This window comes from Struthio camelus, chromosome 6 (assembly GCF_040807025.1).
Source record: "Struthio camelus isolate bStrCam1 chromosome 6, bStrCam1.hap1, whole genome shotgun sequence".
Taxonomy (NCBI): Eukaryota; Metazoa; Chordata; class Aves; order Struthioniformes; family Struthionidae; genus Struthio; species Struthio camelus.
Window position 1 is genome coordinate 27480123 of NC_090947.1, and position 60948 is coordinate 27541070.

Sequence of the window (60948 nt, forward strand, 5' to 3'; positions counted from 1 at the left end):
AGGAGCTGAATAGCTCTACAGTATCAGGCCTTCCACAAGTATATCAGCACCAATAAGAAGACCAGGGAGATTGTGGGCCTGCTGCTGAATGGGGTGGGGCATGTGGTGACAAGCAGAGGTACTCAATGCCTTCTTCAACTTGCTATTTACTGTTAAGAGTTGTTTTCAGGAATCCTGGGCCCCTGAGACTCATGGGAATGTCTGGAGCAATGAAGACTTACCCCTGGCAGATGAGGATTGGGTTAGGGAACATTTAAACAAATTGGACATAAACAAATCCATAGGACTTGATAAGCTACGACCACAAGTGCTGAGGGAGCTGGTTGATGTCATTACGAGGCCACTCTCAATTGCCTTTGAAAGGTCACAGCAATCTGGGGAGGTTTCTGAGGACTGGAAGAAAGCAAATGTCACTTCTATATTCCAGGAAGGCAAGTAGAAGGATACAGGGACCTACAGGCCCATCAGCCAGACCTTGATCCATGAGAAAGTGATGGAGCAAATAAACCCGGAAAAGTGATGGAGCAAATAAACCCGGAAACCATTTCCAAACATATTAACGACAAGAAGGTGACTGGGAGTGGTCAGTATGCATTTATGAAGGGGAAACGATGTCTGACCAACTTGATAGCCTTCTACAATGAAATGACTAGCTGGAGAGAGCAGTGGATATTATTTATCTTGACTTTAGCAAGTCTTTTGACACTGGCTTCCATAGCATCCCTATTGCCAATCTGATGAACTACAGAGTAGGTAAGTGGACAGTGAGGTGGACTGACAACTGGCTGAATTGCCAGGCTCAAAGGGTTGTGATCAGCAGCACAAAGTCCAGCTAGAGGCCAGTCACTGGTGCTGTACCCCAGGGGCCAATGCTGGGGCCAATACTGTTTAACATCTTCATCGATGACCTGGACCATGGGACAGAGCACACCCTCAGCAAGTTTGCAGATGATATCAATCTAGGAAGACTGAGTGATACACTAGATGTTGTGCTGCCATTCAGAGGGACCTCAACAAGCTGGACGAATTTGCTGACGGGAATCTCAAAAGTTCAAAAAAAGAAAATGGCAAGTTCTGCACCTGAGGAGGAATAATTCCATGCACCAATACAGGCTGGGGGCTGACCAGCTGGAAAGTAGCTTTGCAGAAAAGGACCTAGGAGTCCTGGTGGACAACAAGTTGAACATGAACCAGCAATACACTCTTGCAGCAAATAAGGCCAACAATATCCTGGGCTGCATTAGTTAGAGCATGTGGCCAGCAGGTCAAGAGAGGTATCTTTTCCCTCTACGCAGCACTGGTGAGACACATCTGGAGTACTTTGTCCAGTTCTGGGCTCCTCAGCTCACAAAAGACATGGACATACTGGAGTGAGTCCAGCATAGGTCCATGAAGATAATTAAGTGCTAGGAGCACCTAAGTATAAGGAGAGGCTGAGAGAGCTGGGATTGTTCGGACTGGAGAAGAGAAGGTTTGGTGCGGCTCTTATCCATCTATATAAATATCTGATAGGAAAGAGTAGAGAAGAAGGAGCCAGGCTCTTCTCAGTGGTAGCCACTGACATGACAAGAGGCAATAGGCACAAACTGAAACACAGTAAATTGCTTTTAAACATAAGAAAAGGGAAGGTGGTCGAACACTGGAACAGGTTGCCCAGAGAAGTTGTGGAGTCCACAGCTCTGGAGATGTGTGTCCATCCTTGGAGATACTCAGAACAGAACTAGTCACAGCTCTGGGCAGCCTGCTGTAGTTGACCTTGCTCCGAGCAGGGGGGTTGGACTAGACAAACTCCAGAAGTCCCTTCCAACCTGAGTGAGTCTGTGATTTTGTGATTCTGTGACTTAGTTACATGTATTCATTTCAACAGCAACTGAGTGGTTCTTCCAGGGTTCACTAGCTGTAAAGAGACTTCTGATGTGTCCAAAGTTTGTGCATGCCAATGGGACCTAAATATGGGACACAAGTTCATATTGGGGCATTTAAATACTACCTATTGTAGATGTAGTCCCAGGTTATTCCATGTGGCCAAGCTGTTCAAGCACAGTGAAAGACACATGAACCTTTAGAAAGTTATGTACTTCATAGAGTGAAATGCTGCTGTTTAGTAGGAAATACGTAACAACTGATCTTTTAGCACTATAGACATAGTATTGCCCAAAAAGTCAGGAATAAATCTTACGAACTCTGCAAGTAGGATCACTCTTTAAAGAAACAGGGCTATTTAAGTAAGCATGAATTAAACAGATCGCTAACTAGAGCTCTGTATGCAGTTGTATTTTCTTCACTATTACAACCTTTGTTTGTTCTTTTTTTTTTTAGAATTTTGAGCTTTATTTCGTATACTGCGAATACAGATATGTATATGGATCAAAAAGTGATAATATTTAGTTATTTTAGTGATTATATAATATTGCTACTTTTTTACATTTAAAAAATACGGCTCGAAGTACTCATGCAGTGTTGTGAAGTAAGTTTTCCATAAGATACTATAGAGAGCTGACCTACTCCTTGACAGCCTCAGCAAAGAAAGGTAAATGGGTTTTGAAACATGTTTTGGAAGTTTAAAAAAGCAAACAAACTGGGCTTTGAAATGAAAGCCAAGAAGAGGTTCAGCTTGGACAGGACTGATGATCTCTACAAGGGCAGTATGTCATACACAATGTGGTGATCTCTGTAGCGACCAAATCCTGGATTATGCTTTATAGCTTAGAATCTCTACTGAAGTTTTTTTCTAGAAGTTCATTAGTGCATGTTCAGAGCTCTGCAGATCTGACTCATAAGTGATCTGCGCTGTTCTGCACCATCTTCATCTTCCAGATTCCCCCTCATATTCTCATTCAAACGCATGAAGTACTCACCAGCACTACTTGTGCAGCAATGAAAAGCCGATAGGAAGACTCCCGTAGTCTCTCCCTGTTTTCCCCATGGTGTCAGGCACAGAGAGAAGTTCCATAAACTCATTTGTATGCATTATCCACCCACAAACTTTTATCTCAGTTGTGTGAGGGTTGAGTCACAGACAGGTAGTTCTTGTTCAAGTCCTAGCTTCATGTGGGCTGTAGGTAATGATAAAAGATATTTCAGTGTCTGACTCTCAGAAATGCTAAGAGTAAGGTACAAAGAATTTCTTTACAACAAAACCCCTTTGAATCACTAGCAAAATGCGAACAGCAAGTTCCATTTAGGAGTACCTGCTCATTTGTTCACCCAGTGGGAGCTCTCATCTAGATCAAGAAATCACTGGTGAGCTGTATCAGCCAGATCACCCTTGCCACATGCTTGCTGACCTTGTCAAAAAACTCTTAAGAGGCCTGCAAAGTATACATTACCTTTAGAGAAACTGTGTTGACACTGCCCAAATAAATTGTATTTATCCAGGTGCACAGTAATTCTATCCTTTATTGCCATTTTTACTGCTTTGCCTCGTAGGGTTGTCCATCCTGTCCCCCCATTTTCCCTCTGGAATCCTTTTTAGAGATTAGTGTCACATTGCCACCCTCCGGTCTCCAGGCACAGAGCAAGGTTTAGGAGAAACGTTATGCGCTGCCATTAGTAGATCTTCTATTTCTTATCTGCGTTCCCTTGTACTATCATACAGTCCTGGAGGTTTGTTATTCTGCATATTTTGGATCACTGTCTTTCACAGTTAATGCAATTGACAGACAGCATCTCTGCTGACTCTCCCAGAAAGAATGGTTCAAGTAGGGGAATCACCTGTTTACTCCAGTGAACTCGTGTAAATAAATCTTTTAGCGTCTATGCAAATATTCTGGCCACTCCTCTCTTTTCCTTTGCAGTTGTGATTTGATCCATCAGACTCAGCTGGGTTTCTTGGTCTTGATGTGTTTAGAAAAGGTTTTAATAATAGCTTTGCTTACTTTTGCTAGCGTCTCTCCGGACTTTTTTATTGCCTGTTTCTTTTAACCTGTCAGTTTATGATCCTTCTGTTTTTTTCATTTGAAGATGACGTCAGCTTCTTGTTTCTGATAACTTCCCTTACAGTGATGTTAGCTGTGCCCACTTCCTTCCACCATTTTCTCAAGACTTTGGTAGATGGTACACACTGATGCTGTACTTCTTCTATGGTGTCCTTCAGGAAATTCCACTTTAGCTGTAAGAATTTACTGTTCCTAGCTGCTCCTTTTTTGTTCTTTTTCACAAGGTTTCTCACTTCTGTGTTGTTGCCTCCTTTTGAAACTGGGTGTAACTGCTGCGAATGTTTCATCCTTTGTCAAGTCTGCTCATATTTTGAATGCAAGCTCAGTAACAGCAACCATAGGCTTAAGATCTAGAACAAGATCCTGCACATCAGTGAAGACCAGACAAAGGGCTGCATCTCTTCATGTGGCCTCCCTACCCAGCTGCTCCTGCGAAACAGTATTGGTGGAGTCTCACGTTGTCTGTGTGATACTGCAGTGTGGCACTGCCCAGACACTAGGACGGTTGCTGGAAGAACAGTTTCTGTTGCGTTTCCAGCCCTCGCTACCTGCGGGGGGGGTGGGGGGGGGTGGGGGGGAGGGGGGCTTCCTTTGTTATCTGCTTTGATGGCAAGAGCTCACTAACAGATTTCACTACCCCATCACCAGCCCAGCTTACTCTTATCCTTTCTGTGTGTTTTGTGTCATGGTATGGCAATGTCCTACACATGCATCCTGCTTGTCATCATCTTCATGTAAGGCTAGCTGTTCAAGTTCACTCATTTTATTCATTGGATTTTTTAGCGTTTGTGTAGAAGTATGTCTTTGGTGGATTTGGTTCCTTCATCATCTTCTGTTTGAAAGGTACTCTGCCTGGCTTCCTGTTTCTACTCCCCGGCCTCTCCTGCGCTTGAAAATGCAGAATTTCTAAGCCTTTGTTCACGGCAGAAACATACTGAACTGTTTGTTCCCCATATCTGCTGCTCAGTCTGTAGCTTAATCACAACCTTGGTTTTCAGTGCTCACAGTTTAGTCCCTGATGAAGGCGATCCTTTCTATACAGACTCTTTGTATTCCAGAAATGCTCTGAAGTCCAAATGAATCTGAATCTGAAGTTTTGCTCTTTATACCATAGAGCAAGTTTTGCTCTCCGCCACACATTGAAAGACGGCTTCTTTCTGGTCACACACACGGCAGTGGGGCATCTTGGAGAGCGCTGCTGGAGAGGGGCTCGTCTTCCTCTTCCCTCCCAGGAGCCGAATTTTGCCTCCAGAATTTCATGCAAGGGTCCTTCCCTGCACTTTTAAGGAACTGATCTGCTTTGGATGTTTTAAAAAAAAGCTTTCTTTTTACTTTCTTTTCAGTCAATTTTAAAAGCTCTTTCATCTGAAAGAGTTTTTGTTTACCTAAAGATATTGCCCAAATTTTAATTCCTGATCTTTTAAACCATTCCTTCAAACTAAGTGTTTTTGGAATAGATTTAATGATGTAGTGTAAAATATTATATGAGTTCCATGATCCCACATACATGATTCCAAAACGAATCATACACTGCCAAAGTAATAACAGAAAACTGCTTGTGAAGAGATTGAGAATATTCATGCTGTCAGTAGAACTATTACCACAAGACACAAATTCCATTAAAAATTCACAGGTCAGGTGTCAGAGAGCCTTTTAGAAAGTGCAACAGAAGAGTATCTTTTAGCATTTTAAAAGTTTAAGCAGTTCCCTGAATTTAAACTACTGCTTTTATTATTTTGTTGTTCCAGGAGCACATACAAGTCCCAAGAGGAGTCATTCCCAAACCAACACACACACAGAAGGCTGTTCCTTGCCATAAACACCTAAGATGCAGAGGCGTGGATGTGGCCACACTCCTTTCCTTACCTTATTTCTCAAACCTGTTTCTAGTGTTTCAACAGGCCTTGCCTAACTTGCGTTTGACTCTGCAGCAGGACAGCAGCGCCCGAGGCAGCGTTACAGAAGCTGGCGCAGTCGCATTTGAGTAAAAAAAAGGAGCTGAGATTAGAATAAAAGTTTATAACTCCTTTTATTCATTTTGGAAGTTACCTACCATGTTTCTGTGTCCTGAGTGAAATAACAGCCTCTGAAATGCTATCGGTAAGACCAGGCCTATTTTTTTAAATGATGAATCTTTAGGTCAGATGCAAGGGTTCGAACAATAAATCCCCCTTCGAACCCTGCTAAAAACTCAAAAACTTGAAACTCGTACTAAAGATTCCCATAGAAATTGCTAAAGAGATGTAAGAAATGCATAAAAATTCAACTGATAAATTGTGTGCTTTCACTTTTAGTTTCCTGTGCAACACAACAGTTTCATAACGTGTTAAAGCCTAGGCTGCAGCCATGCAGCTTGTTTCCTGCAGAAACAGGAAATCTAGGGCAACAACAACAAACACTCCTTTCCTTTGCATTCTCTTTTTGCTAAAAGCTAAATGGTTTATTTCAGTTCTAATAGTTTTAAAGTTTAAAAATACTTAAGTCCTCAACCACCAGTTTAAAAAGTAGGCTAACAAATAGAGTAAGTGTCCACCAAGAAAAGAATCATCCGAGTGGAGTTAATGCAAAACAAACCAAAGTTTCAGCTTAAAGACTTTGTCATGATCTCTCCATATCCGACTCGCTAGATGGTCGTCACCTCACCTTTGAATTTTGCTGAATTTCTTTCATAACCACGTACGGATGGGTTTGGAAATCAAATCAAACTTGTGTATATAGCCCCCAAAAAAGGCCTTTTGGCCACATTTATGGTAAATGTTGCAATTGCCAAGTCTTCTGTTTCTTTAACGGTCGGCACTGACCTGAGCCCAGACTTTTTCGTGTTCATAATGTATGTTTACAAAGTTTTGTGTTGAAATGTTAAGAGGCTGTCTCCATTCAAATTTGCTTCCATGAAAATGTCAAAATTATATTTGCTACTTACTGAGAATCCAGAAAGAGCAAGTTTTCATTACAAATAGTACTTTCACAGACAATCCTTCTATTTATAGTATAAAATCAGAAAAGGGGTCATTGGTGTGTAAATAATACCAGACAAGTAGAAACCACAGATTGCAGGGAATAAGTCTTACTATGAGTCTTTGCAGTAATATTTCAAATGTATTTGTTGCTGATGCTTTCAAAGTTTAGCAGGCACTTTACAGAACATGTTCTAATATTAAACTTAGCAGCAGAGTTTAGGTAGGCCTGAAATCTTTTTCTCCTGGCTGCTTTGTGATGGCTCTGCCTTTCTTCTTCTTCACCTCTGCTTCCTCTGCCCTAGCAACTCTGGTGAGCCCTCATTTGGCTTTGTTTCTGTTTTTTTTTTTTTTTCTCTGAAGGCTTGGGAATTGCAAGCAGCAATGTTGAAAGGTAGAAAAAGTAGTAAACAGCTATTGTTCGGTGTTCAGATGCCACAGTTTCAAAGGTGCTGCTTGGGGGAGTGGAGAAGGGCAGAAATTACCATCTCCAGAGCCTCTTCCCACTCCTGGGAGATGCTGGAGGCAGTAAATCCTTTCCTAGCATTCCCTTTGTGCTCAGCGGCATGTGGATGTGCTCAGCCTAGCCAGAAAAACTGGATTACAATGCGTTGGTTGAAAAAGAAGGAGGATGGTTGTACACCAAAGTAGCCAAGTATTTGATGTGGTTACCAGAAGAGAGATGAGGTGGAGATTTGCAGATAGGTAGGTGTTGACACTTTCTGCAGGTAATGCTATTGTTATAAACATATGAGCATAAAAGCAAGGAAGATATTTGTCGATGAGGAAGAAAGAATCCAGCTAGAAATACAAGGCTGTTAGTCACAACGTTGGCGCCTCCTAAGGCTTTTTTGACTAGAAAGGCAGTGTCACCTGCTTGGAAGCACGAGAAAAGGCTGCTGTGCGTTACTGTCAGCTCCGCGGTGGAGTCCCTTCTGTCTCTGAAATTCTGTTTTTGGTTATCTCTACAGGCATGTTTGAAGTTTGCTCTGCTATTAGTGCCACTTTGCAATGAGCTCTAGGTATTTCTGGGGAGGTGATAATGTTTGTGATTTGTAATACACAAATTGCTCACCGATTATGCGGTGAGTAATGTGGCTGTGCAGCGCATATTAAATTGCAGAAACCTCATGGATAAGACTAGGATAACTCCTTTAAAAATTGAGTTTTGACACTGTTAGGTTTTTTGGTAAGCTTTGGCAGAAGATCACTTTTTCAAATAATAGAAAAACTGTACAAGATCTTCAGTAGGCTATCATATGACATAAATATATTGATCTTTTCTGCACTGTGCTTTCCAAAACACTCATATGTGGGGTTCTTTTGTTTGTTTTCTGGGGTTTTTTTGCAGAGTGATTGCTCTCTTTACAACACTGTACCTTGAGGAGGAATCTTTTTAATCCTCCTTTTCTAATCTGGCATGGTTAAAAACATGCGTGACAAGAGGAGGAGAACACTCTCCCATTGGAGAAGGACACATTGCTTCGGTCAGAGGGTCAGTAAGTTCAGCAGAAGAAAGGCTGGCTGCGTGATCTCGGTGTGTGAGATACTGCCTTTGAGCGCTGGCTCCTTCAGGAAGAAGAGCTTTTCGCCATTTTAGGCACGGAGAAAGAAGCTGTACCATGGCAGGAGAGGAATGGGAGGACTTTCCAAGTTTGGCTGTCCATAGGAGTGTTATCCAGCACACCAGAAACAGATACCAGTTGTGTAAATGTTGATAGGCACCAAGCCTTTATGCAAATTGCTATTGCATGCTGACTCTTCCAAGGTGAGCAGCCGGCAGCCTGGAAGTTACTGGAGGCAACTGGTAGTCTGAGAATGGACCTGGGGGCTGTTTTTTCTGGGTGGGTTGTGTGGATTTCTGCTTGAGTTTGTAGGATGCAGCTCCTGGTTCCTGGGAGTATCCTTCTGTAATGAATATTTGGTCTTGCTATTTTGGATCTCACCCAAGCTATACCGAAATGATATTTTCCAGTGCCTAGATCCTTCTCATTCCTGTAGCACTGGTCCATAAATCAGTGTGTCATACAGAGCTGAGCGTTGCCACTGTGGGTTTTTCCCTGTGCAGGCTGGCAGGTAGACCGAGAGTCCTTTGCCTTAGCGGGGGAGTGCACAGCATCAGAGAGCCCCAAAACTGGGCATTGTTAACCACAGCAACTCTGTGCAAACCCACTGAAGGGTTAAAAACCACAGCTTGCACATGAGCTTTTAAGTGATCATTTCCACAGACCTCAAAACGTTGTCCTGCATTTTTTTTTAATATTCATAGAAGACAAAGAAGGAAGAAACTACAAAGCAAAAAAGTCTGATTTTTTTAAACGTTCTTGATATAAAAAGGAGTGAAACTACTGAATACATGTTGAAATTTGTTGTTGTTTTCAATAACTTCCTATTTCATAACTTCTGTCATCAAAACACTGGCTCCTTGCTTTGTGCAGGGATCAGTAAAGCCATTTAACCAAGCAGTTGCACAGGTCTGAGGCTATATTCGCATCTGGCTGCTGCTTGACTGGGGAGCAGAAGGAGGGGAGGTATTCTGGTGAGCAAACAAAGTCTGTAGGTTGTGTATCTCCCCTTATATTAATGTGTGAGAGAGTCAGTTTAGGGCACATAACGCACGCATAACTGAAATGGCACGAAGCAGTACAAACAGCTTTCTTCCATATCCTTAGGCATTCTTTAATTCTTGAGTCAGGATCAGGGCCTGATTCTATGTTTGGTGATTTTAGCATGGTATTTTGTAAACAGATAAATGAAAAAGGACCTCAAACTGGGAGTGCATTTTGCAGCGTATACATATGTTAAGAGCTCTTAAGAAAACCCCCCTCTCTGTTATTAATATATGTATTTGCTGATAGATATGTTTAGTAAATATACAGTGCACGCTATTAATTTCAAAGTTTCTCTCTTACCAGCCCTCCATACCAAAACTGGGACAGTCAGTTATTTAATTAAAAAAACATGCATTCTGCAAGATGCCTATGGAGGCAGGCTTCAGACCGTGTGCTTCTTGCTATGGTGCTTTATTTAAAAAGATAAGACTTACTGTCCCACTACATATTTAATTTTAGTTTCAATAGCTGGCTTCTGCATCAGACTCTCCAGCGGGGAATTTCTGCCTTCCACTCTCTGCGTGGACGCTTCAGAGTTTTGCTCTTCCGGAAAACGACCACTTTCTTGCAGCAGTTTCCATTTTGCTGCAGCTATAGACCCCTCTCAGCCTGAACCTGCTTTTTGATGTTTCTAATAGCTCCTGCCTTCTCAGTGAGGTCTCACTCTTTCGTTTCCAGAAGGATAGAACATTTGCTTAATTACAGATGCCTGGTTTTGTTCGCTTTCTTTCCGGTTCGGCTCCGAATCTGGCACACCCTCAGCTCCTGCATTCTCCGACGAGTGTCCGGATCCTTAAGTGACGGGCACGTCTGAACCCCGCGCCAAACAGCCTGCGCGTTGCACCTCCCGTTTTCATGGGACTCTAATGCTTCTTCTCTGAATGACTTCACCTCTAAGTCTAATCAAAATAGATTTTGCAGCCAAAAAAAGTTTTTATTGTAATTTTAAAGTGCTTTCTCTCACAGCTGGGATTCCAGCTATAGAGCTATTCCAGGTTAGACCCGAGGAGGGAATGCACAGCTGTGAACAAATTCAATTTTACTTTACAAGTTTTCTGTCAGTTTTCTATTTTTCTTTGTTCCCCCTTCAAGCCAACTGCTTGGCTGTGTCTTATTTTTGGTATCCGTAACTTCCTGTATCCAGCATCATCATTTTCTCAGCAACAGTTATTTGAACTGCTCCCAGTCTCATTCCCTCCTCCCCCTTCCCCGGCAGAAACAGATCAGAGTTACTTATAATTTTAGTTTCGGCTGCTAGAAAACTCTGCCTATTGGAAAGCCTCGCGCGGCTGCCTGCCACAGTGCGTGCTGTGCCCTCTCGACTTCGGCACGAGTCCGGTTGGCACCGCGGAATTAAAACGCAGTTTTGCGACCTGGCTGCGGGGCGGTCTGTGCCGGGGGCCGGCCAGGAGCGCGCTGCCGCGGAGCCGCCTGCCCCGCCGCCGGCGCCCCCCGCCCGCGCCCGCGCTGCGCGGGGCAGCCAGCCCCGCCGGCCCGCCCCCGCCCCCGCCGCGCCCCCTCCCTTTTCTTCTTTTAGTATTAAAGGTCTTTTCCCACTTACACTTTCACTTTCGTTCCCTTTTATTTATTTATTTTTTCTGATTACTTCTAACTTTGATTGCTGTGCGATAATTAGGTCTGGTTCCTCACTTTTTCCCTCTTCTAATTTCCCTTTCTTTCCAACTTTCCCCCCTTAGTTTTAACTTTGATTTCTATGGGGGAAGCAGGTCTGTTTCTTCACTTTTTCTCCCTCATTTTCCTTCATTTCCCCCCTGAAGACTGCCCTTTCAAAACAATTTTTGTTTTAATTTTTCTTAGTTTCGACTTCACTTGGGGCCGGCCCCCTTCCCCCCCGCCGCACTCCTGCGCCGACCCCGCACACCCCGGCCGCCGGCCCGCCCCTCGCCCCAAACCCGGAGCCGCTCTTCTCCTGGCAACAAGTGACGCCGCCCGGGGCGGACCAATCCGGCCGGCTCCTCCCCGCGCCCGGCCAGCCGGCAGAGCCCCGCAGCAGGGCGCCCGCTCCGCTCCGCTCCGCGCAGCCTGCGCGCCGCGCCGCGCCGCGGGAGGATGGCGGGGGCGGCGGGGCGCCGCTGGGCCGTCTGCGGCCTGGCCTGGCTGCTCGCCTGCTGCGCGGCGCGCCGGGACGCCCCAGGTAAGCCGGCGCCCCGCTTGCAGAGCGGGAGGCGCTGCGCGGTCGCGGGAGGCCTCGGGGCGCGGCTCCCGGCGCCGCTGGCTGTTGCGCAGGGTGGCAGAGTCCGGCCGGCTGGAAGTAACGTGGGAAACGCGCGAGGAGGAGCGAAGAAGGGAGGAAACCCCAGCCGCCCCCCTCAGCGGGCCGTCCGCGGGGTGCCCCCGGCCCGGCGCTGCCATGCGCGCTCCCCGGGCGGTGCGCGCGGCGGGGTCCGCCCTCGGAAAGGCGGCCGGCTGCGCTGCGCCGCGCCGCGCCGCCCCCCGCCCGGGGCTCTGCCGGGCGCCCGGCCGCCCTCTCCCACCTCGGGGTTTAGGCGTGCGGCGGAGGGCAGCGCGCCGGAGCACCTGCGCGGCCCCGGTCGGCTCGCCGCTCTCTGACAGCTGCTGGCGGAACGGCCCTTGGTCCTGGGCGGAAACGCGGCCGAGGTTTCGGTAGCGCGGAGTGACGGGGGGCGGCGGCGGCTGCGCTGCCCCCGGCCGTCTGGGGACGCGGCGGCGGGGGCGAAATTCAGCCGGCGTGAAACTTTCTGCCGTTTCTGTTCGCAGCCTTGCTGTGCGTAAGGCTCTATTCCGCCGCCCGGAAAGCAGCTGGAGAAGTTTCACGTTTAGCCCAGCCCGTTGGTAGCCAAAGCGGGAGAGCCCCTGGGAAGCGAGCGCAGCTTTCTCACTTCACAGCTGCGCCTCGTGTGCTTTTATAGCCTTCTACAATAACCGGCTCAGTTCTGTAGCTAAAAGGCGCCTGGTAAAATTTCATAGCAAGAGTAATTGCGCCCTGATGCTAATACTGGTTAGAAAATTATTAAACATAAGAGATTTGGTGGGAAAATAATCAGTATTTTTTTCTGGGGAAGCTTTTGAAAAGTAGTGGTTTTTCTCTTGCTGTAAGAGTGAAGATTGTGTGGGAAGAAGTGAAAGAAGAATGAGGAAAGGGGATGCCTGAGAAGAGGTAGGGGCCAAGTCACCAAAAGTGGAAAAGGAGAAGAAAGTTCAGAGGGGAGAGAATAAAAAGCAAATAGTAAAAGTACATGTAATGATGGAAAAGCTCAGGGTAACAAGCGACCACAAAAGCAGAATCTGTTGGTTGAAATGTCTTTCTCAGTTAATAGGGCTAAAGAGAGGGTTGGTTAAAACGTGCCACCGAGGGAAAGTCACTCAAGAAGGTTGCTGACTTACAGATTCTTCTTTGCAGTTTGAACATCTCAGTACGATTTAGACACCATTTGGCACTTATACCATGGAAAATTCATGAGTATACTGGGCCGTAGTGGTAAAATTCACAGAATAACATCACTGAATATTTTCCTTGCTGTTCAGCCAAAGCTATTAGTAAGTCACGTTAAGAATGGGATTGGCAGTGCATTACTATTAAGTACAAAACGGTACTCAGCAGATTCCTTCCTTTAAGCAAAATAGTAGTAGCCTTGTGGGTCTGGGACAGCAGAGGTACTTTTCAGCCTGGTCGGTGAAAGTGTTGTGCTGTGGGAACATCTTTGTGACGTGGAAATGGTTTTAGGGCCTTTTTCCCCCTACTTAGCTTAAACTTCCTGCTACTTCACATAGAGGTGTTTTTATTACTGGCGCAGGTGTCAGCTTATCTCAGTAGAGCTATCCGTGTATTTTTAAAATCATTTTTAATGACAGACTAAGTTGAAAATGGAGCTAGTATTCCTGTATCATTTTGAAAGTGATACTCCTGGTGCTCTGTATGGTGTATTTGGAGCTCTGCTTTACTTAACTTTTGCGGTGAGCCAAATATTCGTTCCAAATGGTTTTTTTTTTTTTAAAGCAATCCTGCAGTTGTGCCCACATACCCACAAGCTGGTTCAAATATGAGCCCATCATGCTGTGTACCATATATGATGCTTAAAAAAAGTACTGAGTGAAGACTATTGCTAACTGTATTTTATGCTACCGGCTGTGCATTAGTGCATTTAGTCATGTCTATGGACGTGAAGACAGAGTTCTTGACCTAGTGAGCTTGCAAATTAATCGAGGGTTAATCCAATCGGTATGCGTTAAAATTAAAAGCGTTCCCATTGATAGAAATGGGCTTAGAAGAAGATCTCATTTGTCACCTAATTTTACAACCGCTTTGAAAGAGGGTTTGTTGTTGTTGTTGTTCCCTAAATAGAGGCTATGCGCTGAAGAGCAGGAAAATGTACCTCCTGGAAACCTGCAGCTTGTGTAGAAAACAGCATAATGGATAAAGAGCAGTTGCTGTACTTTTCTGGTAGCTTATCTCAGAATGCGACTGCACTTTTAAAAACAAACTTCTTGTGGAAATGGTACTTAATCACACCTATATATGAATGTTTGTGTCTTCATATACAGGCAATGATGCGTTCACCATTCGCCATGACGTACTGAACAAGTGCATACAAGTTAAAAACTCACGGATAGTGATAGCTGACTGTGAGGAGACAAGCGAAGCTTTATGGAAATGGGTATCCCAGAATCGCCTTTTTCACTTGGGGTCCCAGCAGTGCCTGGGACTCGATATATTCACCAAATTGCCGTCTCGCCTGAAAATGGTTGACTGTAACTCGGAGCTTATGCTGTGGTGGCGATGCGCCGATGCTTCCATCCTCGGTGCGTCTCAGTACAAGGTGACCATCAAGGGCACTTTTGTAACTGCAAGCATAAATGCAACAGACCAGTGGAGAAGCAGCAGTTCCTCTGATGACATATGTCGATATCCTTACCACGGTAGGTTTGCACAGGGGCTTTGGAGGAAGCACTTCTTTTTGCTCCCTGTTTTTTGTTATACATATATGCCAATCAGTTATTAAAGTTAACCATATAAAGGAGCTAATCAATATAGCAATAGTATATTTTGTTGCAGAGAGCTATTAATACTCACATGTGAGACTTCACCATTTTTAAGAAAACAAAAAACATATACACAACTGCAGAAGTTTCTTTTAAGTGAGTGGCTTTCTTAGCCCTGGGTACCCCTCCCCGTTCATTAGTGAGGCCCCTTTAAAATATGAAATATCAACCACTCTTTGTCAGAACTGTAACTGTCCTCTTCACAGCGGATAGGAATTTTGCTGTTAACCTAAATGAGAGGATTTGAGGATACTTTCTTCCCTGGTAGGCTGTGCAGTCCAACTCATGGTGTGCTGCTAGCTCGCAGCCTGTTGACCTGTCAGGAACCATCGGTTTTCTTTACTCTCATAATCAGTCCACTTGCCTGGGAGGCCAGTCTCATCTGACGTTTTGGAAGAGGAACTGGCAGAGATGGTGAACGCTTTGTGTCCTATTCGATCACAGAGTTTTCTTTGTATTTGAGTTGTTCAGAGTGGCCAGGCTGAAGAGCCCCGTGGGCTCCCGTTTGAAATTTATTTTCCCTCTCCTGCATGCATTGATTTCCTAGCGCTTGGAAGGAGGAGAGTACAGGAAAATATTTTTCTCTCGCGCATCTTTCAATTCTGGCGTTGTTGCATATTATCTTTAACAACAGGATATGGTGTTTTCAGACCACAAGTGTGACTTGCCTACTTTGAAGTTAACTGCGTTTGTATAAGCAGTAACCCTTATTTGCTCTCCTTTTCTCCTCCAGATGACTTTATCTACTTCTTTGCTTGCTTTTTCCTAGAGATTTATACCAGAGATGGGAACTCCTACGGAAAGCCCTGTGAGTTCCCCTTTCTGTATAATAAGACCTGGCGTCACGACTGCATTCAGGATGAAACGCACGCGGGTGGTAAATGGTGCGCCACGTCTGAAGATTATACTCGTGACGGCAAATGGGGAATCTGCTTACAACCAGGCATGTTGGGTTTCTAACTAGATGTCCTAAAAGAGTCCTGTCACCTCATGTACGTGTAGCTCCACCTTGGTGTCGCAGCTCACTGTTAAGCTGTGTAGAGCAGATTCCTTTTCTACTGCAGTGTTGACAGAGCAGTCAGTGCACGTTTACTTTGCAGTATTGTGTGATTTCAATATAAATATACATAGACGTTCTCTGTTAAAATTTTTGTTGTGAAACTTTATGCCATTTCAGTATAGCTACAGTTAAAAGTATCATGTGTGCTTGCTTTAAGCAGAAGATGGTTGTCATGATATCTGGGAACACGAGCCGGAGTCTGAAAGTTGCTACCAGTTTAATACGCAGTCTGCTCTTTCTTGGAAAGAAGCTTATATTTCATGTCAAAGACAAGGGGGAGATTTGCTTAGCATCCAAGATGCAACTGAATTAAGTTACATACAAGGTAGGTATAACTATTGACCTAAGAATATAATTATTGGCAAATAGCATAAAGTGAAGATGGCATTTTAGTTTCAGTCTTAAAATTCTGGGTTGAAACTTGTTGATACTTAAAACCCTGTGATGCTTTAATTTGCAGAGCAAAAAAGAGTTGCTAAACTCATTTTACAGACTTTTTATTTAGCTGTGTGCTTTCATTATAGTGACTGGCTCTTGTTCATATCCATAAGGAGTAGATTTTTTTTTTTTTTTGGCAGTGTGTTAGCAGCTTGCTCTGTTGTTTTGGGAATATAGGATAAAATGATAAATATATGAAGGCATTGGAGGGGAGACTTGGGTGGGTGGATGTAGGGAATTTCTCCTCCATTCAAGAAAAGTTGCATATATGATTATAGTATCATCAAGCAATTTTTTTCCTTTGAATGCCCTTTCAGATGACATTTTTAAATTAAAGGTGACCGATAAAGGATGAGCATTTTATACTAACTATTTTCTTTAAAAAAAAATCTTCAGCTAAGGATGACATTGCTGAGATCTTTTGGATTGGCTTAAATCAACTGGACGTTTCTGGAGGTTGGCAGTGGTCAGATCACAGACCCTTGAATTTTCTCAACTGGCATCCAGGTAACGATGTTTCCGGTGAGGATGATGATATTCAGGACGTGAGCTAGTATATTACTTTGTGATGGTGGAAGTTGTTGTTGTTTCTTCCCCCCCCCCCCCCCCCATTCGACTTCATCAAAACAGACGCTGTTGTTCCGTTTCTGTTAAAAGTTGAGAAACATCCTTTCTTCCTAAGCAACGAATCTTGCTATCTGCACTGAATCTATGTTTATGGAAGATTGGGTTAATCTCTAATACAGACTTAACTTAAATAGGATCTTTGAGATCCGTTTTAGCAGCAAGTCAGCTGTAGATTCCATTGCTGAATTTCTCTTCCCGCTGACAGAATGGCATTGATTTCCTTCGAATAGTACAACTCTTCAGGTATGTGCAAGAGCTGACGTTCTGTAGAAGGCCTGACGTACGTTTTTAAACTTAAAGGTTGCCTAAATTTCTTTTTAGGTGAAAATGAAAGAAGTACAAAACCTTTGGAAACCCCTTATTTATGTGTGAGAATCCTTGAGGAATAATAATGAGGAATACTGAACCTAATATTGCTTTGCTGTTCAAGCTAAATTTGACCTTTTTTAAGTTAGCCTGTGACATGAAATCTGTGGAATAAGAAGTGATTTGCCTTACTTTTCGAAAGATTTACTGAGAGATTTCTATAAGGCTTTTCCAAAGACAGTTTTTCTTTTGAAAAAGTTTAAGGACCTTTCTGCAACTCGCACTCTCGGATGCACCTTTTTCTGCAACTCTTATGACACTGTGTGACTGTATGCAGAGCTAGAGGCTAGACTATGCTGAGTTTCAGTGGCATAATTCCGTCTGCAGTCTTGGCAGGCATGCTAACGTTACCTGGAGGTTACAACTTAAATATGCAGGTGTGAAAGTGTAGTAAACTGTGTTCTGAAGTCAGTGGTGTTATTTAAGTTACTGGACTAATCATGTCATCGGAAAGCTAAAACTGCAGTTTCAAAGCAATAGGGACTGGACACTGGGAGGAGAATTCTGCAAGTTTTGTGGTGTTTGAATTTGCTCATTTGCACTCTTTGGAACAATGATGAAAGGTAAACCTTGAATACTACTAAGTGATTTTTCTGCAGTTACAGTTTGCTTTGAGTTGAGCTTTTCTGTTCCATATTGGTAGAGGCTTTATTTATTTATTTAAATCTGTATTTTCCAAGTTGAGACTTCTGTGGTTATAAAAGCAGATCATTGTAACTGAAATACCATTAGGAAGGCACAAAAAAGTAAGAATTAAGTTTTATCTCGGAGGAAGTCAGTGTGTAAAGTGCGTTTTATCTGTCAGTTGTGTTGTAACTGATTTCATAGGGTCACTGAACGTTGCAAGGCGGAGGGGACCTCCGGCAGTCCCCAGTCAAACTCCTGGCTCGTGTAAATCAGGTTGCTCAGGGCTTTGTCCAGTCGAGTTTTAATATCTCCTAGGATGGAGATCTCGCAGCCTCTCTAGGCAACCTGACTGAGTGTTTGACTACCCTTTTTTTGTTTTAAAAACAGAGCAAAACAAAACAATTTTTTACTAGTATCTAGTAGGAATTGTCCTTGCTGCAAGTTGTGCCCGTTACCTCTTGTCCTTTCACTGTGCGCCTCTGGAAGGGGTCTGGTCCGTCTCCTCTGCGCTCTCCCGTGCAGAAGTGAATGTCAGCAGTAAGAGATTCCCTGAGCCTTCCCTGGATGGAGGGCAGCGTGGGGGGAGCTAAGGTGCGCTGTACAGGGCGCAGCGTGGATTTGCATTAGGGCTCACAGAAGGAGAAAAAGCTGAAAGGTACCATTGGAAGGGGGCTGCCGAGGGAAGCTGGGGGCTCCAAAAAGGGTCCTCCTTTGTGATGTTATTAGTTTGGGGGCCTTGTCTAAGGCTTCCCTTAAGGTAAGGGTTGAGAGAGAGCGCTGAGTGGCAGTTGGAGGGAGGCTGGACCGGGGCTGCCGAAGGAAACTGAGGGCTGCAAAAAGGGTTCTCCCCTGAGATGTGCCTGGTCTGGGAAAGTGCTCAGCCAAGGGTTTGTTGTGTTGTAAATAGAACATTCCTCCTGGTTGTGTGATTAAACATTGGACTAGAAGGCCGGATTCTTTGATTCTGTAGCTTTCTCTCTTCCAAAACTTTCTGTGGGACCTATGGTAGGACAGGGGCCTTCATTCGAAGCGTGTTGCGCTCTTCAAATAGGAGATGCTGTAATCTGCTGTAATATGTAAAGTATTCCTTTATTATTGTTCCTTTATATATCCTGTATTGGGGGGGGAAAAAAAAAGCCACAGTCTAATGATTGCTTAGATGGTTTACTGTTAGATAACTTGTGCTCTTCTGTTTTTATTTCTTTCTGTCCATAGATATGCAGAATCTGTCCCCTTTGGATGGGACTAGCTGCGTGGTGATGAATGCTACCTCAGGTCAGTGGCAGAGTTACCACTGTGGGACTCCGCTTCCCTATATTTGCGAGAAGTCATTCCAGGAAGTTTCAAAATTGCCAGGTAGGACAGCTTGTATATGTTTGGTTTTTTGGTATGTTAATATGAGAGAAATGTTAATTTATGAGGTCTGTTTTCCCCTCCCCAAGACCTCTTAGGCAATTTTGCCAAAACGCTTTCACCGTGCCTTTGCGTCTTTAAGCAGATCAGAAGCAAACACTCTCTGCTGTGACAAGCTCAGGCATCGCAAATGCCCTTCCTTTTTCTCGGCTTTGTCATTCACGCACTAAAAGCACTTCCCATTTGTCCTCTTTAATATTTTCCCCCGTGGCTTGTACCTTCTTTCATGTTCTCTGAAAGTCTGCCGCTGGCTGTTGCACCTCACGCCTTCGCGTCACTGCTTCTAGCCTGTTTCTCTCACGGTTTGCCTGTATTGACGTAAAATGGCACCTACCTGGGGCTTAGATCAAACTCTGAACTCAAATGCGAGGTGTTAAATGACCTTACTGTCCTTTGAAACCAAGCCCAGCACTGGGAGCCAAGAGTGCCTGAGTTGGTAGCTGGCCCAGTGTGTAATGTTTACTTGGCCCATTAATTTTATCTTATAATAGCAGTCGGTAACAGAATAAGAAAAACAGAACAGTTTAAGGCGCTATTCTGTCCTCCTTACACACACACACACACGCCTGCGCACGCACATGCTGTCCGGCTGTGACATCTACTTGCATCCGTGCTCTTAGTTGTTCGCTGCACCTGGATGTCTGACCCTTCCCGTGTCCGCTGCCTGCTCTCCCGTGTGTGCTTTGGCCTTGCGCAGTTCCCAGGGCTCACCGTCCTGTGGGAAATCCTCACTGGAGGGTGCAAGTGTCCTTGGGTGTGGAGGAGAGCTAGGGAGGGCATAAGAGGGATGAAGCAGGATCCTGGAGGTGGAAAGCATCACGGAGTGTCCCTGGCTGTGGCGTGTTTTCTCCAGCTCCCTTGGGGAGGCGTGTGCCTTTACTGGGGGGAAAAAAACTGGATAAGCTGTTCAAATTTAGCTAAACTGCTTCAAACTTGTAAATGATTGCTAGAAAACTAGCTGTTAGATCCCCATCCTTATCTGTTCTCTGGTTCCTCAGTTGGATCTGTGGAGATGTTACTAGTGCTTATTCTTGTGATTTGTGTACTTTATACCATGTTTTGAACCAGAAAGGCTTTTAACGTGTACGTTACTCAGCATACATGTAAAAAAAAAAAAGTTTGAATTCTTAAATTATTCAATATTCAGAAAAAAATCATTTAAGACTAAGCATTTGTTTACTTATGAGCGGTTCAAAATTGTTCTGTTGCATGGTACGTCAATGCATATAGATAATGATGTGCTATAAAAGTGCAAACCCCTGCCGGAACAAAACGACCAACTTCTTGTTTAAGCTGCTGTCCTGCAATGAAGTAACTTGTTTTGCCTCTATTTGCCTCTGAAATCTTTTGCTCCAATTACTTCTGAACCTTTTGCTTATACTAAAACAGGAATGAATTCCAGCTTTTTACTTTCACTCCTGCTAACTTCTTTCTTCTTGTGCCCACATCGTTGCCCCAGAACGTTACTAATCCCCATAATGCTGCTCAGTCGAGACTGTTTGCTTCACTATATTTATAGTGATGCTGTCTCGAAACATTAGAACCGAAGAGCTGTGCTATTTATCTGTGAACATGTTCCGATTGCTCTTTTCTGGCTGTTTTCAAGGTGCTGCAAGATTTAAAAACATGTGAAAGGAGAAGAAAAAAAAAAACCTACAACAAACCCAACACATTGAGCTATTCAGTGTAAAACAAGGGCCTCTAATTCACTTTTTCTTTACTGTCAGAGTTTTGGAGGCACTTGGAGACTCGCTGTAATTCGGGCTGGCTTCCCTACAACGGCTTTTGCTACATGCTGGTAAGCAACCAGGCACCTTGGAGCGCAGCGCATGAGTTGTGCAAGGCAAATCAGAGTGATCTCATCAGCGTGCAGTCGTTAGCAGATGTCGAATTGGTTGTTACAAAGCTTCATAATGGTAAGTTGGGATACTTGGTGTAAAGGTCAAACACCAAGTGCTGTGCACCGTAAATTACAAAATGCTTCCCTGCTCTAGCCTGTGACTGTCGTAATCTCTAGCTTTTAAATAAGGAGCTAATGCCAAGCTCGTGCCCAGGCTTGTGTCACTGTTCAGGTCCAGACCTTCTGTATTAGCTCTTTAGGAAAAGGAAAGCGAATATTCTCACTATAAGAACTGAAATTAATACATCAGTGGTTTAAGTAAAATGGTAGAGGCTCGGTGGAGTAAGGTTACTCCATTGATTTCCGAGGCAGTATTACACTGGTTTTTGTGCATTAAAGTTTGACTTCCCCCCCCCCCCATGCACATTAATTTTGGATTGATCTATATTATTATTTATTACTATTTCTTAATGGACTAACCTCCTCCTATTTTCCTAATAGATTGTGTTTAATTTTCTCATTCAGAGAGGTTTGTAGATAGAGACGGTCAATATTTGACTACTGGGTCACTGAACGAATAGACGTTATCTGTATTTTCTGGTGTTATCTTTTTGTCTGCACTCTAAAAACGAGATTTTCGGATGAGTGGGTTTTTTTTTTTGTCCTTGTACGTTTATTTCTTACTTAAGACACAAGATATATGTCTCAAATCCCCGTTCTCATTGTAAGAAAAAAATTGCAGCATTTACTCTGTTCAGTATAGTGATGAAAACTTAATTTTGCTAATTTCATGTTTCTTTACAGTTAGCTTGTATATTATTCTGAAACTGTAGGTTTTTTTCCTCATTTTAAATCACAGATGCAAAAGAGGAAATATGGATGGGTCTCAGGAATGAAGGTGTACCAACTTTGTTCAAATGGTCAGATGGCTCAACTGTGTTTTTTACCTATTGGGATCAGAATGAGCCGAAAGTTCCTTTTAACAGCACCCCTAACTGCGTGTCGTATTCAGGAGAGGTAGGAATAAAGTGTTGCTTTGTTAGGTGTGTGGTGTGTTCTTGTTTTGTTTTTTCATCATAGCAGAGGCAACGTTGATGTGTGTGAAAGCGAAGAGAGGAGAAAATCAGATAACCGATTTTACTTCTGGAATAATCTTTAAAATACAGGACAAATTAGCTATGTATTTCTTAATGTTACGGAGCCGCCACTTGCTGGTTTGTCTGCATGGGTCGTTCGCCGCACAGAACGGAAAAGAACTGCTCACAGCTCTGAGGCTGCCTCTGCTGTTGGCCAGCCTGTTGTCTCTGTCGCTCTGTGTTTTGGGTTACCACATCCTTGCGAGGCTGTGGCAGAGAGCTAAGAAGGAGGTGGGCTGAGGTATTGCAAGCAAAAGCTGGATTCGGTCATCTCCAGGACCCGTTTGCGCCACCCTGTCAAAGGATGTGTAGTGAGGTACCTAGGTGAGAGAAGAGGACAGGCGCCGTGCGTAGTGGTCGAGGACAAGCAGAGGGAAGCCAGCCATATCCTGTTCTGGAGAAGGTGGAAAATCAGGGCGAGCCGCTGCTGGCAGTGAAGCTACGTGCCCCACTTCTCCGAAGTGTCACCCCCCCCCCCCCGGGCGAGCTGAGATCCCCCTGAAGCCCATCCCTCTAGTTAGCAGCACCCTGGCCTGTTCTTGCCCCTTTCACCGGTGATCCAGAGTTGTCTCCGTGTTGTCCGCTTTCTCTTGCCTTTCAACGCACGCACACGTGCATGTAATCCAGGGTATCCCACCTCCCCTGTTTTTGCCACCGCTGCCGCACGTAACCCAGGCGTTCTGCCTCTCCCCCTTCCAAAAACTCTGCACTTCCTGGAAACAGGAAGATTCAACATTTTAAATACTTTTTTTTTCATTGCTTCCAACAGCTGGGACAATGGAGAGTCAAATCCTGTGAAGAAAAATTGAAATACGTATGCAAGAAAAAGGGAGAGATTTTGAATGAAACAAAATCAGATAAAAGCTGCTTGTTGAAAGAGGTAATAAAAGTCTGTGTTTCTTTTACCTTCGCTTGAATCAGAAGCCTGCATAAAGTTACTTATTTTCCCTACCTTCTTGCATGCCAACTTCTAAAATAAAAGTGATGGAAGACTTCAGCTTAAAAAGGGTATGCATATAACATGAATCCAGTTTGGTACGCCTTCGTGTTAACCAGGCACTTGGGTATATTAGCACTCTGTTTATGGTTGAAAGTATTATGAGCTTGGAGCCAGGAGGGAGATGCTGTATTTTATTTATTTATTTAAAAAATAACAAAACCTTTTTTTTTTTTTTTTCAACCAAATAGGTTATCACTAATGCTATTTGTCTTGTTTTTGCTTGAAATATACTTTTTGAATTAGGGTAAGTATTTCGCAACATAACCTTATGTGGAGATTGATAAATGAAAAAGATGAGGTTTCTGGGTTTTTTTTTTCACTTGGCTCCCGTCTTTGTTCTTTGACTTGAATAAAGGTTTGTTTTGTTCAGTATAACACGTGTTAAAACATAAATAAAGCTTGCAGACTTCTTTTCCGTTTTGAACTGTCTTGGGGTGGTCTTACTAGATACTTCAAAGTTCTTTGGTTCAGTTTTCAATGTGGCATAGTGCCTGCAACAGAAAACACATTTGCCCTTTATCTTTCTGTACAACCTGAGGGTGTTTTTACTCTGTCTCTTCAGAGATTGCCAGCATGTGGAATCATAGCTTCCCTTGATATTCAGATAGCAGCAGCCCTAGTAGGCTGGCAAAGAGGTAACACATAATAAGGAAATTGATATTCCTTGAAATTTCAGTGTAAATATAGGGGAAAAGATCTGAAAAATTGAGCATTTCTGCAAGTTCACAAATTTTCAGTATAAAAATGGTTTTTGTTTTGTCTTGGATTTCTTTTTGTTTGTTTTTTGCATTTTGCAGTAAAGCAACGCCGATAACACCCTTTTATCTTTCCTCTGTTTTAATCCTGGCCTTGCTGGAACAGCATCACAACGCCTATTGTTCTGATACGAGGGGACCAGGCTGTCACGCTTGTGTCTCTTTCTAAATGCACATAGCAATTAGAAGACTGTGCACAGTTGAGCTCAAACAGTGCTGTATTTTATTCTTGCGGTTGAATTATTTCTTGGAGCTCAGATTCTGAGAGTTTCAGTTTCTGTTCCTCATATGGAATATGGATACTGGAATATGAATCCTTTATATCTTATTTCCTCCCTGACTGAGCAAATAGATGTCTGATGCGGTGCGTTTCTTTTTTGTATATAGTGTGTCGGCTTATGGGCACCAACCAATGTTAGCGATGATTCCTTTCCAGGAGGCGGGAGAGATCATAATGCCTAAATTAGGCTGTTATATGTAAACATGTTTTTCAATCTCTAACCAGGGGTGGGAGAAACATGGAAACTTCTGTTACAAGATTTATAAAACGGAAGTATCGTTTGGAGCACAGTGCAATCTTACAGTAGTGAACAGGTAAAGTACAGCTCTATGCTTTATGTGTGTATTTTACAGTAAGTTCCTGAAGATTCAGTCAGAGGTTAAGACCTCTGTGAGCCAGACACTGTAAAAAACCAACCAACCAACCAAAGCAAAAAAAAAAAAAAACCCCTACAGTACAGAACCTTCTGGGAAGCATATTAGCTGCCAGCCTGCTAACCCCATAGTGGATGGTAATGCTCACTCTAGAGTATTTAGAAATGTTATTCTTGTAGAGTACAGTACATACGGGACTGCCTGGACAACCGCTTGAAGTAATTCAAGTAATAATTTGTCTGGTTTTCAAATTGACTTGATAGCTTCAGATGTCTTTCTAACACTGACTTGAATTAATCTGTGCGTTTTCAGGTTTGAACAAGAATTTATAAACAGTTTAATCAGAAAATACAGCAAAATTGAAGAAAAATACTTTTGGATTGGCTTGCAAGATCTCAGCCAATCGGGAATATATTCTTGGAGTGCGGTGGATGGGGAAAAAAGTGAAGCTGTGACATATACTAACTGGAATTCAATGCAACCGGGTAAATTTTACAGTTAAAACAAAAACATTATCATTTGCCATTGAGCAAATATCGGAATACCGTGTTAAAGGACTCCCAAGGATGACACAAAGTAGTTATTCAGAAACCTATGGGTTTTTGGAAAACCAGTCAATATTTTTAAATACTTTTTTTAATTGGCTTAAATCTTAGAGTTTTCAGGTGGATGTGTGGCCATGCCCAGCGGGAAGTCTCTTGGAAAGTGGGAAACTAAAGACTGCAAAACCACTAAAGCATTTTCTATCTGCAAAAAATACATTGGGCCTCCCAAGGAACCGGAAGTGCTCCCGAAGCCGACCGATCCCTGTCCTCCTGGGTGGCACAATGGATCTGGCCTTGCCTGCTACAAGGTGAGATGTTACTCCTACTGGATGTTAATTGTTCATTACCGTCTTGCAGCAAGCGTGTGGTTAGCCGTTTTATGGCTTTTGGCTGTTGTGATATGTCACAGTGGCTATATTGCAGTGAGAGGAGGAAATTGGTGCAGGTTGCGGTTAGATGCCTCCAGAAGTTCCTATGCGTTATCCTCTGCAGCTTTGGAAAGGTGCAGCGTGCCTCTGCCAACTCTGTCTGCAGCCAGCTCCGCGCGTCAGAGCTGAGCGGGGCTCTCAGGAGCCCGGTGCTGTTGGAGGGTGCTCTGCCCGTATCCTCGCCCGCCTGCCCCCATCCAGCATGTGGATCCGCCTGCAAAGGGAAAGAAGGTGCTTTGCATCATCTTCCCCTGCCCATTTCTTTTATGTTCTCTGAGGGTGTAGACTGGGGAGCTGTGATTTTTTTGTTTGTTTGTTGTTTGTTTGAATATGGATGTGAAACTCCCATAAAGTGCAGCCTCAGTTGTATTTTACTGTTTTTGAAGTGAAAAATGGAAGAAGAAGCCACGTTCTTAGGTGCAATGGCTCAAATAAGTTTGCATTTAGAAATACGTCTGTTCTTAATAAGAGAGGGGGAAAAAAGTTAATACTGAGGTTGTTTATTGAGTAGTTTATTCAGTATTTCTGTTTTCAGTGTCTGCACTGACCTCTGTACTGGAAACAGCTCGTGCAGCAAAGTGGGGAAACCCAGCTTGAAAAACAATGGCACGGGCAAGGATCCCAAACGGATGGCTCTAGCTGACGTGCAGCGTAGCTGGCCCCGTCCAGCTGATGGGATGTGACAGCTAGCCCTGGCAGTTTCTCCAGAACTCTTAGTGACTAAGCCTGTGTGTGTAGCAGACCCAGCTAATAGGAGTTGGCTTGGATAAAAGGCAAAGGGGAGAAAGTGAACGTGTTAGCTGAGGTGTATGTTTTATTCCACGAAACCTATAATTTGGCTTGCAATTTTGGAATGAGTTGGAAGGTGTTTTCTAAAATCACTTTGGTAAAGAAAAACAGACAAATTCTGTCATGTGGAGTACGGAGTCTGGCAACTGTCAAACAAATCTGAAAAAAATACAATAATTGTTAAGGAGTCAAGTTTAAAGTCAAACTCGCTCCCCATGGGGGTACCTGTTATTCATCCCTACAGAGGGCGTCCGTATTTGAGGTCTGCAGGTAGCTCGGAAACGCTGTCGCTTCTGCTGTTTTTCACTCTGATTTTTGGCTGTCGTGAAGTTCTTCCACAGTGAAAGAGTGCTGAGGACCAGGACCTGGGAAGAGGCGGAAAGGTTCTGCGAAGCCCTGGGAGGCCACCTGCCTAGTTTTGGTCATTCAGAGGAAATCAAGGTGCTTCATTCTATCCTGAGAAAAATCATCAGGTAACCAACGCGCCGTGGGCTATGATTGTGATTTCAAGCACAGCAGTAGATAGCAAATGGTGCTGCTGACCCCATATGGCAAGTATGAGATAGTGTACATCCACTGTGTTTCCCACAGTAAAACCAGCTAGATGTGGCATTCGAACTGCTGGTCATGTCACTCCCTTCCTGGAAAATGTCAAGGGAGTACAGCTTAGGCAAAAATCTCACATCACTAGAGGGAGCGCGAGAAAGAGAGGCTTGCTTTAAGCATCTTCCATTACATTAAAATAAGTCTATGTTGTTATAATAAATTTTTCCTACTTTATGTTGAATTTTGGTGCAGCTGGGTGACAGTTGTTTCTATTCTTCACCGATACGTTCTTTAGAAGGGAACTATTATTTCAGTTTTTCAGATGGATCTTACCTTTATTTATTAAATGCTTCCTGACTAAATTGGGTCCTATCTTTTGAACATGTGAATAATGTAGTTTCCAGCAATCTGGCTGGCACAGATCCCGTTTGGCATAACTGCGATAACACTACATGGGCATTAAATGTGTGTGGCGTGTTTTTTTTTTTTTTTCCCCCCTGCTATCAAAAAAATAAATGCTACATAACTTAGGCATCTTAGAGGGTTTTGCAATCAAAGAAACAGTCACTGCAAAGCTTTACGAGGCGTTAGTGCGGTGTCAGATCCTTGCACAGTGTATTTCTTGATTGGCAGCCTGGTCTTGCAGAACTTTGCCAGCGTAAACTCAAACGCTGCTGGTTACATGATCTGAACTTTTCATCCACAAACTAAATGAGTGTTACTTTAAAAGCTGTCAAGGTACGACAACTCTGATGAATTTTAATACTTGATGACTGGAGAGATGCCGGCTTGAAAACCCAGTTTGTCTACAAAAATTCACTTCTATCTAGAAACGTACAAGTCATGAAAATTACCCAGTCAACTTTACGTCAATAAAAGACAAAAGCAAACCCATATGCCCTATAAATAGATTGTTGAGCTTGCAAAGGAGTCACAAGTGGCTTTTATACTAAAGCGATTAAATTCCCTGAAATAGAAATTAGTGCACAAATTATTTCTAGCTATAAATCTTATTATACTGTTTTGCAGTCACAAACTTTGTTTTATTGTACCTAATATACTATGAAACATGGTTAAAGAATTAACTTTTATTTTCCTTCTTAGTATAAGTAGTTAGTATCACTTTTCAGCTTGCTGACCGTGTCTGATATTATAGTTAGTGGCCGTTTTTTGTGAGGAGTTCAAAGGTGGAGAATTTTTTCCTCTTTTCAGAAAGTCGGCTGACACAGGATGCTATGGCAGTTTCCGTATATCAGAAAAATCTCACTTAGCCTGAAAGAAGGAAGGTCCCAATACTTCAGTAACGTTCTCTCAGACCTGAAACGGGGGGCAATATATTGAGCATAGCGTTAATGAGCTGTGCGGTCGGAGCTGTAGTTCTGTGTGTGTCAAATATAACCCTCAACAATTTTTCTCTTCTTTTTTTTTTTTTTCCTTTTTTCATCTGGGCTAACCCCTTTCTAAGCTTCCTGCGCAGAAATGCTACGTATTTGATATATTCTGAACTCTTTTGAACTTTGTTTGTTTAATTAACTTAGACAATTCATTGCATTATATACTTATTGCAATTACTCCGAGGGGGTGGTTCTATAAAGTATTTTGGAGATAAGAGTGGTGTTTTCTGAAAATAAGCTTATTTGGGAAAGGAGAGAAGAAAACAAGTGAATTATTTTACCAAAAACAAATAATCTGGATAAACAGGAGAAATCATCGTATGATAACGTTGGGAGCGATCGGCTGCCACAGTGTCCTGGCACCCAGTTTGTCCATTTTCCTTGCATTTTCTCAGCGCAGACTTTTGCCCTAAAATGTTTGTTCAGTGCTGTCATTGCTGCTCGGGGAAGGAGCCACACCTTGGCTTTTTTGGTTCCGGGTTTTTTCTCCTCGCACAGTTCTCCTGTGACTCATTGAGATCTGTTTGTCTTTAAATGTTAGCAAAAGTCAGTTTGGCTCACCAGGAAAAGGGCAGCTTGCCTAGTCCGTTTTGTTCTGTACTCGGATTCCACCTTAGAGGCAAATAAGAGCTAGAACTGCTCCAGCCAAGTCAGGCAGTTGCTATTGGAAAGGAAAATAAAAGTTGTCTGCCAGCCTTTGTCTGTTTGAGAGAAACATGCGATAACCTTTTTTTGTTTGGTTGGTTGTTTTTTTTTTTTAACCTCAAGGGACATGATGCAGGCAGAAAAGATCCAGTTAACTTGCTTTCGTTCTTTAGAGTTGGTTTTTTTGGAGCGTTCTGCAGCTTATAGCTGGCAGTGATGTTGCAGGCCAGGAGGGTAACAGCTTGGATTGGTTTGAAGTAACATTTCAGTGAGGATACCTTACTGTGAAGAAATCAATTGTCTCTTATATACACGGTCCTGCTTCAGTATTTGTTCTGAATCTAGAAAGTATCGCTGATACTGAAGTTTGCAAGAAGTGACTGATCTTATTCTTGATACGCTGGCCGCACTGGCAATAAAAGCTGAGATGCGTGTTGTAGGAATTGCATTGAGGCGGTTCCTCTACCCTTCTGCTAGAGAAGGGGTGATGAGCAGGACGGGATGCAGCGCGGGTAGCCGCCCCTCTCAGAGGTGGGAGCGGGGTCGGGTGAGCTTCCCTCTCAGGCCAGCGCTGCTGTAGAAGCAGCAGTCTCACCTTCCCTTCCCGCTCTCCTTTTAAGTTGCACCATTAGGATGTTGGCTCAGATGCGTAAGTTTTTGTCGGTGTTCTCCTGCTTGTTGAGAACTTGTGACTACAAGTCGCAGTGACTTCATTTAGGCTCTTAGCCTTGTGTTGGAGCTGATGTAAGGGACAAAAAAAAAAAAATCTGTTTTCTATTTTAGCAGTTAGAACACAGTAGCAGAAAAATTCCTACTGTTTTCTGTTACGTTCTCACTGATTTGTAAATAGTATTTACTTCTATGCATCGCTAGTTTTTATGAAGTTTTAGTTCTACATGAGAGAAAAGCTCCTGGTATTCTGCAGGGTTTGTTGGAAATTTAGGGACTTTCGTCTTCAGTTATTGTGGGAGTCCAATGTAAAGCACAAATTGCACCTATTTTTTAGGTTAAAACCTCAGAAAAAATCTAAGTTTTAGGCAGTTCCAGGAATGCAGTTCAAAGAACGCTCTGGCACAGTTAAGACCATTGTGATATCAGTCTGCAGGATGGATTTAATATGTTTTGCAGTGAGGAGACTGACATCTGAAGTACATCCAAACTCCTTGCTGCAAGCTTAGTCGCAATTGAGAACGAGTCTTAATTTATACTCACGTAACATGGTTGGGGGAGTTCTTCTTTGGTGTATGCTGTGATGAGGTGATAGTATAAGAAAAGCCTTTTGATAACCCTCTGAAATTAAACTTATAAGCGCTGTCAAGAGTAGTGTAGCGGTGGCTGAACTGCTCATGTTCATGTCTGAGCAATGCCAAAAGGAGCAAAAAATGTGCAATAACGTAGAAGTGCCAGATCAGCTGAAAAGCGTTGTTATGTTTACAGGCCAATTATTGTAAATTGGAAGGTTTTATTTATTTGTTTATTTTAAATAGAAAGCCCCAAACAGTTGAAAGATTTTGAAAAATTGCTCTAGTTCCTCTGGTAATTACTGGAAATCCCTCTAAAATGAGCGTCTCCAAACTTTCACTGGTAGGTATTCCTCTGTGATGATCAGTTGCTTAAACCGCACTAAGCCTGTAGGCGATGGCTAGGAGGGGGAGAGTGAAGTGCTGCCTGATTAGCTGTATAGGAATGAACAATCAGAGCAAAATAAAGTCCTAAAGGCAAGTTGCCAAAAGCCACTTAGCTGTTAGAAAGCTGTAAATGTTTTGCTCGTGGTTTTCCCTCTGGAGTGATACAGGGTACCTAGGCGCCTTAAAGGCTCCTTACGTGAAATCACGAAAAGACTAAAGAATATTTATTGAATGTGAGACGCTCACAGTGGTGTGATCACACTGTCACACTAGTGTCAGAAGATTAGTACTGGAGTTAAGAAAAATACTCATCACAAAGGAGATCTGTTGGTGGCCGATTCTGTTTCTCCTAATGAAGTCACTTCCAAATAACATGCTGTTGCTCTTCTTAGATTTCATGTGCTTAGCCTGCATGCTCTGGGCTAAGCTGTCATTTGTTTTGTAGCTTTTGAATCCCAAGGGCAAGCTTCCAGATCTGGTTTTATGAACCCACTGTTGGAATGTAACTTTTTCAGACCAACACTAAAATAAATGTCTTGGAACCTCATCCTCAAGTTCTCCCGAGCTGTTTCAGCTGCTTCCTTGGTGCTACACCCGAGGATACTTCAGGGTCTGTTCAGCGTTTTTACGGTGACGTGTGCAGGAAGGCAGCAGCACATCTTACCAAAGAATTTCTTAACGTTGCCAGGGGTTTTCTGGACGTTGTCCACACAGGTGAGCCTGAGGCTGCCTTCCTTCGCTGGCCAACGCATAATAAACATCTATTGACAAACTTACCAAGGTCTGTCTTAAAACAGTGTGATAATTTGACTGCACTGCTCTTTTGGGAGTCTTTTCCAGACTCTGCCTCTGCTGGTCAGAGAGCTCTTTAGTATCTTGAGTCTAAATATATTTTCTGAGTAGGAACTCCTTCAGATACAATGTCCTTTTTGCTCAAGTAGCTTTTCTTCTTGGGGGTTTAGTCTGCTGCTGTGTTGTAAAGAGTAATTTTATTCCATCACTGTGTTGTTTTTCAAGCTTAGACAATAAAATTCTTAATTCTTGTTTAAAAAATTAAACTCTCATTGCCTGAAACGTCCCATCAGCGCCGTGTTGTACCCGTATTTGGTACAACATGAATTCAAGCAATAGTATTCCAGGTAAAGTTCTCAAGAGCCCTGTACGGCGGCATTAATACTTTACTCTCTCTATCCCAGCACCTTAATGTGTGTGCCTTTTCCACAGCTGCACTGCAGTGTGGTTTCACCCCTTCTGTGATTTCATAGAAAACTATCTTTCTCCCCTCTGCTTCCAGCTGATACTATCATTCAGCAAAAGGTCTGTTACCTTTCTTGGGCAGGGTAGCTGAATGGAGTGTGTTACTCTAAGTGTCAGTACGCAGCACAGAAATTAATACTTTTAAAAGCAGAGTAAAACTAAGCTTGCAGTTTGACCCGCGCATTTCATTTTGTCATAAAATCTTTAGACTAACAAGCAATAGTAAAGAACATGGTAAAGGTTGCTACTGCAGATTTAAGTAAACCCCTTTGTTGGTAATGACTTGTGTCAGAATAGCTGAAATTTTCAATTTAAACAGCTCCTGTTCACAAAAACGAACAAGTAAAACATGGAAAGAAATACAGTTCTGATTCTAATCCTGTAAATTAGGGCAAATTCTTACTGTCTCTCTTTTAAGCAAGTATTGGAGTCCATGGGGTTTATGTGCTCTTTTATGTTGGTGGGTCTTTTGTGAAGGCACAAAGTTGAAATATGTGCCTGTGTTTAGTTTGCTTCTGTCAATGACAAACATTAAGGGAATATGAAGCCGGTTATTCTGTGTGAGTAGAGATTTTGGTGTGGTTTGAGGAAAAATATATTTGAGTTGATGGTAGAGAGAGACAGACTGATAGGCAACCTGGAGACAGCCTGGAGAAGAAGAAGCAAGCCAGACAAGACTCGTAGTGTCGTTCTGGAAGAACAAAATAAAAAAGAGACATTGGTATCAAGTAAGAACTGGTGAAGTGGTGATGGAGCAAGCACAGAATTAGTTTTCTCTGTGGTCAGGGAAAGATGACCTACAAATCCTCTTAAGCGAAAGTGCAGAAGAGGGTCTAGCTCTTGCACCCGTTTTCCTTTTTGGAAGTGCTACAACTTGCAGTACTAAGCTTTGGGCTTGCTGCTTGATCCCAAGTAATGCAGTGAATCAAGTCAATCTTTTCACTGAAGGTGCTGAACTGTATGCCTGTTCATTTACAGCAACGACAGATGGGTATGGACAGGAATGAATAAGAGGAGTCCAGATTCCTTGGGAACCTGGCAATGGAGCGATGATAAACCTGTAAGTTAAGTTTTAACCAGAAAATGTCACATCCTGACTTCTTTCAGCTTGGACTGGATTGAAAATAAATTGATACATATTTTAAATTAAATATGGCAGATCTTACAACAGATGAATAATTCAGAAGACTATTGTGCACTTATGAAAGAGCTACCATCCAGGCACAATTCCAATTAACATTTAATTAAATAAAACATTTTAATAAATTAAATATGTTATTAAATAAAAAAATCTAATTTTAATTTTAATAAATTAAAAATGTTATTAAATAAAACATTTTAATAGCATTAATTTGTCTCTTGCATTAAAATAATTTGACAGATATATAGTAATATAGAGGAATATACTAACAACGACCTAAGAGGTGGTAGAGAGAACAAGATGTCTCCATGCCGCAACAGAGGCTGGGGTTTATCAGCTCATCTCTGTGATATTTCTGGAGAAGTCTGACCTATCTTCCTCACTGTAATTGATTTATTTGCCTGAAATTGCTTGTTCAGCTTTCCCTATGATAACAGGTATTGAGGTAGACTCAAAGCTCTTTGACCCAGTGGCTGTCTTCTAACATTTATTTCAATAGTGATCAACATAACGAGATCCCGGGTTTGAATAGTTGCCTCTGGGGACGGCCACAGCAAAAGTGTTAGTGAAGTAATGATTCTTTCATCCTGTCCCTCCTGCAGGTAACTAGTGTTGTTATGCCACTTGATTATCTGGAGGATGAGTATGACACAAGAGACTGTGCTGCTTTAAAGGTTAGTTTCAAGTTTTTTAATAACAGCATGCATACTTATGCATGAAAGTACTTGGAAAAAATGCTTTCGCCAGGGATATGTGGAATTTAAGTTGATTGCTGAAGTGCTTTCTTACCTGTGCATAGTAAAAATTTGCTAGTGTTTCCTTTAGGAATCTACACGTATTACCAGTTTTCCCTTGTTCAAGCAGTTTTTATGAATCAAGTGCTGTGGTAGTGGTAACCTTTCCTGAGACCTCTTTTTGTTTTTTGTTTTTGTTTTTTAAGCTTCTACTAAAATATTTTAGTGACCAAACTATGATATATTGCATAATGCCATACTGTGTAGCTCTTGAGTACTGTACATTGCACTTCAAGTAATGGGGAGTCAAAAACAGTAAAGCAAACAGTGCTCTACAAGAAACTTTTAAAATCTAGGTTATATATCTTTTGAAGTGGAAATAAATTAAGAACATGATTGAAACATGAAGAAGGATGCAATAGTTGGGATAGAGCGTGTGTGCTGTTTCTGTGTGTGTATTTGTTTGCTTGTGAAATAGAGCTGCAACTGCTGTATCAGTTATTAGTTCAAAATGTCACGGCTGTACTTAATTCCTAATTACGTTCTTCATCATTGTTTTTTTTTTTGGTCTTCGTGGCATGAGTTGTAAAATGGCCTTTAAATTTTCTAAAGCATCACCTAACTTTTTATAAGATCGTTCCAGTGTTCGTTCTTCTAGCCTAACTAGAAGCACCTCTGATTTTAGGATTTAGTGAAGGAAAGGATGGTTGCGTCTATTCACAGCCGTTCCACTCGTTCCCCTCTCCTGTGTTCGTGACCCCCGGCTGAGAAATTGTCGTCTTCAATATTAAGCTAATAAAGATTTCAGACAAAAGAAGAGTAGTTTAAAGGGGGTGTTGTGACTATAGTCACACCTGTAGTACTCCCTGCGTTACTTGTTAGATTTAGACGTGATCTTTCAGTAAATGATGCAAAATTATCCTTACTGGAGAGATTAGCGAGGGTGAATTCAGATTTTAAGCTAGATTACAAAAGAAATAATCCTAAATAAGAAAGGTTATTTCTGTTCCATTTCAGGTAGTTTTTTCTGTGAGAACGAGAATCCTCTGGGGCAACAAGTTGCCACGGGTCATTCAGTAATAATCCTAGATGAGACCCTGTGGGCTACGAAAAAGTGGAAAAAAAACAAGGAGAGACTTCTGTGTGCAGACTCCCCTTAAACTGTTTGCCTTGGTTCACAAGCCCGGCTAGCATGGAGGATATGTGAAGTTATGGTTGTATCTTGCCATTTCTGAAAAATCAGTTGCATGGGACTGACGGCACAGCAGTGCAGGCTGACTGTGCTGAAGTACTTTCTAATAGAGTTTCATTTCAGAGGCCCATACTATAACAACCTCATTCCTTGTTCTTACTTTCTACAGACATTTCAGTTTTCACGGCGATCGTTATGGAGATACTATTTCCATGAAGGTAGAGAACTGGAATTTTACTTGAAGCCTTTTGATTGTGAGGCTAGACTTGAATGGGTCTGCCAGATTACAAAAGGTAACTGCATTTACATCTATTTATTCGTATAAAAAAGCTTGTCGATGTGTTTTTATTTCTTCAGTGCTAACAGTTTCTGTGAAGTAAGATCGCTCAAACCTGAAAATGAGGCTTGAGTGCTTTACTTCTGGCTGGCTGAGAGCAGGCCAGCTTGTTTTTTTTTTTCTTGTAGTATTAGAAGTGCTGTAATTCAGTAGGCTTTTATATTTTAGTTGCTCATTAAAAGGCTTTTCAGGGCACGAGGATTTCTTGTCCTGGGGAAATATGGCTAGATGTACTATTACTTTGATGCTTGTATTCTGCTTAGGAGAAAAAAACAGATCTTTAGGATAGAGCTATGCAAAACTCCCACTACTTTTGCATTAGCCTGTTTAAACTATTCAGCGTGTATATCCATCATGCAAATAGAGAAGAGTGAGTACCATCCCTCACTTCCTTTATTTGCAACTAGTGTCGTCAGAAAACGTACTTGAAGTGACTGTTCCCCTTTTCCTCTGAACAGGTAGCACTCCAAAAACACCCGAGTGGTACATACCAGGTAAATAGACTTTTCGCATATTCTTCCATTATGTACGTGTAGATGTTACTGCTGTATATATGTCATTATTGTTTTGCTATGTTACTACTGTAATAGCATTTTGATATCAGCAAAGGTCATGACTTGCAGACCTTGGTTCTGAGAGAGCTCAGAATGGAAGAACGAATGTTTGCTCTTCCCAGTGTCAAACTGATTTTTTTCTTTTTTATTAGATTAAGAAAAAGAAAGTGAGTTTTTTCAGGATTGATTATTCATGTGTGTGATGTTTCTTCTGCATAGATGAAATTGGAATTCATGGAGCCCCACTTGTTTTTGATGGAGCAGAGCTGTGGTTTGTAGCAGATAAAAACCTCAGCTTCCAAGAAGCTGTTTTCTACTGTCAAAAAAACGATGGCGATTTAGCCTCTGTAGAATCTTACCCAAAACTCAGGACAGTACTCTCTCAAATAGAAAAGGTAAGGAGGTGTAATCTAACAGGTGTTTTGTTTTTTTTTTTTGTTAATGGATGAAAATGTTTCTCTTTAATTTGTTTCTTTATGCTATTGAGCTTAATTCTTAATTGTATGCAAAAGCAAAAGATGAATTGGAAGAAAAGAGAATTATTTTAATATTACTCTTGTGAAGTAATCTTTGAATTTAAAAATAGCCTCAATAACAGGAAAGAAATCTTCAGAGAGAAAGTACTATAATGGGACCACCATGTAAAAATCCCATTATCTGCAAATACTTCATTACCCATTGTCCCAACTCTATTTTATGCATGGGGTAGCACTTTTTTTTTTTTTTTTAACGTGATGAGAGAATTTAATTAGAAATGCATGATGGGTCAGAAGGTCTCTACAAGAATAGTGTTTGTGGCGTTTGTAGCATGCAAGTACATTTTGTTAAGGAATCTTACAAAAAAAATTCATATTTCGGCATTTCAGTTACTACCTTTCTTTAGTGCTACTGCTTCCAAGAATTCGTTCTGAAATTAGCAGCTTGCAAGCTCTCTTCATGAGAGTTCTCCTGACCACTTCGATCGAGTCTCTTCCTGGAGGGGAGAACTTAAGCATTTGACCCACTAAATCCCTGGCCTTTTTGCAATCTATTCGTTGTTGGGCTGTCTGCTGGAAGAAGAGGATTATTCTGAGGAAGAGCGGAAGGTCCTTTGAATCCACATGAGCTTTGGAGGACGTGCAGCTGTGTCCTGGCTGTCTGTTGGCTATAGACTTCGCAGGACTGATATATCTAGCACGCTCTTAAAGTAGCACTGAAAGTTTTTCCATGGCTTTTATCCACAGTACGAAGTGGGGGTGCGAAGTGTTTCCATGGCACAGTACGAAGTGGGGGCTTTTTTCTAGTAGGTGCAAGGGTCCATCTGCTTGGCATAACAGTCTCAAATCCTTTCCCATTGTTAAAGGATAGTAATTTCTACGCGTGTGAAAAAACATTTTTAAAACAAAAGGAATTTTGTCCTTGATTTATCCCTGGTAAAGTCTGGAGATCTATTGTTATACAGGGTGGTAAAATCCAGGGTTTTGTTCTTTCTTTCTTTCCACAGTTATCGAACAGTGAACAGAAGTGGTGGCTGAAATTTATTGATTATGGCTACAGCTATCATTCACCGTATGTAGAATAATTATGGGGTGCCTTACTGTAAGCTTCTTTTGATGTCCTTTTTAGGAGTATAATTAACTAGAATAATTTCTAAAACAAAATACTTGATGCCCAAATGTTTAGAGCTCACTCCTATATCGTCCCAGAGAAGTAAGATAGATAACTTAAACTAAGCTAGAAAACAAAATAGCATCGTTCAATGGCCGCTGTTTTCCTCTTTCTCTTGTTTCCATGTACCCACACCATATTCTTGCCATGCCATACTTGGATCATAAAGTACCTAGGGCAAGAAAGAGTAGAACTGTGTGTTTGATAAGACAAAACAGATGGTGGTTAATACAAGAGTTGTGTGCTCTTAAAAATCAGAGATATTTTAAAACAAAATTGTTGAAAATATTCTAGTTAGTTGCTAAATCCTGACTTCTGTTCTTATTGCAAGCGTTACTAACATCCCAAACACCAAAGTGCTAATCATACCATTCGTGTGGAACTCTTCACCTTCAAATTACTTCAGACTTTAATCTCAGTCCTGCAAAAACGTATACATAGTTTATATGCATATGCCTGCAGTTAGTGGTACAGACCCAGATGAAAAGGAACACATTGATTTTAATCAGATTCTTGTGTGTCTGTGAGAGCCTCTAGACTTCAGGTTGTTGGGCTTTCACATCTTAGTCTTGTCATGTGAATCCTTGAAATCTGTGATCGTAATAGCTAACATATTCTGTTCATCTTTAAGATACTTTAATTTGGTTTCTAAGCCCACTTTTATGTTCTGTTAATAATTGGGGAACTGAAAAAAGATTCTGAAGAAACCCTCTCTTTTGACTTGGAGAATCTGCAGACATCTGAGGATAGGGAATATGAAATCAGTGTAAGGTTTCAAGATGCCATTCTTCCAGTTAGCCAATGTCAAAGTCTTGCAGAGCTTGTGCTACAGTTCTGTAGAGCTGAGATGCCTTATAGCAAACCTTGCAGTGTGCTCTTCATGGCTGCAGCTAAGGATCACGCGCTTCTTACCAGCAAAAATCTTAATATTTCAAAATATTACAGGAATATGGTATTTCAAAAATATTCTCCAATGGATGAATGAGGGCTACTGCCCGTTATCCTCACTTGGCATGGTAATGTGCTAGCAGTTGCAGCATGGTTAATCAAGGAATAACCTAGTTCTACCCTAGTTCTGCACATCTTTGGAACACACTTAATTTGGGCATGGTACATATCTACTGAACCTACTACATATCTTTTCCTAGTCTAGTCGTCTTCTCTGCTGTCCTTTCCAGTAGGATAGGGCATCTCCTAGAAACGGTTATCAGCCCAAAGTTTTGTATGCAGTGGCTCTGTTTCTATCGGAATTTCCACTTGAAGATCACTTGAAGATTGGATTGGTGATTGACTCTGACATGATTTTGTTCAGTTTACAGTTATTTCCACGTTTCCATGATCGATTCTTGAGGGACTGCTGGTATGTTTCTAGAAAGAGCTGGTATAGAGGTAAGGGTTTCCTCTCTCGCTCTCCCTTTTCATTATATTAAAAAAGTAATGACAGTTCCGGCCAAACTTTGATATTGAGTACAAATTGATGTTAAATCAGATCATCAAGAAGCCATTCAGTTAGATTTTGGATTACTTATTTCTTCCTTGTGGTTGAAGCCTTGGTAGTATTTTTTTTGATGACAAGACGCAAACTCAAATTCAGATGACAGAATTTTACGACTGATTGTCACTCCTTTTGTGATGTTAATCAATTCAAATAAATCTGGTTTTGCTGGTTACCTTTTTGTGTATGTGCGCTACATACTGTGAGTTCTGAAAATTAAATCTTAGAGGAGCTTGACTAAATATCTGCTCCTGCATGCCCATACAGAGGTGAGAATTTCACTAAGTAGTGGAGTTAAACTGGAAGATGTACAAAAGGCAACAGAAATATTAGCTGGTGGTACTTGGAGCTTTTCATTTCCGTTTCTTAACGTTGTTTTATATTGGGAAAAATGTACAACCCCTGCTCCACAAAGAGGTCTCCTTATCTATTATCACTTCCACTTAAGAGCCCAATTTTCCCATTGTTCTATTGTATGCTAGTGTCCTGCTGACCTGTTTTCATCTCTATTAGACAAAAATTCATCTTCACTAGAAAGCCCGTCCGGTTACTTATGGCATCGTGTAAAGCAGTGCACGCCAGACTCTGTCCGTTTGGGTGGTAAAGGGATGGAATTCTTCTTGGCTTCAGTGGGCATTAGGTTATACACCCTGTGTGCCGGAATACAAGATTAATCCTCCCGTTCAAATTTTGCTTTTCATGATTCGTCTGTTGGCGTTGCCTCCGCCTTTATGAAGCGCTACTAGAAGTAAGGGATCAGAATCTAGATCTTCAGCAATAATATATTATTGTCTGATCTAAATCGCTTATATTTGTCTTTTGCTCCGTTGCTACTTTTAGTGCTTTGTATTGCAAAATACTTCACTGTGGCTGCACATAAAAGGGTTTTGCCCTTTTCATTACCCTTTTTTATGCCCTTTTTATTAGTCTCTTTCATGTCATAAAGTGTGGATGGCAGTTAGAGCATGATAGTGATTACCGTAACCTTTTTAAAACTTGTGTTTCTGCAGACTACCCAGTTAACTGCAATATGAAACTGCCTTTCATTTGCGAAAAAAATAATGCCTCCTTACTGGAGAAACATGATCCCAGTTACCGCCCAGTCAGAGGAGGTTGTCCTAAAGATTGGCTTCGGTTTCGAGATAAGGTAACGAGATAATACAGAACAATCATCATTACTTATTTTTCATGGCATGATAGGTTGGAGTGCCCTGCTGAAGGTGGTGAGGAGGTAGCTCCTGTGATCAGGAATGGCCTGGGAAGTGGCCTTTGAAATCTGTGTGCAGTGATGAAAATCATCTGCTCCACGTCTGTCTCTTATTCAGGACTAATAGCTTTGTAATTTCAAAGAAGTAATTTTCAGGATTTTCATTCTACCCTCACCACACATTTGAACCCAAGAACTTTGGCTAACCAAAGCCAAACGTCGTCTAACCTTGGGCTCTGCTTTGAAGGAAGAGAAGGATTAGAAAGGAAGATGATGAGATTCTTGTGGCGGAAGTATCTTCACTCTCCGAGTAATCGTTAGGCAGCCAGCAAGATGGCAGACATCCTGCTCCCTAAGTCGCTTCAGAGACTTAACTCACTTAATAGAAGCAGCTTTTAAGCTGCTTCAGACAGACATTAGAAGCCATACTGTAGGAAACTTCAGTCCTGTGTTTCAAGGCAGTCACCTAGAACCTTAGTGAGACTGTGGTCCCTGTTGTGTGGCCTGTCACTGTATGTAGGCTGAAGTATGCATCAAGTGCCAAGGTTTGCAAATTTACTTCATATCATTGCAGAAAATAGCTTTCTGAGTTCCTATACAGTTTCTCCCAAAAGATGACATGTTACAGAGCAAGTTCCTGACCCAGCTCAAGTTGACTTGAGAGTTGCATTCAGATGTGTTCTCAGCGTTAAAACAGAACGTGATCCTGACGTGGTCAAGTAAAATCACTGAACTCTGACGCTCAGAGAATGAAGGGTTATTCAGTTGGATTATTCATCATTTTATACTTAGCTGTTCTGTCAAATCTAGCAAGAGATTCAAGGAGCTAGTAGCAGTTCCCTTGCTTTCTGAGAAAAATCATTATATTTTCTTACAGGAAGCAAGAAGTGAGTTTTTAGGGCTACTTTAAGAAGCTTTTCTTATGACTTATTTCTTAGGAAGCAGTGGCAAGATGAAAATCAGTTTCATTATGTTTATTTTGCAGTGTTTTCTAAAGATGAATCCCAAATCTCTAACGTTTAATGCAGCTAATGAAAAGTGTGTAACTTTTGGAGGCTCTCTTCCATCTATCTCAAATCAAGCTGAGCAAGGTATGATGGTGCATTGGGGGCACTTTTAGTACAAAGCTTCTCTCCCAAATTCAGTATAGTTCTACTGCGTAAGCACTTCAGCATAAAATCACTTGATTATCTGCAGGCATAGTGGGAGCGTTCTAAAAATCCAAAACCACTTAAAGATATGTTGTCTATTGTTGTTTGCACCACTGGAAACGTAAAATAGAAATGCAGTCAGCAAACATTTGATCCGGGTCAGTGAGCAGCTGCTCTTTATGGCCTTATCTGTTTCGGAAAGAAGAAATTGTAAAACCGTGCGTTGAAGATTGAGGATAGAAAGGTCGATGGGTGAAGAATTCCCTCCCGTGCTTTGCTTTGCAAGTTAACACATATCTGAGGTGGTAGATTTTGCACTGTGAAGATCACCTGGGAGCTGCTCCCAAGATAAGCTCAGCTGTGCGCCGGAACAAAGCCCTGTGCAGCACGTAGGACCCTCCGTGTCTAAGCATGCTGAGTAGCTTAATAGGCCAGTCTGTCTGAACAGACCTGCTGCAAGCTGTCCAGGAGAGCGTTAGGAGCGTGGAAGGCAAGGGGATTGCAAAAGGCATAAGACTTTGTGCCACCCTTGGGGCCTGTCTTTCAGCTGTCACATGAACATAGTCATTGAGGTAAATGCAGTCGAGGAGAAACGTATTCACACTGGCTGCAAGTAGTATTCAGCGATAACCTATTGTTAAATGAGACAGCTGTATTTGCATCTGTATTTGTGTGGACGACTGAAGTTGTCTGCAGATATATCTGAAATAGCTTGGTTGAATTCCACAATGTGAGCAGCACTTACTTTCTTTTTAAGCAAATAACCTCTTGCCAAATGGAATATGGGAAGAAGACTAGGGCGGCCACTAGCGTGCAGGCAGGAAGCGGCTGAACAGCAGTTTGTTACTGCTGGCATGGGGGGTGAATAGGGCTGTTAACCGTACAGGTAGATGCGTGTCTGAGTCCTGAGTGTTCTGGGACTCCGTTAAGATCGCAAAAGCATAGCGTTCTGAAATACTACCAAGTGGGATCTTTTGTCCCGTTTTGTGCATATGGATGTTCGTTTTTGTTTGTTTTTTGCTTCTCTCCCCCCTCACCATGTAGTGAAGGCCACCTATATAGGAAACAAAGGCAGAGTCATCTGAAAGAAGTATGCCTCTTTCTGTAGGCTGCTTCCGCTCTTCCCAGCAGCCTAAGGAGGGTGGCTAGCTCCGATATGTAAATCTTCAGTGAGTTTGCCTAGCTTAGAAAGTAGGCTGAGGCTAGTCTGGCACGTGGCTGATAGCTGAGGCATGTCAGCAGTAGCTAATTACACAGCCTCAATTTGTCTTCCTAACCTCTACAAGGTCAGCGAATGTCTCTGCTGCCCCGAGGTTTACTGAAGCCCATGGTTTCTTGCCAGAGTGTCCACTAAGAGGAAATCTAGGATTTTCCTGTCTGAAATTTTTCCCAACTAAGACTGACTTCCTTTGTCCTGTCCTGCTTTCCCACTCTGGCAGAGTGGGAAAACTCTGCCAGAATCCAAGAAATGCTTCTGCTTTGTGGCATATATCAGTAGGAGAGAAAGATGAGAGATGAGACTTGGATTTCCATCAGTTCAGAGAAGGTGGGAGGAAGTGCTTTTGTTATCTCTGTTGGGAAACAATGGAAGATCTTAAAGGCCTGTGGAGAAGCAGCATCTGAAATTTGGATTTAGGTGCAAGGAGACAAAGCGGAGAGGGGAGAAAAGAGAGAGAAAAAAGTTAAATTCACCACCGGCTTCTCAACTGAGAATTGGGAGGACAAATACCCATCAATCTGCTCCTTTCAGAGAAAAGATAACACCCTTCTTGTTGATTATGGAGGGAGGGAGGGTATGATAAGCAATTGGAAATCTTAAAGGACTAGGAAAACGAAGTTAATACAAGTGGAGTTTGTGTTATTGTTGCAAGCTGGGTTGGTTTTTTTTTTTTTTTTTGAGATGTTTGCTGTGGTTGTCTGTACCATAATATGTACGTCTTTATTATCCTGCCCAACAGATTTTATAACAAGCTTGCTCACTGATATGCCAAAAAATATTTGGATTGGTTTGCAGTTTCTGTTCAGCACAAGAGAAAACAAGTGGATAGATGAGAGTAGACTATTGTATAGTAACTTTCACCCACTTCTGACAGGAAGATTAAGGAAGATTCCACTGGATGTAAGTTCTGGCTATTGGACTTCTCTTGACTGTTGTGTAATGAGGCTTGGAATATTGACTGTATTAAAGGGGGGAGGGGGAAAAGAAAAAGGGGGAGGAAAAAAACCCAGAAAAAGTACAGAGCAGACCAGATCGCCCAAATAGTGATCTTAACTGGCAAACATGGTGACTGACAGTAATGGAGTTCTCTTTACCCTTATTTGGATGACATGTCCTGAACTGAGATAGGAAACACTGAAGGGCGGGGGAAGAACTGAAACAATTATTGAATGGCTTTCCTGGAATTCCTATTTGTAATTTAAAGACTCTGTAAAAACAGTCATCAAAAAGTTGCCATCGATAATTCTTGGTTAAGTTACATGTAGAGTGCATGCGTAAATGACTGTACGTCAGTATTTTGCTCGCTGCTCTACGCAAGGTGAAGCATAATAAATTTAATGGAATCACAACCATAAACAAGGTTTGTTTTAAGTGTTGAATAGTTTCATTTAATATTCTCTCCCCATATCAAGAATTCTTTTCAAGTCCAAGCACTTGGCAGTGCTTGTAAAATGGGTAAGCTGTATTGCACCACCACTTTGAAAACTTCTTAAACAAGTTCAGACAGATCAGATTGTTTTAGACTTGTGTTTCTTCCGCCTTTTCCACATCAGTAGATTTATACTTTGAGTCTGACACGCATAATTCTTGTTTTCAGCTTTTTGATGAAGAGTTTAACAACCAATGCGGTGTAATCCTCAACGATCCCAAGTCACAGTATGTTGGAACATGGAACTTCACTGCCTGTGCTGACAAGCACTTTTTGGGTATATGCCAGCGGCCAATAGGTAAGTCTGAAGAGTCAAAATAAATTAGAGCCAGACTCTGCTGTTAAGGTCTGTGTGCCAGGAGACCTTTTAACGAATGTAAATTGTTGCACTTGAAGAGCAAGATTCTTGCAAAGTCTGAGCAGGTATTTTGGAAAAGCGTTATGTGGAGGATGCTCTGGGACGCGTTTAATCAGCCATACAGAATTTCCCCTCTCCTTTTTTCATAGCCCAGTTCTGTAGCCACAGAGGAAATCCATCTTTCCAAGAGACTCTGACCAGACAGTTTCAATGGACCCATGCTTTTGCATGTAGGGGCTTTAGTAATCTGTGGATGCACCTCAAGGGGTGGAACAAATTATTCCTTTTCTCCCTTCAGAACTGTGAAAGAGAAAAGCTCTAGGAAGGGTTCTCAGTATTTTCATCCTGCTTAAATACCTCCTGTGTTTTTTTAGCACTATCAAAATATGAGGTAGCAGTCTGTACTCTTGAAATTGAAATTGGTCTGCCCAGAGTAAACCTTGAGGGCATACATGGAGAGTGGTAATTTGCAGTGATGCAGCCTTCCCTAGCTTCCTGCAGAATCCTGCAGGCCCTTTGGCATAAGTGGGGCTTGCTTTATTTGAACTAAAAGTAATACTCTGGTGTAACCATGTAGGTTGGTCATCACTGATTGCTGGGATCTGATCAAACCCATATAGCTACTCTCAGACTTGATTACTGCTGTAGGCTTAATGTTCAGCATACCCACTTTCCAGTACGTTCCTCTTATTTATATAATCCTTTTAAGTAACTCGTATGCTGTCTTCTAAAAAAAAAAACAGGTGTGCAAGACAAATTCCCAAGAAAATACACACCTGACTTTCATTCTCAAATAGGCAAAGTGATTTTTTTTTTTTTGTTTCCACTGTAATCGCCTTTAGTTCAGTAGCAAATACTTTTGAAACTCGAAATGTCCAGATTTGAAGTCTAGAGGGAAGAGGTGTAGCCAGTAAAGGAAACTTCTACTACTAGAAGGTTAATAGTATATCTATGTATATCAGTGTATTTGTCTAGACTAACTAAAGCACTGAGCACTTCTTCCTAGCCATAGCTGTCGAAGGTGAAATGAGAAAGGTTTTTGGACTGCTAGACAGTGCGTCCCCTGGTACAGTCTGGCCTTACATGATGGTATTGATGTCCTTGTTTTATTGGAGATCTTGGGATAAATCAGGTTGTTCAGGAGGTTGCAGGGACTATGAGATCAGACTTGCCTGCGCCTTATCCTAGGGGAGAAGACAGCTCGGATTCCTTGGGAATCTTGGTGTGATTGTGATTAGCACAATCTCTTGAGACATTCATCATCAGCAATTATATCTCTTTTCTTTCAGAAAGGGGCACTTTCCTTACTAACGTCTTTCCAGTTTGTTACCCCTTGCCACCCCTTCGTGTGTGATGGCGTTCTTGGTTCTGTGGTTCTTTTTTGAAGCTGTTCACTCCGTGAAAACGTTTGGCAGCAGACACAAACCATTTCAAGCAATCTGTTTCAGTATTGTCACTCTTCTAATTTTTTGAAAGTTGTGAATCATACATAAATACCAGATTAATACTATGTTTCTGTGTTCTTGTATTTTGGAAAATGACTCTGTCGGCCTATCAGTCAGCCATTTCTATGCTGTTATTTATACAGTGATTTTTTTTTTTTCTTGGTAAGCCTTTTTCTGCTCAAGATACCTGTCAGATGCCTTAAATGCCAATGGTTTTCTGCCTTTTGGAGACCCAACTTACTTTTGGTTGCATATAAAATTTTAGGGCTTACCAGGTTTGCATACTTCAACTTACCACCTGTGGAAATGTCTGCATCTTTTATTAACTGCAATTGCCAAGCACTGCTGAGCTGTATGAGTTCAGGAGGATGCTGATCACTGTGATAAGGCTCAGTGATTAAAACCGAAATGGTGAATTTCACTCCTCCCTAAGCAAGGTGGATTTTGTATAATTAGTTGAGCATCTTTGGAGGCAAAAATCGATTGCCAGTATACCCATGGACAGCAGCACAGATTCTCAGGACTATGCGGGAGACTGTTAAGATCTGCCTATGCAAGGTTTATGGCCCATTAGATTGCCGTAACTGTAAATCCTCTGGCTCCGTAGAGATAAATGAATCGGGTATAGCAGATTTCTGACTATTGCCATGATTGATTACAGTTACAGAGTATGTTTTTTCTTCAGTAAACAGAACTTAATAATATTTAGCAGTTAGTTAAAGCTAGGAAACGTAGAAAGATATAAACCCAAGTTCTTATACATGTGCACGTGTGTGTAAAAATGAGCTGCAAAGGATCCTATTTTTTTTTCTTTCATATATCCTCTGTCCAAAGTGTCAAAGATGCTTGCTCCTAACTATAACCATTAGCATAACTTACTGCCTAAGAAAATATTTTTGATACGTATTTCTAGGGGGGGGATTCAAACAGGTTTTTGTGTTCTTGTTACAGAGAGATTGAGAGTTTAAAATGTATTCCAGGCTTTAACCACCTACTAACTGGATTTCTTAATTAGGTATAGGAGCTGCTGATAACCAGACAGAGCAAGTTCTTAATGAAACACTGACCTATCAAAATGTTCAATACATGGTAATTCTGAAGAATTTATCCTGGAACGATGCCATGGCTGCCTGCATAAGTAACAAAATGCACCTGGTTAGCATCACGGATCAGTTCCAGCAGGCTTTCCTTGCTGTTCAGGCTGCCCTTCGTAATTATCCGCTGTGGATTGGACTCTTCAGCAGAGACGTAAGTTTTATTTTTTCCCTCGGACTGTGGCTTACAGAAGTTTTTAGAGTTGTGTGAAATGGAAATGGGGATAAAGAAACACAATCAAAAACTGAAATTTCTGGGATAGTCAATAGTTGTTTCTGTTGGCATCTGTTTTCCTTTAGCGTTAACCATCTGGAGGGTTTCAAGATTAACATACTAAATCTTCAGTTCTCTAAGTTACGCGCTTAGTTGTTGAATTCCACTGGATGGACTGATGAAGAAGAAGCGATTCTTTTATAAGGTTATGGGATGGAGGGATATAGTGTAAGGTAGCAGCAATATATATTACTGAATATATTTGTCCCTTGTTAAGGAGTGAGTAATTGGTGCTGCCATTTACTATTATGGAGTACCACTATTTAAAAAAAAAAAAAAAATCCTACCAAAATCTGTTTTAAGGAGGAGAAACCAATAATGATAAATAAAATCCAAAATTAACCTTTAAACTTTTCTGGAGATACAGTTCTATAACTTAAACTCTGTAGTTTCTTAATGTCATTTTTTCCTCCCCTTTTCGGCTAGAGGGGGACATCCCTGAGACAGGTTAGTGGGTATTTTTGTTTGTTTGTTTTCTCTTTAGAAAAGTCAGTGCAGTAGTTACTGCTTTGCCTGTGTTAGCCAGAGGCCCTCTGGGAGATCTTCACTGTGGACTGAGAGCTTTCTCCGCTGTTAAATCCTGCCACCAACCCAAAGCCATTTCATTATCTTTTTTTTTTTTTCCCTTTCCCCCCCCCTCCCCCCCCCGCCAAACATATGAGTCTCGAGGTAATTGCAAGAAAAAAGTTAAAACTGGTTTGAAAATGACTTGCCTATAAAGGTTAGTGGTGCTCACTCGGCAGCAATGAGGTCGTGATCTCACTTTGTCAGTAATGGGCTACTGAATATTCTAGACAAAGCAGGAAAATAAAATATAGGAAAGTGTATGCTTTATGGAGGATTTTTTTTACAGGAAATAGGTGTTTAATCTGAGAAGACTAGGACACCTTTTTTCCCTTCCTCTTTTGCATCTTTTAAATGAAGATCAGATGATTCATTTTGTTCTGTACAACTCAGACTTGCAGTAGCTTTTCACTGTTGCAACACTTTGTTATTTGAGTACAATTAAAAAGACAAATGAAAGGAAATTATAATGAAACTGGTCAACAGAACTTGTTATTCCAGTGCTGGAATCGTAGACACAAAAGAAAGATAGAAGATAAATGAAACTACAAAGGGGGGGAGAGATTTCCTGAAGAAAACTTTCAAATGTAAGATAGGATAGCACATTTGTTGTATGTGGGGTTTTTGTTATTCCTGCTGTATCCTCCAGGGCAGGAGCACATTTAATTTATAAAATCAGTTAAGTATGTAACAGATTACTTTCAAGTCAGTGTGGAGAAACAGAGAAGAGGCCTTATTCTCAGATAGCATCAGTTTTCCAAGCACAGATAATTATACCCAGCACTGATTTCCAGGTGCAGGTGATCTAATTTGGCATAGTAGACAGACATGAACATTTGGTCATTTGCCATCAACTTCAGCTGATTCATATTTTTGCAAATGCAAAACTTAAAATAACAAAGCTTATTATATGCTGAACAGCGGATCAGACTGTGAGATTAGTGGAACACCTACAGTTCTCACCAGCGCCGTGGGCTCCATGCGCTTGGCACCTTCCAGCCAGTGTAAGCACATTGTCATGTGATTTGCTGCACCTAATGTTTTGCAGTGTTTAAGCTCATCCCTTTTACAATGCTAGGGTGGAAAACATTATGGCTGGTTGGATGGCAAACATGTTAGTTTCAGTCGATGGTCTGAAGATGATGAAGAAACGAGTGAAGAATGTGTGTTTTTGGATACTGATGGCTTCTGGAAAACTTCTGAGTGTTCCTCTGAAAACCGAGGTGCTATTTGCTATTTACCGGAAAGTATGTATCCTAAGATATTCTTGACAATACTTACAAAAGTTGCATTGTTTTATTATGAAGCATATTTGAGAAGTACAGTTATAACTTTAAAATGGCAACGTTCAGCTTTTACGTTTCCCCAAACAGGCTGGCTTGCGTATCAGAGGAGGGGGGAAAAAAAAAAAAAAAGATACAGACTTGAACAGACCTGTTGACCTGAATCTACAGGTTACTTAGAAATAAATCCAGGATGGGTGCTTTTGGCCAGACTGTATCCCTCGTATTGCCAACTGATTTTATTTTGCACTGTTTCCATGAGGTTATTGCGTACCCTCTAATCTCCTTCTTTTGTACGTGGAATAGTACAGCCTCTGTACTTCTTACATCTTGATAACGGACCCTTCAGCAATCCCTTCAGCTGATGAAGCCCATACAGGGTGGGAGATAGGTGACTACGTGGAGGAGAAAGATATCAGATAGACACTTGGTTGAAAGGTGCCAAGTGATGTCTTCCTCAGCTCCACATAAACCGTTCTAAGTAGAAGACAACTAGAGACTGGACAGCTTTTTGGAGGATACATACGTGGCACAACCCCTGTCTGAAAAACATAAAGCAAAGATACCTTTTGGAAGGTCGTCACAGACGACTTCCCCATGAGACCATTATAATTTAGGGTTTTTTAGCGGGGTGAGGACACAGTTAAAGCCATTGCTCCACGTTCTGAGTTACAAAGATGTATGCTTATGATTATGACGTTCTTAACTATTCCATGCTCGCAGTGTGGCCAACTGCAGGAAGAGCCCTTGTCATGTCTTAAGAACTAGAGAAAGCCACAAAACGGGGATGTGCTCCCAGCTGTAGAGTAGTTCTTGTTTATTATGATGGTCTGCCTTCATACAAGAGCCAGTGAAAGCATTTAGTTACTGGTCCATACTTGTTAGTATTTTTATCTTAGGAATTTTATTCGTAAACTTACATAACATAGCAGTTGTGAAAAGTTGAAAGCACCAGTATATACCTTCCACAATGCTTACTGCTGCTTTTGTTTAAAAATACCTCTGTCATGAGGAAACTGAAAGCGATAGCGCATATTACACATTTAGAGGTTGACACTTAATTTGTGTCTTACAAGTTTTTTAATGCTAATGTGAAAATGTGTTGTGGAGTGTAGCCTTATCTGTTCTATAGTCGTGTCCTGAATGTCGTCTTTCCCTCCCTTAGAGAAGATCGAAGAAGAACCAGTTACCCAAATCAAATGCCCACATAAGATTAAAAATACACCCTGGATATCATTCAGAAACAATTGTTACACTTTTACGATAACAAAGAATAGATGGCGAGAACTGAAGTCTCAGGAAGCTCACCACTTATGCAAGAAAATGAGTAAGTACTTCTTCGTATTACAGGCTATTTGTAGACATATCAGCTTGAGGGAGGTTAGTTTTAGATCTGAATTGCTGTGTTACAACAGCTAAGTGAGGGGCGTAAGAAGGCTGTAGCATTTGGAAATGCAGGCTAGTTATGCATCTGCGTGATGCTATTTTACCTTCACGCTACTCGGGTAAAAATTGCCAGAGCATCTGTGGGAGAGCTTGAGTGAGAGAGAGATGACTAGGAATTACTAACTGCTGAGATCTCTGAAAATGTAAAAAAAAAAAAAAAAAAAAAATTTTTTTAAACTTATTTAACACCTACAGATTTTAAATTTGTAGGTTTAGGTAACCATTATCCCCTTGGCAATATCCTGGCTTTATAGTCACATCTACTTTGTGTTTTTTCCTCCCTTACTGTGTAAACAAAGTGGCCTGAGAAGAGTCTGATTTAGAAAAGCATGTGGGCTTTTCCTGTCCATCCTGAACAAAGCATATGCTTAAGAACACCTTCCCTCTTGTATTAAAGCATTGGTCATGGCAGCTCAAAGGCACGTGTCTAACTAATTTTATTTTTCATTAATTGGTTTCAAATTCAGTCGTAAACTACCTAGCAGACAAAGAGGATTAAGAGAATTGAAAAGACTGCTGAACGTTTGTGTTCCCTACAGAGAATTGTTGCTAGGTACAATTGTAAGTGACTGCAGAACCCCTAAAAGGCTCTGGAACTGAAGCGTCTGAACCTGGGGAAGCGCTGCTCATGCTGCCTTCGAAGACTCTTTTCCTGCTGTTAGTTTAGTTATTTTATCTATCCTTTATACATTCTTGATGAATCTGTAGTAACTATTAACAACAGCAGTGAACAAACCCTTCAATTTATCTTGTAAGCATAAGTTGAATATGTAAGAGAATAATTCTTATTTTTAAAACTTATTTCAACAGACCCAGAAGCATTTGTTCTGAGTGTTCGAGATGAAGAAGAAAATAACTTTGTTACTGAGCAGCTTCGCTCATTCAGTGGCCTGGCTATGTGGGTCTGGTTGGGTGTGATTTATGATAACAGTGGTAAGTTGTAAGTTTTTTCTTTTTTCTCTCTCTCTCTCTCTCTCATTTTTTTAATTTTTCTTAATAACTGGACTGGAGACAAAGTTTGAAGCATTAGGTGCACGTTTCTTGCATGCTTCAGTATACAACTAAAGTCAAACTGAATACAAACATATAATCTTTGTATTTATCTTTTAGAGGAAAACAACCGGATGTGCTTTCTGTTTGATATTTAGATTCAGTATGTTCTGTTTAGTCTAGATTAGATTTCCCTAGAAAGCAGGATTTAAAAGAGACTGGATGAGTAATGCTAACACACTTAGCGATGTATATGGAACAGAATTACAGTATTTCAGAGCACCACTGAATTTTTTTCCAAGGTCATGAGTATATTAAAAGTTAAATGACTTTTTGTACCCAGTGTCAGTATTTCGCTCAATACAGAATATTTTCCACAGATAATGTTCTGAAGTGGTATGATGAAACTCATCTGACTTACAATAACTGGAGACTGGGGAGACCTAACGTAAAGAAGAACAGTTTTTTTGCTGGTGTAAATCTTGACGGTTACTGGGATATTTATAATTATTCTCAAAGTTGGCATGCTCATCACTATAATGTGTACAGTATTCTCGCTTGCAAAATTGAAAGGGGTAAGTAGTAGAACATCTAAATGCCTAGTATTGGAGCGTGGGATGAGGAGCATGATTTCAGTCCTGGTCCTGTAGTACCTCCTACGTGAGGCTTTGCTTTTGCTCCCGCTGAAACCCATGGCACAGCTGTGATGGGCTCTCGTGGGTGGAGGGTCTAATATTCTGGTGGGGATGGATGTTTGCTGTACTCCTTCATCAACTGCTCACACTGTTTAAAATAGCAAAAGATAGCTTACGTGATAGGAGTAGTTTGTACTGAATATTAATGCTTGAATTACGGTATTACCAATGGATTTAGTGCTTTCTTTATGTTCTTATTAATATGAATGAAGTGCACACGATTTATTGTTATCTTATCCTTTGAAATAGGACCTCAGCAACACAAACCTCCATTGCCTGAGTCTATTCTGCATGGAAATAGCACTTACAGAATCCTTCAGAAAAAGTTAACGTGGTATGATGCCTTGAGAGAATGCAAACGAAATGGAAGTGATTTAGCAAGTGTACACAGTGAATCACAACAGTTATTTCTCGAAGACATTGTCAAGCAGGATGGCTACCCTCTGTGGCTTGGACTGTCAGTCCATGATGTAAGTATTGATTAGCCTCAGTACCAGAGCTTGCAAATAATTATCTGCACGGGATATTAAATATTTTCTGTTTTTTTGCCATATTCTTGGCGGCTATATTTCTATGTAGTACATTACTCACTTTTTATCCCCCCCCCCCAACATACGTTAGAAAGTTTAAAGTATATTAAAATTTAATGTAAGTATGCTTCCATATTTTTTCCAAATCTTTGAAATCATAAAATAATATAATGGCCCCAAACCATTCCTTGTGGCACAAGGAAATGTAGTTTGCAATGCTGCCTTTCTAATCTCCAGATTTTATGACCCTCCGTGGAATCGGATTCTGCCAACAAATACAATCCGACAAGGCTGTATGGAGCCTGTTCAGGACTGGTCCTCCAAAGCAGTTCAGGAACCGGCTCTCTAGCAAGTTATGCCTCCTTCTGCTGCCATTCCTTCTCCCAGCAAGCATAGTGCCTCACAGGAGGCAGCTACATGCCTTCCTCCTCATCTTCCTCAACCTGCTCAAGCTTGGAGCCAGAGGCCTGTGGCCCTGTTTGCCGCGCTGACTCCCCGGCTCTGCCCCCACACCCGGTCGTGGTAGTTAGTTGGAAGCATGCTCCTCTGCAGAGAGAGAGAGAGAGGGGACGTGATTTCCCCGTGTACCTTTGCCACCTCTGCCCATCCTTTTGGTTGGAATGGGCCCCTCCACTTTGCACAACTGACTCTTCATTGTCCCGGGTTTCCAGCACTGCATCTAAAGTAAGAGCTGACACTGCAAGCCCTTCCTGAACTGGCTGCCTTCACTCACGGCGACCATCTCTGCAGGTTAGCAGTTTGCAGCATAGCTAATAGTGTTCATAACAAGGAAGAAAGACTGCTGTGATGAAACAGCAGGATTGAATTAAGTAAAATTTTCCTCATAGAATAAAATGGGCATATTAGAGCTCTAAACTTAGGAAGATGCCACAGCTTCTCAGTTCCCACAGACAAGCAGGGCTTCTGTGCTAAGAATCACTTGGAAAATGCTAACCATGCTGAATGTTGATTCAGTATGGATTTAGATAGCAGGGCACCTGCGTTTGGATGCGTCGCTCTACCAGGGAACTACATTGCTACATAACTTCCTAAGAACTGTCAAAAGATTAAGGACTGTATGCTATGGTGTAAAAATTGTGGGTTTTCTTTCTTTAATTAGGGAAGTAAAGCTAACTTTGAATGGTCAGATGGAAGTGACTTTGACTATTATCCTTGGGAATTAGAAAACTCAGACACTACTGAGAACTGTGTTATGTTGGATACCAGAGGATCTTGGAATCGTACAAAATGTACAAGTGTTGCTGAAGGTGCTATTTGCTATAGTCCTCCAAACAGTAAGTGTTATTTTTAAAATACAGTCTATAATTTTTTTTAGGTATTCTATCTTCACATATTGTATTTAGAACTGGAAATGAAGGCTGAAAGACTAAACTTGATTGACTCTTTTAAGACCGGTCGTTTATCAGGAACGATAAAATGCTTTTTAGGACGCCGTGAAGATTTGAGGCGCTATAATTCTGTGGCGAAGAACAAGGTTTGTCAGATATTCAAATCCACATTAAAAACGTACTGCTTGTTACATAGCCTAATTGGAGAAGGTTCCATTATATTCTGGTTATTTTTGTACTTGTTGGTATGACTGAAAAGCTTATGCAGTGGGAGTTTATTTTATTTGATGATGTCGCTAGAGTAGAATCACAGAACGGTTGAGGTTGGAAGGGACCAACCCTCTCTGAGGTTGGAGATCGTCGAGTCTAACCCTCCCTGCTCGAGCAGGGTCACCCAGATCAGGGTGCCGGTGGCTTTCGAATATCTCCAAGGATGGAGATTCCACAACCTCTCTGGGCGACCTGAGTAGAGTGACCAACCTCTTCGTTCCCGACTGGAGTAACTACTCAGGTTGTCTACATTGTAGATTCAGCCTGAACAAAACTGGCTGTACCTCGTCAAGAGGCTCTGGAAGGACACTGGAATTTCTCTGTTCAGTCGTTAACAATCAGAAGACTTAATTTTTCTTCTCAGTAGTGCCACCATTTTGCTTCCTACTTCTGCCTTCTGTTAGTGTTTCCAAGCAAAACAGGAGTCTGTAAAATTGAAAATGATTAATCCACCTGTATAAAGAACTTAGAGAGCCTTGGAGAAAAAAGGGATAAGAAAACTAGTATAGTTGTATTACAATTGCAACTATTATATTCTGTGAGCAGATGAACTTACTAAAATTCACAATATGTTTCATTTTATCCATTCCATTACTGAAAGTTTCATAATAACCTGGTCACCTTTTGGTCACCTGTGACAAAGAATATAAACTCTTAAGTATCTTTCCTGAATCAAAAGTCCGTATCAAACATATACACCAGACTTCAAAACCCCCTGAAAGGCAAGAAAAAATGAGTCCCAAATCTCATTATTATAAGTTCATCTTCTACACATGCAGGAGGAATGTATGCTAACTGTGTCATGTATCAATAGCTGCTGGTAGGACAAGCAGTCCTTGTTAGTATTTATTTTCCTGTTACAGCAACAAAGAGACTGTGTACAAATGCCTGCCGCAGAAATAACATCAAATATTTCTATCTTTGCAGAGAGACAATTACAGCCACAGCAGGTGAGCAGAGCCCCAGGATGCCCACAAATCAGTGGAACAATGCAGTGGATACAGTACAAGGATCACTGCTATGCATTTGACATGGCCTTCTACAATTTTTCAGTATATAACGTGGAAGATGCTAAAAGAGTCTGCAAGAGACTGAGTATGTCATATCATAATACAAGTTGTAATTAGTCCAGTCATCCAAAAGAATGTAAATGTGCGCACGCACACACACACACAATCCTGGTTATAGTTCAGCTTTTATGCTGCTTTAATTTAGGAAAACTTCTAATGGCAAGCTTTATCTTAACTTTGAACAGCTGATTAAGAGTTTTGATAACAATCTGCGATGTGCTGACAATTTGATTGGTGCCCACACCTGCAAACGAACCGCAGAGAGCCGTTGACATAGGATTTAGAAGTTTAGGGTTTACAGTTTGGAGAACACTGTGTTATTTGTATACAGTTAACCTCATTAAAGTGAGTGCTGTTAGCTGTGTATTCTTGTTACACACTTGCATTAGCTGCTTGCAGAGAGCCCCCCCATCAAATGGTTTAAAGCAAATACCCTTAATGATATCATGTACTTTATCCATAAACTAAAAAACTTATTTTTCTGTCAAATTGAAGGATTGTTCTGTCATCTTTGATAAGCTATGTGGGATTGTAACGTGACAGATAATGTTAAGCAGCATCATGTACTACATCTTTTGTCACCTTCTTAGCTTAGAAGCCAGTGAATGTCATAATTTTTGTTCACTGAATTGTCTTATGATGTAAAGTTGAACTGGCTATGTAGGATGAATTAAAGGAAAGGAGCAAATAGCATCAGTCCTGGGTGCAGCTTCTGTTCACAGCCCTACCTGGCCTGGTAGCTGAAAGAGAAAATAATCTTCCTCTAAATTAAGCTTCTGGCTTATATTTGCATATACTTGTAAAGAATAGGTATGCCCCAAATCTGTTTCCGGTATACCCTCCAGAATACCCCGCTTACTCCTTAATTGCTATAACAGTGTATATAAAAACCTGAGACAAGGTGAAGGAGCGATAAAGAAAATCTTGGTTCAGCAAGATTTGAGTGGTTCTCAGCCTTTTTTTGGTATTTGAGATTAAACAGCCTTTTAGAAGGGGATTAACGCTTCATCAAGACTATTAATTCTGTGTTAGTGAGGTATCTTCTAACATGTTCCCTGTAAATGCTCTACAGCTGCGGTAGGTAGGCTTATTCTCATTTTATTTTTGCATCACCTGCTTGAACCGCCCTCCCCCCCCCCCCCCCAAAAAAAAAAAAAAAAAGTTAACGCTCATCTGCTGCTGTCTTGTATAACATCACACTGTATTTTTGGGAAGGTGCGGGGGGGAGACTTCTTTCTTAAGCAGGTTACTTCAAGCTAATACTAGCAGCCCAGAGCAGCAGATCTTTTCCCAGTTTCTTTGTGTTACGTTGTTCTTGTAGAACTTTAAGAAAACACGGTTAGTGTACAAGCACAATGAAAAATCTCTAAAGTTAAAATTTTAAGCCTTTTTCTCTTCCTCTTAGATCCTTCAGCAACCCTTTTGACGATAGCGAACGCTGAGGAGAACGCGTTTGTCAGCAAACACATAAGGGAAAACGATCTGATCACCAAGAAAGTATGGCTTGGCCTGGCTCAGAGCGCTAGGGGTAAGAAGTACCAACCGTGTGTGAGCATGAATGTTTTGCATGGTGCATAAAACCTCAAATAAGAACACGGTTTTGTAGTGTTAATAGCCTGCGATAACACCTGCCTGAGTTGGAATCTGTCGTTTAGCACTGTAAAGCCCTGTGGACTAGGTTAAGTCTCTCCTGGTAGCCACACTTGAGATAAGCAGGGGTCACTGAAACTAATTTTCCCTGGCACTGTCACTGATGGCAAATAGTTACACTGCAAATGCTGTCATTTCTGTCCGTTTGCTAGGGGTCTGGAGAAGAGGTGCGGCTGAAAAGGATGTGTTCATATTTATTGCTTTTAGTACAGCGTGTTATGGTGGTTTAACTAAAGCAGATTTTTCTCAGCAGATCAGTCCTTGAACTGGCTCGATGGCTCATCAGTTAATTATGCCAACTGGGAAAACAAAACCGCAGAGGACAATGAGAAATGCAGCGTTATCCTCTCCACAACTGGCACGTGGTCTAAAGTTGACTGTGGTCGTAGTCTAAGCAGAGTGGTTTGTAAAGCTCCTGTAGGTACGTCAGCATTGATTTTTAGTGGATGCTTAACTTTTGTAGTGACTGTATTGCAGCATTTTTTTTTTTCCCCTTTGGGAAAGTCCATGTTCAAATAATGAAAGTACAGTTCACGAAAGAACCTGTCAAGTACCTCTGCCTTAAGTGAGAGCCTTCTGTCACTGCTCTGCCCTTCAACTAGGACAGTACAGAGAATTTTTCCATTTTGTTTCTTATCGCTACGAATTTGCCTCTCCTCTTACCACTATCTCACTATAAGGGAGAGAATTGAAATTTCCACTCAAGAGAGCACAGAGTAGTTGCTGTAACTTTTCTTCCTCTTACCATGTGAGTCTTTCACAGGTAAGTCCAGTTTTCCTCTGCGTCTTTGCAGGTGGAAACAGAAAGACTTCTGTTTGTGTGAGATGATACTGAGTAAGCGGCACTGCAGATTGCACTTTCAGTCCTGAGGAGGCTTCTAAAAACAGACCCACAGCTCTAAACAGGACTCTGGCCTTATGTTACTTCTTCATACTCTGTCCTGGCCGGGAAAGGAAGCAGTTACCTGAGCCTTAAACTACGTCCTGAGAAGCCGTGGAATCTTTCTGCTTTTGCATGCATTGTTACTGAAATAGAAACGTGGGAATAGATTTCTGTTCATGCTATTAAGGAAGACTGCAGAAAAATCTTTTCACTCTAGGGGATGCAGAGTTCCCATCCCCTCAAGGAGAGTCCAGGAGCATGAGACCTCTGAAGTGTACGAACTTCATCAGAATAAAACACCTGTCTCTGAAACACTGAAACAGACTTTTTTGCAGCAACACTTTTAATACTTTCTTAGAGTCAAGCAGAGCATCTACATTTTAAAGTAGATTTTAAACTTTAAAAAAAAAAATTTAAGCATTATATATCAGTACTTACACTGAGTACAATACCATGTTCCTTGTTTGAAATGAGTAAAGCATTTACTAGTAGACTTTGATCCAACTTTGAAGTTAGCCCTGCTTTGAGCAGGAGGAGCAGATGACCTCCAGAGCTCCCTTCCAACCTAAATGTGATTAGGAAATTACTAACAGAATGGTTAAAAATAAATAAGCTATTAGCTACTAATCCATATGGGAACTGAACTTCCCAGCTGATGAGGTGAAGACTATTAATATGATGCAGTTTTCCTTAACTTCAGTTAAATGACCCTGAAGTAAATGCCTGCACTATGAATGTATAGCCACATAAGTATTAACCCTTAACAAATACTCTTAGCAAAACTCTACAGGATGTTACAGTTATCCAGAACTGTTGTAGGATAACTATTTTTGCTTTATTTGCAGGTTCTAATCATACCGGGGTGGCTGTGGCATTTGCTCTGATAATTATTTCAGTCTTCGTTTGCGGCTTAGTCTGGTATCTCTATAAAAAGAAACGTCTCCACTGGAGTGGCTTCTCTTCAGTACGCTATCAAAGAGGGATGAATGATGATGATGAAACTGATGATGTGTTCACAAAAGATAGGTATTGAGAAACTGTCGTAGGTGATTTAGCATGAACTTCACTATGTGAAGTCATAAAGAAAGAGGTACTTGACGTTTTATTACTTCTTTTCGAAAAAAGATTAAGAAGGTTGTTAATGGAGGCTAAATTCTGCTCTTTTATAGAAGTGTGCAATTTTTATTCAAGTCCATGGTAATGATTTACGTTTGGCCTTACCTCTGTAAGGAACAAGATTTCTGGAGTTCTGTAATATTTTTAATTTAGATCATTATTTCCCCTCTTTACTGGAAAGTATTTTTAATGGAATAATGAACGCCAATAGTACTTCACCCTAACAAATGTATTTGAAATTGCTACATGAATGCTGTAACTCTGTACAATTACCAAGCAATAGCTGCGCCAAATGATGTACCATTTCGGTACGCTGTTCGGGTTCTGCTGCTAGCATTGGGCTGCTCTGTAGAAGCCAACACAAAGATCATAAATAGGAGACACGTCATCTCGGTGTAGCAGCTTTTGTAACAAGCAGTTAGTTGCCAGTTTTGAGATAGCATGGGAGAAAGGCTTTATCATACAATTAAACATTCATTCCCATTGAGCTAGAATCTTAGTTTCTTGCTATAAGTAATAGAGTAGGAAAAACATATATTTTTCCTCAAAGTTCATGGAAGAATCATTAGTTATAGTGGAAAGATCAGAATCTTAAAAGTGTAAAATGAACATTTTTAGTACAGAGTAACAGGGATTACCCTTCACCAAAGCCACTCCATCAAGGAGTAAGTTAAACGTAGAACATTTGCATCTGAGGCTGTTGAAAGCCAGCGTATCACTAATCTTATGCCTGGAAGTTGTGAGTGGGGCTAGCACAGCTAGCATTAAGGGCTAACTACAAACACAAGCAGAACCCTTAGTCTTGTAACATCAAAAGCACAAATGTTGTGCTTTGTTCTGCAAGATAACTGTTTTTAAGTAAATTGTTTGGTTTCTTTTCACAGCTTCTGTCACAAAGTTTTATAAGCACCAATAGCAGGAACTTTTACAGTGTATTTAAAAAAAAAAAAAATCAGTATCTGGAACCAAAGTATTACTTAAGACAAAGATATAAAATTGCATTCAGGGTAACGTTTAGAGAATGATCTACCTACTTCTATATGGTTTTTTTTTTTTTTTTTCACAGCTCCTCTGAAATTAGACCTGAATGATTTTTTTTCTACATTAAAGCACAGAAAAGCCTTGTTCCATTTCATGACAGGTTGCGCTCTGTGACCAGTGACAGGAGCATTGCAGTGACGTTGTTCCCTGTTCTGTAATGAGAGCCTCCTGACTTTTTACTTGCAGGAATACTCTTACTTACGGTAGGATTAAATGCATAATTTTATAGGTGAGATACTTGTCATCTGTTTGAGAAATAAGATAAAGCTATGGCTAAGGAAGGATTGAGAAAGAATGTGTGGTAACTTGTGTATGTAGATGCTAAAAATACTTGAGTATTTTACATAAAACTTAAACTTGATTTTTGTTTTTTTTATTTTTTTTTAACCTGATGGGTTACTGTGGCCTTGTTTATGCACTCCAAAGAAGCTATAAAGGGAAAAAGGGAAGACAGAATTGTATATATTAATTACTTTAGTGATTTGTAAAAGTCATTAGACTTTTTTTAAATGCACAGTATAAGGAACAGGTATGTTTGTTTACTTTCATGAAGGACTATATGTAAAAGACCAAATCCCTTCCCCGTTTAACAATGATGCGATATGGTAACAGGAATACGTTTGGTCTAACATACTGAAAAGAGTACTACTGATTTCTCTGAAGTGACATTGCAAGGTCATAATGTTCAACTGCCTTCTCCCCCCACCCCGCAGTTTACTTATGTTGACAGCACTTTTCTTTGTTCCTGTTTGCACTATTTTGATAAGCAAATGTTTATCAATTTTATTGAGAAATAGAGACCTTCTTGTAGATACCGCTTTAGAGCCTGTTAAAACACACGGGACGGGCACAGTAAAGGAATATTGTGTGCTAGTTTGCTGAGCAAAGAAACAAGCACTTTTGTTGTTTATTTGGTACTTGGGCACAACTGAGAATAAAAATTAGTTACTACACCTTGAAAATAGATGTAAAGAAAACAAGCCCCAACCACCTCTTAAACTTATCCCTGAATGAGAAATGTTTGAAACGTAAAGCCTGGTTCCTGTCATCTTCTGTTGTAGCTTATATGCATAAGCGCTTTGCTGAATGACTTCTAACTTAAGGGAC

The 60948-nt window shown here is 41.3% G+C and overlaps 1 protein-coding gene across 3 annotated transcripts; it reads left to right on the plus strand.

The window, feature by feature from the left end:
• The first annotated feature begins 11495 nt into the window (after positions 1 to 11495).
• On the plus strand, positions 11496 to 59860 carry LY75 (lymphocyte antigen 75). Of its 3 annotated transcripts, none has more exons than XM_068948803.1 (35): positions 11496 to 11662; positions 14032 to 14406; positions 15299 to 15472; positions 15750 to 15914; positions 16424 to 16534; positions 18863 to 19003; positions 20788 to 20976; positions 21760 to 21917; positions 22806 to 22916; positions 24297 to 24385; positions 24758 to 24930; positions 25102 to 25298; positions 26538 to 26680; positions 32656 to 32737; positions 33421 to 33492; positions 34914 to 35037; positions 35540 to 35575; positions 35855 to 36030; positions 37119 to 37183; positions 38595 to 38671; positions 39788 to 39924; positions 40970 to 41075; positions 43094 to 43254; positions 43952 to 44081; positions 46602 to 46834; positions 48597 to 48765; positions 49967 to 50128; positions 51058 to 51180; positions 51618 to 51812; positions 52182 to 52402; positions 53583 to 53757; positions 55009 to 55176; positions 56557 to 56679; positions 57052 to 57222; positions 58530 to 59860. In XM_068948803.1, exons 1-35 carry the CDS (start codon positions 11578 to 11580, stop codon positions 58715 to 58717), a joined length of 5205 nt encoding a protein of 1734 aa, XP_068804904.1. In that variant the 5' UTR covers positions 11496 to 11577; the 3' UTR covers positions 58718 to 59860. The 3 variants fall into 3 exon arrangements, with proteins under 3 accessions (XP_068804904.1, XP_068804905.1, XP_068804906.1); XM_068948804.1 differs by having other exon boundaries at positions 57055 to 57222; XM_068948805.1 differs by lacking the exons at positions 53583 to 53757; positions 55009 to 55176; positions 56557 to 56679; positions 57052 to 57222; positions 58530 to 59860 and adding an exon at positions 53799 to 54110.
• Positions 59861 to 60948: the final 1088 nt, after the last annotated feature.

What these genes read in the sequence shown, in the direction of transcription:
- LY75 (XM_068948803.1), top strand. Translation starts at nt 11,578, where the DNA reads ATGGCGGGGGCGGCGGGGCGCCGCTGGGCCGTCTGCGGCCTGGCCTGG. An exon ending in GGTCTGCCAGATTACAAAAG is followed by an intron (nt 35,038 to 35,539) that starts GTAACTGCATTT and finishes TCCTCTGAACAG; the next exon opens with GTAGCACTCCAAAAACACCC. An exon ending in TTGGACTCTTCAGCAGAGAC is followed by an intron (nt 46,835 to 48,596) that starts GTAAGTTTTATT and finishes TTACAATGCTAG; the next exon opens with GGTGGAAAACATTATGGCTG.